Source organism: Leguminivora glycinivorella, chromosome 11 (genome assembly GCF_023078275.1).
Source record: "Leguminivora glycinivorella isolate SPB_JAAS2020 chromosome 11, LegGlyc_1.1, whole genome shotgun sequence".
In the NCBI taxonomy this organism is placed as follows: domain Eukaryota; kingdom Metazoa; phylum Arthropoda; class Insecta; order Lepidoptera; family Tortricidae; genus Leguminivora; species Leguminivora glycinivorella.
In genome coordinates this window covers 1,535,972-1,607,060 of record NC_062981.1, presented here as the reverse complement: position 1 = coordinate 1,607,060, position 71,089 = coordinate 1,535,972, and the positions used below count along the sequence as shown (strand labels likewise).

The 71,089-nt window shown below is 38.3% G+C and overlaps 7 protein-coding genes across 12 annotated transcripts in view; 5 read left to right on the top strand and 2 right to left on the bottom strand.

Moving 5' to 3' along the window:
• Window positions 1–2,860, top strand: part of LOC125230949 (stress-activated protein kinase JNK) — a 252,189-nt gene extending 249,329 nt beyond the window's left edge. For all 3 annotated transcript variants that reach the window (XM_048136253.1, XM_048136254.1, XM_048136255.1), the window contains one exon: window positions 324–2,860. The gene's annotated coding sequence lies outside the window, so the exon portion shown is untranslated. The remainder of the gene's footprint in view (window positions 1–323) is intronic.
• Window positions 2,861–20,068: 17,208 nt separating this feature from the next.
• Window positions 20,069–28,901, top strand: LOC125231440 (transcription initiation factor TFIID subunit 9). The gene is made up of 3 exons (XM_048136899.1): window positions 20,069–20,620; window positions 22,484–22,706; window positions 28,562–28,901. Exons 1-3 carry the CDS (start codon window positions 20,253–20,255, stop codon window positions 28,688–28,690), a joined length of 720 nt encoding a protein of 239 aa, XP_047992856.1. The 5' UTR covers window positions 20,069–20,252; the 3' UTR covers window positions 28,691–28,901.
• A 2,323-nt stretch (window positions 28,902–31,224) lies between these two features.
• Window positions 31,225–36,215, bottom strand: LOC125231118 (probable 3-hydroxyacyl-CoA dehydrogenase B0272.3). Its single transcript, XM_048136473.1, has 6 exons — window positions 35,939–36,215; window positions 35,211–35,327; window positions 34,430–34,588; window positions 34,113–34,198; window positions 33,133–33,347; window positions 31,225–31,809 (listed from the first exon to the last, which is right to left on the bottom strand). Exons 1-6 carry the CDS (start codon window positions 36,050–36,052, stop codon window positions 31,568–31,570), a joined length of 933 nt encoding a protein of 310 aa, XP_047992430.1. The 5' UTR covers window positions 36,053–36,215; the 3' UTR covers window positions 31,225–31,567.
• A 579-nt stretch (window positions 36,216–36,794) lies between these two features.
• Window positions 36,795–46,234, top strand: LOC125231294 (hydroxyacyl-coenzyme A dehydrogenase, mitochondrial-like; the record flags this gene model as incomplete). Its single annotated transcript, XM_048136733.1, has 2 exons — window positions 36,795–36,870; window positions 45,495–46,234. Coding segments are annotated over 2 exons (312 nt in total), but the record flags the coding sequence as incomplete, so codon positions are not given.
• On the top strand, window positions 36,957–43,080 carry LOC125231119 (probable 3-hydroxyacyl-CoA dehydrogenase B0272.3). Its single transcript, XM_048136474.1, has 6 exons — window positions 36,957–37,150; window positions 37,401–37,571; window positions 38,070–38,171; window positions 40,020–40,105; window positions 40,748–40,962; window positions 42,662–43,080. Exons 1-6 carry the CDS (start codon window positions 37,040–37,042, stop codon window positions 42,895–42,897), a joined length of 921 nt encoding a protein of 306 aa, XP_047992431.1. The 5' UTR covers window positions 36,957–37,039; the 3' UTR covers window positions 42,898–43,080.
• A 1,904-nt stretch (window positions 46,235–48,138) lies between the features above and the next one.
• LOC125231117 (inositol polyphosphate multikinase) lies at window positions 48,139–58,994 on the top strand. 2 transcript variants are annotated; one of them, XM_048136471.1, is made up of 7 exons: window positions 48,139–48,398; window positions 50,184–50,387; window positions 51,324–51,569; window positions 53,343–53,531; window positions 54,766–54,958; window positions 55,872–55,992; window positions 57,197–58,994. In XM_048136471.1, exons 2-7 carry the CDS (start codon window positions 50,195–50,197, stop codon window positions 57,557–57,559), a joined length of 1,305 nt encoding a protein of 434 aa, XP_047992428.1. In that variant the 5' UTR covers window positions 48,139–48,398; window positions 50,184–50,194; the 3' UTR covers window positions 57,560–58,994. The 2 variants fall into 2 exon arrangements, with proteins under 2 accessions (XP_047992428.1, XP_047992429.1); XM_048136472.1 differs by lacking the exon at window positions 48,139–48,398 and adding an exon at window positions 48,678–48,911.
• Window positions 58,995–59,000: 6 nt separating this feature from the next.
• LOC125231120 (AN1-type zinc finger protein 4-like) lies at window positions 59,001–69,298 on the bottom strand. 3 transcript variants are annotated; one of them, XM_048136477.1, is made up of 4 exons: window positions 67,536–69,298; window positions 65,804–65,981; window positions 64,658–64,789; window positions 59,001–63,817 (listed from the first exon to the last, which is right to left on the bottom strand). In XM_048136477.1, the coding sequence occupies exons 1-4, from the start codon at window positions 67,556–67,558 to the stop codon at window positions 63,722–63,724; spliced, it is 429 nt and encodes a 142-aa protein (XP_047992434.1). In that variant the 5' UTR covers window positions 67,559–69,298; the 3' UTR covers window positions 59,001–63,721. The 3 variants fall into 3 exon arrangements, with proteins under 3 accessions (XP_047992434.1, XP_047992435.1, XP_047992433.1); XM_048136478.1 differs by having other exon boundaries at window positions 68,743–69,298; XM_048136476.1 differs by having other exon boundaries at window positions 67,385–69,296.
• Window positions 69,299–71,089: the final 1,791 nt, after the last annotated feature.

Sequence of the window (71,089 nt, the reverse complement as noted above, 5' to 3'; positions counted from 1 at the left end):
ACTGATCGGGTAGTTTTTACGTTTGACAATGCCAACATGCCAAGAGTAGAAAATAAAAAGGGCGCCACCGTATATGGCGTATATGTTTATGTAAACGGCTTTGCACGAGGCAACTATTTTGATTTGACATTTCTGTATGAGAAAACTAAAACTGTTGCTATGATAAAAAAAATTCAATTTCTATTTATAAATACATTCAGTAAAAATCTCATCAAATATCAGTAAAAATTTCAAATTGGAAAAAAATATAACGTCACACGGCAATAAAAACTCACTTTAATGAATCAACTTACTGATAATATATTTTGTTTGTTATTCTACAGGTTTGAACAGAATTGACCGCCGACGTATCCACGAGTATAGTGCAAGGACAATTTTCTACAGGCGATGCGGCCCTGATCGATTGTCGCCCGGCGGGAAAGTCATGTGATCGAATATGACCTGTTACATACAATAACTAACTGCATACATGTATATATTTATTGTGGGAATGTTATATGTGCAATACTCGACGGAATGAAATCAGTGCAAAGTAATTAAATCGATTTGACTCGTTCATGCTCCCGTGTACAGAGCATGGATGTATCAGAGACGTCATCAAAGATTAAGGCAGCGTAAAGAATAATAATCTGTAGACTAGTTGAGTAAGTTTATAACCTATTAAGTACCCGTTTGTTTGTTTTGAACCGGTTGTCATCTTGCTATTCCTTGTAGTTTCTTCCTGTAATAATCTTATGATAATACTAGCGTAGGTAAGTATTTTATTTTACAGACATTGTAAATGCTTTTTAATGTTTAAGCTCAACAATTTTAACATTTGTTCCTACCCGCCCGACCCTGATTCGAAATTCAGCCGTTAATTTGCATCAAGGAGTGAGTGCCTTTCGCGGAATGCTAAATGAAAGTTGGTGATTTCAGCTTATGGACTGACTTTGATATGTTTGGATATTTTTGTATGTGAATACATAAAGTAATTGAGGACAGATGTGATTTCCTAATAATATAAAATCATGCAATATTTTTGTCTATGAATTTTTTTTTTTATTTTATAATACTTAACATATTGGACTATGATAATGGAATATAAATAACAATTTAATCTAAAAGTTGAGCTTGATCTGTGTTGTGTTTGTTTTGTATGATTTTATTTGTTTTAAATTTGTTCATGTTGTTTACGGAGATTCATCACTATTGCAAATTGATTACTCTATTTCCGAAATTTGAATATTATGTAATTCCTTGACAGCCTTAAATGTTGCGCCAGCCGATGTTACTTACAAATTGCAATAGCGGAGTAGACGTGCGAGTTCGATTTGTATGATTTGTTCTTAGCCATAAACAGCCTCGGATGGTTACTTGGGATTTTGTGATGTTCATAGTTTTTCGTAATTAGTCCCTAGTTAAGTTGTTGATAATATTGTATTGACTGTATTGAAAAGTAGTTCAATAAGTACATTTCTACCTAAGTAGTATTTTATAGGTCACCTCACACGTTGCGGCCGAGGACTGAAAGAAATACGTAAATAATCACGCAAGCGTTTTAAATTATGCCAGCTGTATGTATCAAGCGTTATAATATAGTCAAACATGTTTTTTTAAATAGTTCAGTGTGGCTCAACGTGTGAGGGCGTCGTAGGGTATTGTTTGAAACCTCACTAGGTGATATAATATGAATTAAGGATAATAAAGAATGATGATAGTCTTATCGGGTGGTTTCAGCGAATAGCACAATTTATTAGCTATAGAATAAAGCTGGGCGGTAACAGAGTCGAGACGTGACGTCAGTTTGTATAACCATTAATGATACAAAAGCAATAATACATTCTAATTACTTTCGTGTTCTTCGGGCGATCGTGCGTCAGTTACATTAATTAATTTTGGCAATTAAAACATATCACGAGCGACACAAAAGATTGTTGACTAACGACGACGTAGTGATTGCTCCGGCTTCATTCAGTGTTACTTTACTTTGGTTCCATGGAATTATAGGTTACACAAAACTAGAAGACTGTAAATTTATCGCGTATGCGACAGGAAACGTAATTAAAGTGTTGAATAAGGTCAATTGTGTTACCTATAATAAAGCAATTAGAGCTAAGATATTGTCAATACCTTCAACCCCTCCTTGCTTAGCTCTTATACTTTCAACACAAGAAATCTATTTAAAAGCAATTCAAGGATATTATTTTCAATATGTGGACTTCCGTTAAAGAAGGGCCCTTATGCTTGTTAATATATTGTAATGAAGCTCGAGGACCCTTTACCAATGGATGCATTACATGAAACATAAGTAATTCTATGGTGGCATTTATGGCAAGCCACATAGTTGGATAGGTTTTTGACGTTGTAAGTAAAAGAAACGCTGCAGCACTGGTTATCTCAGATGACGAGATTGACGAGGTACGTAAACAATTAAAGTATTGACAATATGCAATGCAGGTTCCCAATTCATGATTATCATAAAGCATAAAATATTTGAAGTATTTAATATTAAGAATAAACCTGTAAATAAATAAATAAATCTATAGTCTAAATGGAACGAAAGTGAAGAACATCTATTTAAAGGACATTACGTTTGTCACTATTATAGTTATAAAAAATTCACAACTGTACGTCCAAATTGTCCATTTATATGTTAAAATGTACCTAATACAAATTACAATAATGTAATCATTAGAATGTATTTTAGTACACTTGGTAAACAAGGTTTAAGGTAGTCGCATGTTGAACGAGCCGCGGTGGCTTGTAGCGGTATACATACTTGAGTTAACACTTCGATGACTATCTAAAACAACTTATTTTTACTGTACACGTAAGTTATTTCATATTTTAACTGAATAAAATCAAAATGGTTATTATACATTATGTGTTTAATTTCAATTATCATCTTCCTTGGCACAATTCCCATACTTGTAGAAAATAGGTTTGAAATACTGACAGCCATTTACGTCCAAAGTCGCTTAATATAGAGCACAGACCAACCCCTATAGACATCCATTACAAGACGACTCGCGGTCGCCAGCCTTCCTAGTATTTGCACTGATATAAGCGCGGGCGCTCGCCAGGGTTGCCAACCGTACGAGGTTCCTCGTACAAATACGAGATTTATGGTCTTACGTACGAGGTACGAGGATACTATTAACCTCGTACAAATATGTACGAGATTTTGATAATATGGCCAATTGGATATATATTATTAGCATTTTGCATATTTTACACCATTTACGCGATGATTGTCTATGGCAGCTATCGCTTTAGGCTCCGCGCACACGGGCGACAAAGTTGCTCGACGACTTTTTTGTCTCTGTCGTCACCCCTTGCGACAGTCTCCGAGGTGCGCACACGGGAACGACAGCGACGTAACCACAGACTACTAAAAAGCTATTACCATAGACTAATTCTATTATCTTTGGATATTTCGGATGCAACTTTTTCTTTTTTCATGAAATTGAGAGCCTATCCAAAATAATTTTTGGTACTTCAGAATGAGTGTTTAAAAGTTTTGATGATTTTACAACCCGGCATCGTTTTTTCTTAATATTGTCGGAATATTCTTTTAGATTCTTGTCATATAAAATCGGTCTTTCCTCTACTTCTTCAATTAAAAGACAGATATCAATGTCGTCTTCAACAATCTGCATTTAAAATTATCTTTTTTTTCGAATAACTGGCAACATTGACAACCGACCGACGACTGTTTTGTCGCCGTGTGCGCACTTGCATTGAAACCCATAGGGAAGGAGACAGTTGCGTCGCAGGCCTGTCGTCGACCCCTACGACAAAAAAGTTGCGTCGCACCGTGTGCGCACCTTCATACTAGCCCATAGACCGAGCGACGGAGACAAAACTGTTGCGTCGCCCGTCTGCGCCCAGCCTTAACAACCACATCGCACCGCACCTTGGAATGTTTTCACGAAAGAGAGCGAGAAAGTGTTATTTTTGTATCGCTATCACTTACGTGAAAAAAAAATCCACAGACGCGGTGCGGTGCGACCATTTCTTAGGTGCTTTACGGAGTGGTCCCGATAGTATAATATGCTTAATTTTGTTTTAAACACGTTTTCGATGCATAATAATAATATTTTTTATATGTACGAGGTTTGAAAGTCTAAATACGAGAATTTTAGCTGAAACGTACGAGGAAGTTTTGCTTTACGGTTGGCAACCCTGGCGCTCGCCGTACCCGATCAGTAGCGACCAAGTAACAGACCCGAAAGCAGCGCGTGTTTTTCGCAGTAAAAAAATTGAAAAAGGGTATTTTGATGTCTTAAAGATGTCCACCTGTAGTGTGAAATGGTGTGGAAAGGTAACAAGAAGCTCAAATTTAAAAACAGACGTCATTACATTCCACATAAAAGTCATATTTATAATTTATTCAGAGCCGGCATAGGTTAACTTACATTGGCCACTTACGCGTCAGTAGAGGGACAGTCCCTTTCATCTGGCGCGACTGCCCGCCGTCCTTGAAACGGCCAATCACAGCGCGTTTAACACATTCCCCGCCCGCCCCTCGCACCCCTGGCACTGGTGACTCGTATCGCGAACAAAATATACAAGAATGCTACTCTATAGGAGCAGGTGTGATCGTGGTCAAACGTCTACCTATTCATACTAAAAAAAAAAAAAAAAAAAAAAAAGGAGGTTCTCTGTGATATAGAGATACAATCAAACTATGAGTTAGTGGTACGTAATAGGCTACTTGACCCTTTTTTAAAGTCTGTCTTATATGATTAAGTACTGTCCAATTAACCGAAATAATATATTATCATATTTTATTATGACTTAAAAACAGCATGAAATATTTTTTAACTATACTTTTACGTAATCAGGCGAAAACAACACAGTCATGTTAATCTATAGATTATCTGTGCATCAGGTCATTCTACTCGCAAACACCATTTTCTGACTTTTTAAGTAAGAACACATAAAGTTCAATATGTCAGTGATTGTTTTGACATGCAGTAAGGTTCGAATTAGATGACGTCACTACATCGCTGAAGGCGTTTTCGGTGGCCAAAATAAATAAAAAATTACAGACATTTTTAATCCAACTTTTAATACCCAAAATCTATAAATATTGTTTTTTTGTCATACTATTATGTCAATACAACAGAAGACAATCATTGTGCCAAATTGCCAATTTCGATATGAGTCTAGTAGCCTATTATTCGAATCGTTGTTGTTTAAACCATATTATGTGCTACAGAAAGATTCCAATTCACTTTTAGAAGTGGAATCCTAAGAGGAAGAAAAATTGGAATCTAAAAGTGTCGCGACGTTTCGCGAGTTACCTGGCAACACTACCAACTGAACGAAACAACCTCCATTCAAACCAGTAAAAACCTGTTTGTCACTTTATGGCGTGTTGAATTTAATTATGTAAATTAATATTCGAATCAGTGCTCATCAAGGGGAGCTGAGTCACCAAAGAAAGCTAAGTGGTGTTTTATATCTCTAGGTTAAAAGAGGAGTGGTTCTCCCAAACTTTCTTGTTCATTTCACTTATAACTTTAACTTCTCATGATGGACGATTATTGCTATACATTATTACAAGCTTTATGATAATGATGATGTTTCCGTTATGGATGATATATTGAAATGAGTGTGGCAGGGAGTTGTTACACGTTTATGCATATAAAGATCATGTAGTTAACATGATTGCATCACAAAATGGCGCATGTTGAATGCGGGAAAGAGCCAACGTGGCTGTAAGTCAGCGCGGCCCCAACGAGTTTGGGACCAGGCATCGGGTAGCCCTGATGCTGGTATGACCGCCACCGGGGGCTGGGGGTGCGGTCCAGCCTTAGTAATTGTGCTATCTATTTAATATGAGGAAAGTTATGAGTTTGGCTGGGGTTGGAGTCGCGCCCCAGGCCTTGGTAAACGCCAGTGAGTTTGTGAGACCTGGCCGCTGACACCTGAAGGCCATGGGTTCACGCATCCTCTGGGAGGACCCCCAAGATGGTGATCACTGTAAGGGCCCTCGGGCATGTGTACAGACTAGCGCTACTCTGAGAGGGTTGACGAACCTTCATACACATTTTGGGTCTAATAATGATATTTGTCAGGCGTTGGCCACTAGTGTGGAGCGTTGTGACATACCATGTAAATGTATAGCTTTAAGTTTGTATATTGTGTCTAAGAAAATGTATGATTTGATAAAGATGGATTTGGTAATGTGCCAGATGAAAGAACTACCTGATTTCCCTATGGGTTTTTCATGTGTTGGTTAAATTCATGTTTATGAAAGTAATTACTGATATGATAATGTGGTTTATGAAACACCTATGATTTACCTAAAAGTGGCTTTGATAATGTGGTTACCACAGAGAGGTTCTGTGGCTTATGAAACATCTATGATGTAACTATAAGTGGCTTGATAATATGTGTACGACAGAGGTGTTCTGTTGTTTATGAAATATCTCTAATAATCTGTAATGTGTTGATCTATGTGTGGTGTTAATGTACTTGCCTTAGTTGTGTTTATGAGAGACATGTTTGAGAAGTGTACTTTGTAAGAGAATGGTTACAAAGCTTTCATATTGAGTTTGACTATCATATGTGGAATTTTGTATCCTGAATATGCTGAATTGAGTTGATATATCTCAATACATTAGTTGAGATAATAGCAACTATAATGAAAGACAAATGTTGTTAGAAATTGACTTTGTTTACTGATTTACTGCATTATTTGTGTAGTACTTTGGTATGAATATTGATGCACCATAATGGTGGCTGGAAAGTATCTTTGAGATACTTTACATATGTATTTAAGTGCTACATTTATGTAGTTCAAAGGGAACTAACATGATGATGGTCATGATAATGATAATGGTCATGATAATGATAATGGTCATGATAATGATAATGGTCATGATAATGATAATGGTCATGATAATGATAATGGTCATGATAATGATAATGATGATGATGATGAAATAGTTGGAACTGTGATAACTTTAATAAGCAACTTGGAATTAATGATTTCAGTGAGATTTGAGAACCTATAATGGAAAGAATATAATATGAGATTAACCTTGTAATAATACTTGCATAGAACTAAATGTGTGATATTATATAGAGATAATTTAGTGACTTTGTAAGTCATAGTTACCCCTTTTTAATACAGATCTTGAGATGCCAGTCATGCTGACCAGTGTGGAAGCAACGAGGACAGCGGTTAGAGAAAGGCTCTAACAGTCATTCCATACATGCAGTGTAGCCACTGCTAACCAAAGGTATGAATCATTCCTTTGCTTGACTGACGTTTGTACAGATTGAGTTATAATGATAGCAGTTATAGTTGATAAACCTTTGGAGATGAATTCAGGCAATGTTTTAATTCTTTTTGTTCCAAACTTATTCCCCAGAGTTTGGAACAAAATTGGTTGAGTTAGTCTGGGATATTTGGTAGTGGCTGGGGAGACGCTGCTAAAATCACAGAAATTAGAGTCAAAAGTACAATTTGAGTATCTGAGAAATTGCATAAAGACGTCAGTTCATGGGATGTGTGATTCATATCATTTAAAATTATTTATTTGTGTTCTACATTCATCAATTTAACGAAAAATAGGTTTAACAGGTACTAGAAGAAGCTGATTTGAAACTATTAATGTCATACAGCGTCGAGTAGAAGTGATAGCCACGAGATGGACACAGAAACTGGCTTCTTTGGCGGGAATTTGATAAAAAAGTAGTCGGAAAATTTTCGGGAATTTGAAAAAAGTAGCTCCAATCTTTAAAATTATAATTTATTGAGTTTTAATAGCTTAATTTGTATATACTGTATGTAAAGTTGTAAATAAATATATAGGTATTGTGTTAAGAATGAAAGGCGAGGAGGGGGGCGGGACAAACCCGCCCACCCTAAAACGCTCCAAAATCGACGGCTCGGGCGGCAGCGGCGCGGACGATGGCGGCGGGGGTGAGCAATTGAACAATGCGTACTTACCATATTTTAAACCGGACTATAAAAGACTGTACCCTGAAAACTCGGGAAAAGTAGAGTTTAAAGTGTTCGTTGAACAACAGGACCCGAAAGAAAAATTGGGAAATAAAAGCCCAATTTTCTTAAATCACATCTTCACGACGGATATCAAAGGTGTCACGGCAATACAGCGTGTAAATGCAAACAAAATCGCAGTTGTTTTTAAACAATATAACACTGCTAATAATTTCTTAAACAACAACGCCTTTTTGGCTAAATATAATATGAAGGCGTACATTCCGGCAACCCAAATTGAAAAAACTGGCATAATAAGATTTGTACCGACCAACATTTCAAACAAGGACTTGTACACAAAGTTAAGCTCAATATATGAAATAATCGCAATACGGCGATTCACAAAAAAAGTTGGACAGGACCGTATTCCCCTACAGACTGTGAGCATAACATTCCTATCAAATGTTTTACCAGATGACGTACAGTACGACTTGTTCTCGTACCGTGTATTTGAATATGTCCCTCCGTTACTGCAATGCTTTAAATGTTTTAAATTCAATCACGCGGCAAAAGTTTGTAACGGAAAGCAGCGTTGCTCCATTTGCTCAGGCGACCACTTCTATAAGGAGTGCGATAAACCAACCGAGTTATGCTGTGCCAATTGTAGCGGCCCTCACTTGGCAATTTCAAAAGCTTGTCCAATAAAGCTTAAAAAAATAATGGATAAGAAGGCAAACATCTCTTATGCTTCTAAAGCTGAAACTCGTAAAGTAGAATTCCCGGCGATAATAGACAAAAAACTGACTGACAAGACAAATAAATCGAAACCTGCTAAACCACAATCCCAAACTAATGTTCCTTCTACAGCTTCACCAGCAGAAACACCAACGTTTGATATAAAAAAGGAATTGCTACAAAACGACGTCTTAATGAATGCAGTTGTGACCACTCTCATAGAGTTAGCAAATAAGACCGATTCCCTCCCAATCACTAAACATTCAATTGAAGAAATGTTTATTAAGAATATTCAATAATGGATCTTTCACTTTTTAAAATTGCACAATTTAATATTCAATCAGCTATAAATAAAAAACCCTTGCTAATCAATTTCTTAAAAGATAATAATATAGATGTTTGTCTTCTTAATGAAACATGGTTAAAACCAACTACTGCTTTTAGGATACCTGGATATAATATTTTCTGCAAATATGCTGATAATGGTCGCGGCGGAGTCGCTATACTGGTTAAAAATATATATAAACATACTTTTATACAGACCGATTTTTATGAGAGTATTCAAAATATAGCGATCTCAATCATGACTAACCGAGGACCTTTATCAGTTTTATGCGTGTACTGTCCTCCAAACCGTCCACGCATAAGGCTAAATAGACTTCAACACATAATTGAGAAATTACCAACACCCATAATAGTTTCAGGAGATTTTAATGCACATCATGCAGCGTTTGGCTGCGTTTCTAATCAACCGAGGGGTAACACTTTGTTTGACATTATTAGTGACTTAGACTTGTGTATTTTAAACAATGGAAATCCAACAACTGTAACTTACCCCAATCGAAATCCTTCAGCGATCGATGTTAGCTTCTGCAGTGCAAGTCTAGCACCTCATTGTGAGTGGAAAGTCCATGATGACCCTATGGGTAGCTATCACTATCCTACTATAATTAGTATGCAGACCTCTCTTGAAAAGTATCAAGTAAGTGAACCGACAGATAAATTTATATATGCTAAAGCTGATTGGGATAAGTATAAAGAGCTTTCAGAAGAGGTTTTCTCTAATTTTCCTTTAAATGACAATGATCCTATAGAGTCATATGAGAAATTTATTTCTGAACTCAACCTATTAAAAATACAGTGTATTCCAAAATTTGTTAGAACTAATAATTTCATTAGCAGACCACCGGTTCCCTGGTGGAATAAAAAATGTCAGGACAGTGTCATTAAAGCCTATGAGGCATTAAAATATTACAGGTCTAATCCATCCTTAGAAAACTATATAACTTACAAAAAACTCGTTGCTCTTAAAAAACGAACAATATCTGAGGAAAAGACTAATAGTTGGCGTAGTTTTTGTGGAACTTTAAATAGATGTACACCAATTGGGTTAATTTGGAATAATATTAAACGTTTTAAAGGACTAAAATCTAAGCAGGTAAATAAAAACGATGAATTTATAGAACCATTTTTAAATAAACTTAGTCAAGGTAATAATAACGATTGTAGGTCTTTAGAAAGTTTTTTCGAAATGAACAACGATAATGATCAGTCTAGGTATCTTATTCAACCTTTTACTTGGGAAGAATTTGTTAGAAGTTTGAAATCTAGGAAAAATACTACCCCAGGCTTAGATGATATACCATATTTTCTTATAAAAAAACTACATATTAACGGTCAAAAAGTTTTATTAAGAGTCATGAATTTACTTTGGTTACAAGGGAAAATACCTCAATCCTGGAAAACACAGTGTGTAATACCTATTTTAAAACCAGACAAACCACCTAGTGAGGCAAATTCGTATAGACCAATCTCCTTATCTTCATGTGTAGGTAAAGTTTTTGAGAATATGATTAAAACTAGACTTGATTGGTATGTGGAGGCCAACAACATATTGCCTTCATTTCAAAATGGATTTCGACGAGGTAGAAGCTGTTCTGACAGCTTCATATCTCTTATCTCCGATTTAAAACTAGCAAATTACAACAAGTCACATGCTGTTTGCATATTTTTAGATGTACAAGGGGCATTTGATAATGTTGACCCTACAATTTTAGTAAAAGTTCTGTCCAATTTTAATATCCCAGGAAAACTTTGCGAATGGATTTTTAATTTCTTAGATAATAGAGAGCTGTATGTTAAATTTAATAACATATTACACGGACCACGACAAGTCTTCAAAGGCACTATGCAAGGAGCAACGCTGTCTCCTCTATTGTATAATTTATACACTAGTGAGATTAACTCATTTGTAAATACTTCTAATGTTAATATACTGCAATTTGCAGATGATCTTGTAATATATTCTATTAATTCAAATTTAGATGTAGCTAAAGCTCATATTAATGATGCGTTAAATCAACTTTATGTTTATTACAACAATTACTTACATTTAAAAATAAATCCAGACAAAAGCAAGTTATTAATATTGAGCAAAGATACATCAAATGTAAATATTGTATATAATAATGAGATAATTAGAGAAGTTCCATCCCATAAATTTTTAGGTGTAGTCATAGATAATCATTTAAATTTTAGTTTACATGCTAAACATATAATGTCTAATTCCGTTAAAGGTTTAAATGTTATGAGATGTCTTGCAGGTATATCTTGGGGTGCTGACCCTCAAGTACTGTCTTTACTATATAAAACCCTTGTCAGAAGTCATTTCGACTATAGTTTTCTTGTACATATGAATACCTGTCATACACATAAGTTAGAAATAATTCAAAATAAAGCAATGCGAATAATATCAGGGGCAATGTGTTCAACCCCAATAAGAGCAATGGAAGTAGAGACCAAAACAATGCCTCTACCAGTCAGATGGGTGCTGTTAGCTTACAGATATTTAATTAAGATATATGCTAAAAACAATCAGAGTATAATTAAAAGAATAAAGAGTCATCCCCAACTCCCTAAGCTAACAACAATACTCTTACAGGTGGAAGCTAAATTTTCTAATGTATATAAAAATGAAATTTGGCCATGTTATGAAGATAATTTTAATAGTAAAGTTATAAACATAACCGTATGTACAAAGTCTATCAATAATAATACTGACTTCCTAAATTTCTTATCGCTAATTCCTAATTATTACAAACTTTACACAGATGGTAGTAAAACTGAATCTCATGTGCGAAGTGCAGTGTATGATCCGCAAACTAAATTTGTACAGAGCTTTAGGTTGCACGATTTATGTTCCATATTCACAGCTGAAGCTTATGCAGTATTTGAGGCCCTGAAAGTTATAATGAGAGTGTCAGAATATAAACATTTCTTTATTTTTACTGATTCACTTAGCTTAATTTATGGATTGCAAAATAATCAGTTGCATTACAAGGATAACTTCATTTTGTACAAAATTAAAATGATGCTATTACAGTTCAAAAATGATAATGTACATATAAATTTTATGTGGATTCCTTCCCACACTGGTATAACAGGGAATGAAATTGCTGACAAAGCTGCTTACTCAGGGATCCATGAATTGGATGTTAGATGTGCCACAAGAGTTCCCCTGACGGATTGTCAGGCCTCTGTTAAAACTGATGTTGTTGATATATGGATGGAATTATGGACCAGAGACAGGGAAACAAAAGGAAGATGGTATGCTAGTATTCAATCTGAATTACCTGGAAAACCTTGGTATGAGAAGATGAAGATGGGAAGTCGAAGTTTTATAACCACCATAAACAGATTAAGGTTTGGTCACAATCGTGCACCAGCGCACTTAGCCAGATTTTCAATAATAGCCGATGGTACATGTCCTCACTGCCAGAATGGTAGTATTGCAGATGTGGAGCACCTTATATTTAAATGTCAAGTGTTTGCATTTGAAAGACTTATCCTCGCAAGTGAATTAAGTGAAGTGTTTAATAATAATGTCCCCCGCCGCCTTGCCGACATTCTCAAAAACGTTGACAGTTACGTTCCGTTGTACAAGTATATTAAAAATACCTCGCTGAAGATTTAAACAAGTGAAGTGTTTTAAAACAAATTATTAGTGCATAATATGCCATAAAACTGTTTAAATGAAGTGCTTTAAACATAATAAAACAAAGACTTGGCTTAAAGGACTCGCATCCAGGCCATAAATTAAAAAAAAAAAAAGGCGTTTTGTACATGTTCAGTTTTGCATCTTTTGGCAAATGATAAATAATGAAATTCCACGCAAATTTGTATTGTACGAATGTGTTCATCTCAAAATATCTTTACGCATTGAGTATAGGTACTCATCATTACAGTGTTATTATGAATCGCTCTGTTTGACGTCACATAAAATTGAAATATTGATATGATTCATCATTTGCAATTTCATCACATAAAAATTCTCTTTATCGTTTCTTAGTAGAAACCCATACTCTGAAGATTAACTACGAAATAACCGCATAATTGACGTTGTTAAAATACTTCTTATTGGAATCAACCATTTTATGCCCATATTAACAAAGCCTGCTTGCCCAAGTATCCACATTTGTTAGTAATATAGAGAAGTTAACCACTGACACCAAGTTATTATGTGCACAAATACCATGAGTTAAAAACAAATCAGAACAAAGCGTCATCACTTCATCAAAAATTACACACTATAATAAACCGGTTGAATACTGAACTTTATCAGTATTTTAAAATTGTAAACAAACAAGTACTAATAAAATTTCTAAAGTGACTACCTCACAGCTCGAAGGTGAAGAAGAACTAGCTGAATTTGAAAATGCCTTAATTCTACAATTTAATATAAATGTGTCTAACATACAATTAATTAAACTACGGGTTAATAAGCGAAGCAAATTATCTGAGTTTATACTCCACAAGTTTAAGTGAAATATATTGGACTGGTACCCCTTACTGGGACCAGTTTCATTCTTGTATAAGTCAGTGGGACTGATGTGATGTTGATAAATTAATATACCTAAAGGAGGTATGGAGGACCTCAGTAATTGAACTTCTTCAGTTTTGTTAATTTTCTTGTGACCTCGAAACGAGAGAGAGAGGATTCTCTTGCCATTATAACAATATCAAGTTGTTTTCTAAGTTCTTGTGTAGATTTAAACTTACTTAGTTTCACTTCATATATTATATATTCTGGAAACTTTTCTATGACTATGAACCTCAAGTGATGATGATCAATATTTCCCCCTAATGACTAAGAATATGAGAGGTTATTGGATCTCATTTATGGTCTTGTGACAATCTTCAAACCTTCCACTCTGTATAGAGTGGCATAATGGATATTAACCACTTGCTTGGGTTTTCAGACCTATTTTTGAGTATATCGACAGCAATCTGATAACTAAGGTTATCTATACTTCATCACCTATTAAAATTAAGGCTCTCCTTTTTAAAGAGGCCTTATGACACCAAGAGTGAAAATATAAAATATCCACTTAAATGGAAAGCAAGAAAATTTATTTACACTTTGTGAAAACAATTATTACAGCCTGCCTGTGTGGTGACGGGTTAAGAATTTCACCACCCCCTTTCTTCCCGTGGGTGTCGTAGAAGGCGACTATGGGATATGGGTTAAATTGTGGTGTAGGCGAGAGGTTGGCAACCTGTCACCGCAATGCCACAGTTTTATTTTCTTTTAACCCCCTTATTTGCCAAGAGTGGCCCTGAAGCTTTAGTGGTTTCATGTGCTCTGCCTACCCGTTTATGGGATACAGGCATGATTGTATGTATGTATGTATTATTACAGCGATTTTGCCTTATCTATGAGGTCATGAAAACCGTATAAGAAATTAACAAACAGCTGCTATATTTGTGTTAAAGAAAGACATAGAGAAAAGAATATAATCAAAATCTCAAATGCGTTTATTGCAATACCTTGCAAGGCCTTGTGTCCGAAGCTATGATTTTCAAATAGTAAATAAAACCTGTCAACACCTTACACATACACAGAGAAGGAACCACTGTTTTACAAACAGCTGCATTGTCTGCTATAAAAAGGAATGGAATTGTCAAGAAATAAATGTCACTTATTGAGGGACAGTAGTTCTCAAAGAAGTTATATGACACAAAGAATTGAAAATAAATTATATTTAAGCACAGAACAGAAAATTGGCCTATTTATTTTCATATTTGAAACTGAGAAACAAAAGGAAATTAAAAGTAAACTGATTAGAATTTGCTTGAAAATATAGATATTAAGATTATTGTTTACCAATATGGTACCAGCAATTACACCAAGTGTATCATGTCCCAGAGAAGATCTGCTTACATATGTGAGCAATTACAATAAAAGGATAAATTTAGTAGATGATAACCCTTTGTCAGATCGTATTGACATACTTATAGGAAGAGATTATTATTATTATTTGCATCTCCGTTTAAAATTCTCGGGTCTTTCGAGCCTGCTCATTTATTATTATTATTATTCTTTATGAATAATGAGAAACAGAATTTTCAGAAAATCTATATTAGGCTAGATCTTATCAGGAAAACCTGATCATAGAGACAAAATGACCTGATGGTTTTAACTTACTTTCAGACTCTGTATGAGAATAAATTGACAAAACCTGACCCTACTTTAGATGTAGGAAATGTAAAAGTTGTGTGAGAACTAGAATCCATTATTATCACAGATACTTCTAGCACGGATAGAGACGAAGAAACTATTAATAATTAACGAGACCACTACTATTATTAACAACCGCTATACGGTTGGCTAGTTGTGTAATGAGTACCCTACGGGTCTACCTGCAATAGAGAGTCGCACTGCTCATTTATGAAAAAATCCCATGAGACCGATTGAATAAAGAGATTATAGAGTTTGTCCCTAATCACAGCCAGGTAGATTAATTTGGCCCACCATGGAATTTCCTTGAGTGGAAAGGCCATGAGAACTGTACAACGTTTCAGCAGAGGGTAGAGAAGGTAAAAGCTTGATTGAGTCTATAATTATCATGGCCCTCTGATGCTAAAAGATCTCCTCCAACTCGTGGTCAAGTTCAGATGTCATAGAATAACAAATAGCTGATATAGAAAAAGCTTTCTTATAAATCGGACGAAATGAAAAGGATAAGAGATGTGACTAGATTTTATGGCTATAGAACATTAACAAAACGTATTCTATGGATACGAATCCTATGGATCTGGAAAATTCCAGAAATAAACAATAAAGGCACAGTAAAAACCTTAGGTTTGGTTTGTGATATGTGCAAAGATACTTAAATTAAGAACAAATCTAACAAAAATACTTTCACCAAAAGAGAAATACTAAATACCATAGCTTACATCTATGATCCGTGTGGGCTTGCAGCGCCTATCGTTTTACCAGCTAAATTGCTCTTACAATCTTTATGGGTAAATAAAAAATATTAGATGAAACTCTACCTTATTAAAAGAAATTGTAACTTACTGGAAAACTATATAACTGTGTAGAGGTAGTAAAAGAAATATGTAGGTATACTTACCTAGAAATATATCCAGGGAAGAAACTTGTCAAATATATGGTTTCACAGACGCATTAGTCAATGCATATTCTGCTATAGTGCATAGAGATACTAACTATAATGTATACAGCAAAGGCATTAACTGAAATAGACTGACTCTCATAAGAAATCAAGGATGATTTAAAAATAGTCCGTTTAGAACTATGAGGCACCTCAATAGAAAATAGATAATTAATATAAATATGTAAAAAGATATCTCCCAATAAAAGGTGACTAAGCAAACATTAGAGTGTAACAGTCAGACTGTTATTGGTGGCAGTCAAACAAGTTACTCGCACTATTTGTAGCAAAAGGGATAGAAGGAATGTAAAAGAACAAAAACTTGGATCTACGTTATGTACCCTCCAAATTGAGTCCGGCTGATGTGGCAAAAGGACCGTTAAATGACATAGAAAAGTTACATTTTTGGTTACTTAAATTGTCCCTGAAGTTCTTGTTATCTAAATGTTTGAGCAATCAGATGATTGACAATTCTTTTTCTGGCGCGGGAGGGTCTCTCGAATTGTGAGAGGTTAAGAATAAACAAGTGAGAGTTCAAGTTAAGGTGGCACCACGTGTTGTGTTGGTGACATAGTATGTACAAATTAAGAAAAAATCAAGAGAACAGAGAGACTCAGAAAGTTGATCGTATATCAAAATTAATTACAGAAATAAATGGGCAATGTAGAGTGACTAAAGTAAAGTAGGTAACACTATATTTATAGGATATATAGCACATTTGTGTCCTTGAGATAGGAGAATCAATGGTGTCTGTGGATCCTGCAAAGGATATATTAAATGATAAACATCCTATGAGGAAGAAGTGATGGATCTTGATATAGAAGTAGATATACCGGTTCAAAGAGAAGATGTGAAACATAATGGAAAATAGATCAAAGGAAGAGATAGTGGATAATAACATACTAAGTACTCAGAGATAAAATAAGGTGGATATAGGCTTAAGTAGAAGGCATCAATGAAACAGAAATCATGTATACCTCTGAAAATATGTCAGAGTGATTTGCACAAGATGGCATAGAGTCAGTGACGCCTAGAGATGAGAGACAAAAGAGAGCAACAGCGGTCCAAGCAATTGGAGAAGATCAAAGAGTGGTCCCGCCACTTGTTGCTTACACTAACTCCTTTTCATTAAACTTTCGTCGTCGGGTGTGTCGCGACGTTTCGCGAGTTACCTGGCAACACTACCAACTGAACGAAACAACCTCCATTCAAACCAGTAAAAACCTGTTTGTCACTTTATGGCGTGTTGAATTTAATTATGTAAATTAATATTCGAATCAGTGCTCATCAAGGGAGCTGAGTCACCAAAGAAAGCTAAGTGGTGTTTTATATCTCTAGGTTAAAAGAGGAGTGGTTCTCCCAAACTTTCTTGTTCATTTCACTTATAACTTTAACTTCTCATGATGGACGATTATTGCTATACATTATTACAAGCTTTATGATAATGATGATGTTTCCGTTATGGATGATATATTGAAATGAGTGTGGCAGGGAGTTGTTACACGTTTATGCATATAAAGATCATGTAGTTAACATGATTGCATCACAAAATGGCGCATGTTGAATGCGGGAAAGAGCCAACGTGGCTGTAAGTCAGCGCGGCCCCAACGAGTTTGGGACCAGGCATCGGGTAGCCCTGATGCTGGTATGACCGCCACCGGGGGCTGGGGTGCGGTCCAGCCTTAGTAATTGTGCTATCTATTTAATATGAGGAAAGTTATGAGTTTGGCTGGGGTTGGAGTCGCGCCCCAGGCCTTGGTAAACGCCAGTGAGTTTGTGAGACCTGGCCGCTGACACCTGAAGGCCATGGGTTCACGCATCCTCTGGGAGGACCCCCAAGATGGTGATCACTGTAAGGGCCCTCGGGCATGTGTACAGACTAGCGCTACTCTGAGAGGGTTGACGAACCTTCATACACATTTTGGGTCTAATAATGATATTTGTCAGGCGTTGGCCACTAGTGTGGAGCGTTGTGACATACCATGTAAATGTATAGCTTTAAGTTTGTATATTGTGTCTAAGAAAATGTATGATTTGATAAAGATGGATTTGGTAATGTGCCAGATGAAAGAACTACCTGATTTCCCTATGGGTTTTTCATGTGTTGGTTAAATTCATGTTTATGAAAGTAATTACTGATATGATAATGTGGTTTATGAAACACCTATGATTTACCTAAAAGTGGCTTTGATAATGTGGTTACCACAGAGAGGTTCTGTGGCTTATGAAACATCTATGATGTAACTATAAGTGGCTTGATAATATGTGTACGACAGAGGTGTTCTGTTGTTTATGAAATATCTCTAATAATCTGTAATGTGTTGATCTATGTGTGGTGTTAATGTACTTGCCTTAGTTGTGTTTATGAGAGACATGTTTGAGAAGTGTACTTTGTAAGAGAATGGTTACAAAGCTTTCATATTGAGTTTGACTATCATATGTGGAATTTTGTATCCTGAATATGCTGAATTGAGTTGATATATCTCAATACATTAGTTGAGATAATAGCAACTATAATGAAAGACAAATGTTGTTAGAAATTGACTTTGTTTACTGATTTACTGCATTATTTGTGTAGTACTTTGGTATGAATATTGATGCACCATAATGGTGGCTGGAAAGTATCTTTGAGATACTTTACATATGTATTTAAGTGCTACATTTATGTAGTTCAAAGGGAACTAACATGATGATGGTCATGATAATGATAATGGTCATGATAATGATAATGGTCATGATAATGATAATGGTCATGATAATGATAATGGTCATGATAATGATAATGGTCATGATAATGATAATGGTCATGATAATGATAATGATGATGATGATGAAATAGTTGGAACTGTGATAACTTTAATAAGCAACTTGGAATTAATGATTTCAGTGAGATTTGAGAACCTATAATGGAAAGAATATAATATGAGATTAACCTTGTAATAATACTTGCATAGAACTAAATGTGTGATATTATATAGAGATAATTTAGTGACTTTGTAAGTCATAGTTACCCCTTTTTAATACAGATCTTGAGATGCCAGTCATGCTGACCAGTGTGGAAGCAACGAGGACAGCGGTTAGAGAAAGGCTCTAACAGTCATTCCATACATGCAGTGTAGCCACTGCTAACCAAAGGTATGAATCATTCCTTTGCTTGACTGACGTTTGTACAGATTGAGTTATAATGATAGCAGTTATAGTTGATAAACCTTTGGAGATGAATTCAGGCAATGTTTTAATTCTTTTTGTTCCAAACTTATTCCCCAGAGTTTGGAACAAAAAGTAAATCCGTCCACTTCTAAAAGTGGAATCCTAATCTTTGCGAGGGTTTCAAGTCCGAAGTTTAAACAAATTCCACCGAATGAAACACAAAATTAAATTTATCACTGCTAACTGGAAAACATAAAACTAAATCAAATCGATCAATGACACATTTTTGATTCAAAACCATAAATTCAATTCTACCAGCCTCTTATGGACAAAATGCAACTTTCTCATCCGTTTTCAAAGAATCAAGATATACTCTACCAGTTTGAGGAGGAGGTATCTACAGCGATATTATTTTTTTAGGTTTAGACAATTTAATACAATCAAATCACCAGCTCCTCTCATCGCATGCTTATTAAAAAATACTTTTAGACTATTTTGGTAAATTCGTTTCCATTTATATCCATTTTAAGTATATAAATAAACATTGAACATCGAAATACTAAGTAAGCCCGAAGAAAAGCAGTTTTTTAGTCAGTTAAATAACTACTAAAATAGTAGAAATTTAGAATCAGGCAACACTTTGAACTTAACTTATTTGAGATCATTACAAAAACGTTCACCCATATCAATCGATACTGTTACTAAGGCAATCTTACCGTTGCCTTGAACGATTTTTCTCTAGAAACTGACACTGACATGACATGTGTCAAAACTGTGCTAAGTGCTTGTGCTTGCGCTTGCTTTGCTTGGTTGACTTGGTTCTTGTGCATAATGCAGAGCGAAGCAAAATAATATCCTTTCCTTAATTTAATTTGTGCTCTTCATTCAACTTTATTAATAAAATTTTGGTATTTGTTCCGAACAGATTATTGTTCAATAGTTCCCAAGAAATCAAATTGCGAACCGGCACAATGTCTGAAAAAGACAAATCGAAATCCAGCAACCAAGCCAAACACATACCAAAAGACGCTCAAGTGATCATGTCGATCATGAAAGAAGTTGGTGTGACGGACTACGAGCCTAGAGTCGTGAATCAACTTCTAGAGTTTACTTATCGATACGTGACCTCGATATTGGACGACGCGCGCGTTTTTGCCAACCACGCGAAGAAGAAGTCTATAGATATCGAAGATGTGCGGCTGGCGGTACAACTGCAGCTGGACAAGTCGTTCACGAACCCGCCGCCGCGGGAGGTGCTGCTGGAGATCGCGAGAGTGAAGAATGTCAATCCCCTGCCGTTGATTAAGCCGCATTGTGGGCTACGATTGCCCCCTGATCGGTGAGTTGATTGTGAAAATATTAGTAGTTCGATACGCTGACTAATGTCGAGGATTTTAAGCGAGTTTTGCTTCTATTACTATAAATAACATTTATAAAGGTGTACACAAGTCTTATTTATTTGCTTTTACAAATAAATAACAAGTAGACTTATTTATTTTACAGATAGCAATGTCAAAACAAATAGAAAATAATTACGTTTGGCACCCAAACATAAGGCCTGGGCCTTTGGGCCCTTACCTTTTTGGCCTAGGGATGATTCAACCCTTATTTACTTAATTATAACTTTTTAGGCCAGTGGCTCTACTACCAATATTTTCTAAGATCATAGAAAAAGTAATCTACAATAGCTTATATCAATACTTTGAAAAAAATGATTTATTTACCCCAGAACAAAAAGGATTCAGGAAAAATAAATCAATAAATATGGCTATCTATAATCTACTAGAAAAAGTTATGGCTCACGTTGATAAAAGGGTACCTGTTTGCGCTCTATACATGGACATGTCAAAAGCTTTCGACTTTGTTGACCACCAGATTCTTTTGTCAAAACTTCACAAATACGGAGTACGGGGCAATGTATATGATCTTATCAAATCATACTTAACAGGTCGCAAACAATGTACACAAATCGAGAGAATATGCCCAAAGACAAAAAAGGAAGTCCGGCACCTATCAAACTTCAAAGACATAAGCTACGGTGTACCTCAAGGCAGTGTTCTAGGTCCACTCCTCTTTCTCATATACATTAATGACCTACCTAAAGCCGTAAACCACCCAATGGTACTGTTTGCCGACGATAGTACAATTATATTTACGGAGACTGACATAAATGTACACCAGGAGAATATTAATCAAGCTCTACATAGTATTATTGAATGGCTTAATAAAAATAACCTACATGTAAATATTGAAAAAACTAATTTCATGAACTTTCATTTGCGTACCAACAATGCACCTAATCTAGTTATTACTTACCAAGACCAAAGAATTAATGAAACTGCATCTACCAAATTTTTAGGTTTAAGTTTAGATAGTAATCTGACATGGAAAAATCAAATTGACACTTTATGTACAAAACTTAATCAATTTAGCTATGCACTATATAATTTAAGGAAAGTAGTTAATAAATCAGCTGTACTAACAGTATACCATGCACATGTGACGTCAACTTTAAGATACGGTATAATGTTTTGGGGCAATGCTACTGATCGTGAATTGGTTTTCATGAGTCAAAAGAAATGCTTAAGATCGCTATGCGGTATTACATTCATGGATTCGTGTAAACCCCATTTTATAGAACTAAAAATACTCACAGTCCCTTGTTTATACGTGTATGAAATAGCAACTTATGTTAAAAGTAATATAAATCAATTTACGAAATTCAATAGCCTACGTCACCAGGGAAAAATTAATTATAAGCTATCTAGAACCGCCTGTGTATCTAAAAGTATAATTGGTATGGCGCCTAGAATATACAATAAATTACCATTAAGCATCTTACAACTTGAAAATATAAAAGAATTTAAATCTACACTGTATAACTTTTTAGCGGCTAAGGCATACTATAGTATTAAAGAGTATCTTAATGATGTATAATAATAATTTAATAAAGTAGCTGATAAGTAATATAAATATGCATGCGATGCACACAACATTTTATAAATATTTGCATGTCTTTGTGACAAAACATGTAGCTCTATAAATTGAATATGCATGACCTTTTGTACCATGTTTTAGCAAATAAATGACTGATTCTGATTCTGATTCTGATTAGAAAAATTCTTTGAAGTAAATGCCGTTACATTCTATTATTCAAATAATATTTAGAATGTTCATTAATTGTCAAACATTTCCTTTCCAGTTACTGTCTATCAGCATGCAACTACCGTCTCCGGCCAGCTTTCAAGAAGGTTGTGTCTAAGCCGGCCGTGGTCCCCACCCCCACCGTCAAGACAGTCACATCTTCCAAGGGTGCGAGCCAGAATGTGGTTGTGAAGCGGCCGAGTGGGGCTATAGTCAATGTGTCATCGGCCAAGCCCAATGTTGTGCCTAAGCCTGTGCTGAAGTTTACTTCGGGCAGCAAGGTGAGAAATTATTGTAATGAAAAATCTAATCACTTTTTTTTATCCTGCTTGAAATGAAATGAAATATTTTATTTCGCTAGAGACATGGTTACAATCAGATGTTGCAGTCATTACATAAAAAGGTACAGCATATCTCGCCAACACCATCGGCATGCAAAAATAAAGCTAAAAACTAAGTCTATTTACATTTATATACAATATCATATATTCATCATAAAATTACAAAAATATAATTTATCATTAAGTCCATTAAATATCATTGATTTTTTTGTGCATTGCATTCCGAGAATTTATCTGCATAAAGATTTACGAGTTAAGATACTCGTTTAATGAGTAGAAGCAATTTCGAACTAACCAGTCTTGGAGTTTCCTGAAAAACATTGGTACTGGCAGCTCTTTTAAGTTGCTAGGTAGTTTATTGTATAATTTTATAGACATAAGGTAAGAATTTTGGTTACATAATTTCGTATTGTATTTCACTGTGCGTACAAGTCTGTCAGGATATCTGGTGTTAAACCTACATGTATTCTTTAATTTTGTAAAAAGTTCTGGGTGTAATTTGACAAATTTGCAAGATTCCAAAATGTACAAGGATGGCAAAGTTAATAATTTCAAGTCCTGAAACAATGGACGACATGAAGTAGTAGGTGTCTTACGACAAATTGCACGGATACATTTTTTTTGACTCCCAAACAATCTTTTCATGTCACTAGAGTTTCCCCAAAGGAGAATACCGTATCTGAGGACAGAGGCAACATATCCATGATACGCTGTAAGTGCAATTGACCTGTTGGCCAGTGTTGCAAGTCTTCGTAACACATACACAAAACTATTTATTTGAGAGCATTTCTTATCAACTTGTTTATTCCATTTGCAATGTCTATCTAATACTATTCCTAAAAATTTTATTTCATCTGTTTCATTTATGATTTCATTATTATATGTTACTTTAATGTCAATTATTTTTTTCCTGTTATAAAAATTTATAAATCTGGTTTTTTCTACATTTGGTTGTAAATTATTTTGTTTCATCCAAAGTATGATATTGCTTACTGTGTTATTTATGTCATTGTTAAATGTGTCAATTTCTTCGCAAGGTATAACTACTGAGATATCATCAGCAAATAGTACGCATTCATATTTTGTGGCCAATGGCAGGTCGTTAATGTAGAGGAGAAATAGAAGAGGTCCTAAGACGCTTCCTTGCGGCACTCCAGCGGTTATTTTTTTATCAGATGATCTAGTGTGAACCAAAACTTTATTTTCTGTAATACTATCCAACTGCACAGTTTGTGTTCTATTTGAGAGGTAACTATCTAACCATTTCAGTACCTGTCCTCTTAGTCCATATGCTTGACATTTTTTTTAAAGGCGTTCATGTGACACAAAGTCAAATGCTTTGGTCATGTCGAAAAACAAAGTTATTACAGGGTTCTTTTTGTCAATTTCGTCTGTGATTTTTCTTACAAGGTTAAATGCTGCAAGTGAAGTGGATCTTCCTTTTTGGAAGCCGTTTTGATTTTCAGTAATAATGTCGTATTTGCTACAAAAATTAGTTATTCGAGTGTGCATGGCTTTTTCAAAAATTTTTGAGAAAATGGAAAGTAGTGCTATTGGACGATAATTACCTACTTCTTCTCTGCAATGTTTTTTATATAGTGGTTTAACTATAGCCTTTTTAAGTTTATCCGGAAAGACACCAAGTGAGAAAGACAAATTTATTATGTGGCTCAAGATGGGTGCAATCTGTTCTCCACATCTTTTAAGCACTTTTGTAGATATATCATCATGTCCAGCAGAATTAGTATTAGCTAAAGATTTAATTATCTTTGAAACCTCGTTTTCATCGCAAGGATATAGAAACATAGTTGACTGGCAAGTTTTTTGTTTTATAGTGTGCTGTTTATAGTCATACTTATTATTGGTTTGGTTAATATAAAAATTATTAAAAATGTTAGCGATGTCTTCCGTACAAGTGACAGAGTTACCTCCATTATTGATTTTATTAATTGTTTCTGGTAGTTTTAAGGTTTTTGATGATTTGTTTTGAATAATTTCCCAAGATGCTTTGCATTTGTTTTTCGAATCGCATAAATGTTTGAGATTTATTTTTCTTTGAGACTCTTTTATACATGATTTTAAAATGTTTGAATATCTTTGATAAATTAATTTGTCTTCATTATCTCTAGTCCTGTAATAGTTAAAACGTAGTTTTCTTTTTGTTGAAGTTGATTTTTGTATACCCTTTGTCAGCCAGTTACATTTTCCAACCTTGTTACACATTTTTAACTTTCTGACTGGGAAACATAAATTGTAAAAAAATACAAAATTATCGTGGAAAACATTAAATGCTTGATTTACATCCTTACATTCATAAACGTCAGACCATTTTAAATTTTCGATACATTCAATAAATTTGCAGATATTTTCTTCACTTAAGTCACGTTTATATATGTACCAATATTGTATTGGTTGATATTTGTTCGCAGTTTCAAAAGTTAGTGTTTGGCCTGTGTTGTGGTCTGAGAGATATAGCGGGTGAATTCCAACAGTTGCATTTGCTATGTTGCTAATAATATGGTCAATGCAGGAATTTAACCTAGTAGGTACATTTACGTGCAAACAAAAATTGTAGTTTTGCAATATGCTTCGTAGTTCACGGGTAGATCTTGTTTCAACAAGGGTATTGATGTTAAAATCACCTGTAATTATTATTTTTGTCGACACCCGTTTATGTAATAGATGTAACAATTTTTCTAAATTCGAAAGAAAAACATTAACATTTGAGTTAGGTATTCTGTACACACAAATTACAATACACTTATACGCAGGGATTTCAATACCGCAGCATTCAAAAGTATGTTCACTGGAAAAACATTTTAAGAGTGTAAGTTCTTTGTATTCTACGTGATTTTTACATAATATACATACTCCCCCTCGCTTTTGCCGGGTTCTCGAAAAATAGGAACATACTTTGTAATTTTTAATGTAAATGTTTTTTTCCTCTCCGGACTTTACAAATGTTTCTGATAAGCAGATTACATCAATGTCCATGTTAGTATCTGTAAATTCCTGTAAACAAATTTCTAATGATTCTCTTTTGGTAAGAAGACCACAAATATTTTGATGAAGCACTGTAACATTATTCACGAAAAAGCTCAGCCGAAACATTTGGCACTTTGAGATGATCGTTTTCCTCCGCTGCAGTCGAGTTTTGGGATCCGAGTAAATTTTCCATCGAAGCATCCCGCACGGAGGAGCCGTCGTTGATGGGGTTCTCAGCTTGTGCAGTATTGTTTATTTTATCGTTATTTTTTTTCATAACTCTTTTAAAGTAGTATGTAATTTTACTTCTATCCCCAATTTTATTTATATTATTTCCTTTGGCAATCAGAAATTCAGTTTGTTGTCTGTCTATTTTCGTATATGTTTTAGGCGTATTATATGTTAAGAACTTCTTTCGATATTCTAATTTATTTATTTCATGAATTAGGCCTTCCGTAATATTTCGGTTCGTTTCAACAAATACACAGTTTTGAAAATTGTTGGTTACTAGTTTTAATTTTTCATTCAGTTTGTATTCGTTTAGGTGAATATTTTCGATTACATTGATGACGAATACATTGGAATGTTTTAAATTCTTCAGTGTTGCGCTTAATTCTGATATAATCTTAAATGGGTTACAATCATTGCTTCCAATCATGAGAATGACGTGGTCCTCAAAGGTCAGATCCTTACACATACTGTCGCATGATTTTAGCACTTCTTCGGTAGTCGCATCTGTTTTTCTGATTGCTTGTATGTCAAAATTATTTTTTACTGTAAGTTTCTTCCTATTTTTTATCAATTTTTGCACCATCCCTTGCCCTTGGTTGTCGGAGAATATCAAGATTTTATTATTTGTTGTCGCATTTGAGCTACTCGTATGAGTGTTGTTTTGTTGTTTGTTTGATGCAGAAGCTCCGATTATTGGACTGGTAGCAGCGTCCTGTTTGTTTTGGGTTCCTGAACTATCCTCTGTGGGTTTTTTCCAAGTATTTTCTGTAGGTTTTTTTGGGGTCTGTTCAGATTTTTTAAAATGTTTTGTTTTCGAAGGCGTAGATTTTTTTACAGTTCCAGTATCTGATAAGAGGTGTTTATACGTATCAATTTTTTTTTGTTTTTCTGCGAGTTGTTTGTTTAGCCCAGTTACTTCAGAGTTTAAACGTTCTATTTCGTCATGTGCACTGGCTAGTTGACATGATAGTTCTGTTATTTCCAAGTTTAGGTCTCTAATGGTCTGAACATCAATTGTAGATATATTAGGCAAACTGCGAGAACTACGGTGTGTTTCATTCAAACTTTCGCTATCAGATGATGATAGAGAGTCGCTGTCATCGTCGGTTGTCTTGTTATCAGTCTCATTATCCAATGTATCACCAGATTGTCGATCAGACAAAAAATCTGTCTGATCTTGTTGGTTTTCAGTTTCACTGTCATTTTTTTCCTCTGAGTTTGGAACAGACATGACGGTTTTAAGTATGCGGGAAGGTCTTTCTCTCAAGGTCACAGTTTTCCTAAGAACCTTACTTATATTGCTTTTTGTCTGAGATGTGCTCGGGCGCGTACGACAAGAAAGACATTTCCATGACGTCTTTTGAAATTTTGTCATTAAATCAAATCGCCTGGTAGTGACATTTACGCACTTTATTTCATATTCCATCTTACATACTTGGCATTTTAAGAAGTCCTTAGTTTCTGTTTCGGTGTTGCACTTAAAACATTTAATTTTTTTCACGTTTGACATTTTGTTAAGTTTTTCTGTTTTTGAACGCTACCAACCGCAAAAATTTCTGAACGAAGTGTAAATGTCTTGCTGTCACGAGTTTGACATTGACGTCATTGAAAGTTGTTTGATGTGAGTGACAGAGATTCGTGTAATTAAGTTTCGAAGAGAGATTACCCCTTTTCGTCTGTTTTTTTTTTTCAAAATCTTGGCTGTTAATTTGAAGTTATGTATGTGTGCGTGCAATCAAAATGGGGGAAGATATTTTCGTATTGTTTTTCTTAGTAATTACGTATGAAATATCTCACCTAAGTCTTTCTTCCCTTTCTCCAATAGTTGTGTTGTGTTTGCTTTAAGTTTCCTGCACTTTTGGGTACGTTTTATACATTATTAACAATTTTTGTGACATATTAACCGACGAGCTTATTTATTGGGTAGTTTCCGTCCGAGGGTCGGAGGGTAATTTCCTTTTACTGGACTGTATACCTATGTATATGTAATTATTTAGTGCTTTCACCAAATATCAGGTCTCAAATGTATCAGGTTAAATCCAGTAAAAGGAAATCAGTTTTTTCGCTTAGGGCAGTTTCACTATGGTTACCCGGCTATACCCTTTGGTAATGTAATCTGTAGGTAATAAATAGATGCAACCGTATTATTGAATTTAATTAGACTTAACATATATTGGACTGGGATATAGACCATGTTTATCTTTTTTTTATTTATTAATTTAAACTTTATTGCACAAAAGAACAACTTAATGTACAAAAGGCGAACTTAATGCCATGAGGCATTCTCAACCAGTCAAAGTGAATCATTTTAAACTTAATTACTTTTACAATAAAATTATTTGTCAGTTTTGGTTACAGATCTGGCAGGCAATTATGGTCGCGCAATAAATGATAAAACATCTGGCCGTCCCTATCGCACTTACTAATAGTGCGATTCGGACGGCCTCACATTTTATCGTCTATCGCGCGACCATGCTACCCGTGCTGATGTTGTCTTTAGTGTCTTTTTCATGTTGTTGATAATGCTTAGCAGTTTTTTTTAATGCTTCTATTAAAAGTTGATTGTATTCTCTTTCTAGGTGGTAGCCAAACCTGCCGTGCGCGTGACCGCGGGGCCTTCCACACAGGGCCCCGTCAAGATGGAGCTCGACCCCATGGAGTCCGGGCCCATGAAGAGGAAACGGGAGGATGATGACTACGACATGTAGATAGATCTTGGTAAGATAAGTGTGGCTACCAGTGGCGGGGCGTGAAAATTTTCGTTGGTAAAGCCGGAGGGGTTTTTGGCATCTGTTTTGTATGGACTTCTACAGATACTAGAGAATTTTAGGGAACCCGTTGGGAATCGAGTTGTATCGACGCTCCGCCACTGGTGGCTACAGACTAGCGTTTTATACGTGCATATAATTAATTAACCACTCTTAGGCCCACTTGCACCAATCACTTAACTCAGGGTTAGTGGGCTATCATCTGTCAAATTCCATACAAAATGGTGGGTTAACCCTCGAGTTAACCCACCATTTTCGTTGGTGCAAGTGGCCCTTAGTAGCGTATCTATAATGGGCTAGTTTCCTATACTTAAAATAAAATATTTTATGCAGTGCACGAAATAAAGCACCACATAATTAGAAGAGAAAATATGGACAGTAGTTGTGTTTAAACATAATTTTCAGTACAGATGGTCGTTTTTTTACGCACTAGTTCGAGAAGTGGTTTATTATATGTCAGGTCGAAACTTCGGAGGTCCATCTGTACTGAAAAACGTCATTCGATACACGTGCGAAAAGGAAATTCGTAACTCGTGTCGATTTAAAACACTCCCTTTGGTCGTGTTTTAATTTATCGCCACTCGTTTCGAACTTCCTCTTTTTCGCACTTGTATCAAAGAGAAAGATATAAAGTAAATGAATTGACCGTGACGTCACTCCTCAGTATTTCACAGTAATTCCATACTAGCAAATCGTTTTGACAGTTCTTAGAAAGAAGCTGATTTGACTAGTAGGAAACTAGCCTATTGTGACGTTATCTGGGTAAAGGCACAGAATATATAATAGTACAAGTACAGAAGGCTCACTCCTTTGATGTTCACAAAACGCCGCCATTCTAAATTCTTACCTACATTAACAAACGGACCGCACGCGTGCAAACGACATTGAATTTTATTGCGCCGCGCGAAGGTCGTCGCCAGTGAATGGGCCGCGAACTCGCGGCTGCCGGCATGTACTTGTAGCGCGGCGAAAGGATCGCGGAGTGAGCCGCCCTTAAAGTAAAGTAAAGGGACCTTATTGTCGATGGCGCTTACGGCGTTATGAGCGATATTCGTATACAAATACGACGCCGCGGGACGTAAGCGCCACCGACAATAAGGCGTCATCCATATATTACGTCACAGTGTAAGGGGGGTGGGGGGGTCATACTAAATGTGACAATCCCTGTTAAAGGGATACAAAAAAGCGTGACATAGGAGGGGGGAGGGGTCCAAAAACCTGAAATTTGGTGTGACGTAATATGTGGATGATCCCTAAGGTCCCTTTACCCAGATAACTACGTCTTTGGAGGGGTTCGAGTGTGGTACTGTAGCGGCCGGCAGCGGCGAGCAGCGCTGCAGAGGTAATTTTAATCCTTAAATGCATAGTGATGTGTATACAGGGTGCCCGGTATTTAATGGACAACCTTTTATCCACCAAGAGGGCACCTTATACTGGTCCAGAAAATCGACTTTAAGGTTTAGTAAAAGTCGCCTGGTTTTCGAGATTTGCACACTTTTTAAAATTTCTATGGATATTAATGGACAACCTTTTAACCACCAAGAGGGCACCTTATACTGGTCCAGAAAATCGACTTTAAGGTTTAGTAAAAGTCGCCTGGTTTTCGAGATTTTCACACTTTTTGAAATTTTAGGTAGTATTAAAATTTTAAAAAGGTGCCTTCTTGGTGGTTAAAAGGTTGTCCATTAATTACCGGGCACCCGGTATATGCATCATGCATTATTGACTCTATTGACAGCATGTCAAAATCCAATTTGAATAAATCTCTCAAGGTCATGCATTTAAAGATAAACCCTTAACTATTTAACACTAAAAGTGCTCGTCGCGTCGCTGCCATTCCGGGGTGAGCCGACCCTAAGTTATTAAATAAGAAATAAGTATTGAACATTTAGTTTATTTTAAGACTGTAAGATTAATTATTTTGTATTAAAGATCAAATTTTATTAAATGTGTGTTTTTAATTAAAAATTAGATACATCATTAACCGAAGGCTTGTGAAATTGTTTATAGATGTCATCATCATCCTCCTTGCGTTGTCCCGGCATTCGCCGCGGCTTATGGCAGCCTGGGGTCCGCTTTGACAACTAATCCCAAGATTTGGCTTAGGCACTAGTTTTACGAAAGCGACTGCCATCTGACCTTCCAACCCGAAGGGTAACTAGGCCTGATTGGAGCTAGTCCGGTTTCCTCACGATGTTTTCCTTCACCGAAAAGCGACTGGCAAATATCAAATGACATTTCGCACATAAGTTCCTAAAAACTGGCGGGTTCGAGCCAGGGTTTGAACCCGCGACCTCCGAATTGAAAGTCGCACGCTCTTACCACTAGGCTACCAGCGCTTGTTAATATTTTATAGATGTATTTGCTGAAATTACCCTTTTCTGAAGTAAGTCCCGAAACTACGATGATTTAGCTACTATGTAGTCTTCTACCCTTATCAATGGTTCAAAGCTACATTCAATGAATTAAATAAAAACATTTAAAAACAATATTTTATTGATCTCATAAAATTCTCTTACAATCTATTCACAATACTCAACATGATTACATTACAGTTTACTGGCTTAGCCGAAATGACAATCTAAACGCAACTGGCTCTGTCTACCAATATGAAAGAGCGATAGAGAAAGAATAATACGCTACGTAGTGTGATCAGCGGGCCTAGCACACAGCGCGATAAGACTGATAAAATTTATCACAAACCGCCTTTTTGCACTATTCGTAAGGACGCACCGATGCAATAAAGTTTATCACGCTAGTGTGCTACGCCCGCATTTGCCACTTTGGCTAAGCCTGTTATAACTTTTATAAGCAGCCTCATTTCTTATCGTACTTATAGAATCCCTCTCCGCTCTTAACCCCCAACCTGCCCTTCGCCACCATCTTGTCCAACGCAGGGATAGGGTTGAAGAGCGTTTCCTTGGGGTACTTCTTGTGCCAACCGTCGAGGATGAACTTGTTGGTGTCGAGGCCCACGTAGTCGGCGAGCTCGAGGGGACCCATCGGATATCCGGCGCCCAACTTCATGGCGATGTCTATGTCTTTGGCTGAGGCGTCGCCTGAGAAAAATAAAGTTTTATTGCAACTTTGGAAACAAATCGTACCTAAAACTTTTCTAAAATTCCATAAAATATGGGCACCAACGCGCGCGCCGGTTATTTTTATCTTTTATTGTGTTCTTATAATTGTGTATATCGTCGCCTAGTACAGGCTAGATCGATCTGTATAAGGTGTTGCCTATTATTTTAAGAGCTTAGTGATGTAAGCGCTTTCAAAAATAAGGTCCGTCTACCGAGAGTTAAATGATAACACTGATAAGTGCAGTGGTTTCAACTAATAGTACATTCTGCGGCAACCAAAAGATAGCGACATCTAATAAACAGACAAGGCCATCATTTGACAACTTCCGAGGAAAGAAATCCTCATTATATTCAGATGCTATTAAATATTGGATCCTTTCTACTTTATTCATTCCCAACAGATCTTGTGAAATTTTGTGAACAACATACATAAACTCACAACTGTTAGTTACGTCACACCAATTTCATGATGTGACATTAATTGTCTCTTTACAGAGGCCGAAGTGCATTCTTTATGGCCGTTTATTGTACGACACAAGCAGCCGCTTGACCACAAATCCAGGAGTGTCCTTGCAGGTGATGCAGGTCTAACACTGTGGTAGTACTATTACTAACCTCTCTGGACTCTCTGGTACAGCCTGATGGCCTCAGCGATGTATGGCACAAGCAGCCAGTTGACCACGAAGCCCGGAGTGTCCTTGCAGGTGATGCAGGTCTAATACTGTGGTAGTACTAACCTCTCTGGTACAGCCTGATGGCCTCAGCGATGTATGGCACAAGCAGCCAGTTGACCACGAAGCCCGGAGTGTCCTTGCAGGTGATGCAGGTCTAATACTGTGGTAGTACTAACCTCTCTGGTACAGCCTGATGGCCTCAGCGATGTATGGCACAAGCAGCCGGTTGACCACAAACCCAGGAGTGTCCTTGCAGGTGATGCAGGTCTAATACTGTGGTAGTACTAACCTCTCTGGTACAGCCTGATGGCCTCAGCGATGTATGGCACAAGCAGCCGGTTGACCACGAAGCCCGGAGTGTCCTTGCAGGTGATGCAGGTCTAATACTGTGGTAGTACTAACCTCTCTGGTACAGCCTGATGGCCTCAGCGATGTATGGCACAAGCAGCCGGTTGACCACGAAGCCCGGAGTGTCCTTGCAGGTGATGCAGGTCTAATACTGTGGTAGTACTAACCTCTCTGGTACAGCCTGATGGCCTCAGCGATGTATGGCACAAGCAGCCGGTTGACCACGAACCCAGGAGTGTCCTTGCAGGTGATGCAGGTCTAATACTGTGGTAGTACTAACCTCTCTGGTACAGCCTGATGGCCTCAGCGATGTATGGCACAAGCAGCCGGTTGACCACGAACCCAGGAGTGTCCTTGCAGGTGATGCAGGTCTTGCCGACGGCCTTGCCCCACTCCATCATGGTCTGGTAGGTGCCGTCGGAGGTGGCGTCGCCCCGGACCACTTCGAGCAGTCGCATGACGGGGACGGGGTTGAAGAAATGGAGGCCGCCGAATCTGGAAGGGAATAAAGCATTGTGAGTTGTTCTTTTTAACCCCCGACGCAAAAACGATGGGGTGTTATAAGTTTGACGTGTCTGTCTGTCTGTTTGACTGTCTGTCTGTGGCATGTGGCATCGTAGCTCCCGAACGGATGAACCGATTTCGATTTAGTTTTTTTTTGTTTGAAAGCTGAGTTAGTCGGGAGTGTTCTTAGCCATGTTTCATAAAAATCGGCCCACTATGTCGCGGTCCACGGTGTTAGGTTATCGTTTTTCATGCTCTGAAGTTGAAGAGGTTTGTAAAAGTGTGCAAAAGCAGAAAGTGATTAATGCCTCTAGTGCATCAACCACTTTCTGCATTTACCTTCGTTCTAGACTACCCTGACTAATTAATTACCTACTCTGAAAGAAAGGTTGGGTGCCTTTGATCCCTTTACACAATACTTTACAGAATACTTTAGAATCATGACCACATTTTTTATCATTGTTTTGTATTGTTTCGAGTGTAAAATATTGACGACCGTCTGGCGCAGTCGGTAGTGACCCTGCCTGCTACGCCGCGGTCCCGGGTACGAATCTCGGTAAGGGCATTTATTTGTGTGATGAGCACAGATATTAGGAACAATCCTGAGTCATGGATGTATTCTATGTATATAAGTATTTATATATTATATATATCGTTGTCTGAGTACCCACAACACAAGCCTTCTTGAGCTTACCGTGGGCCTCAGTCAATCTGTGTAAGAATGTCCTATAATATTTATCATTAATAAAGTATTACTTGTCTTTCCTCTTCACGGCGGCGGCGATCTCATTGATAGAGAGCGAAGATGTGTTGGACGCCAAAATGGTGTGGGCGGGTGCTGCCTGCAATATTTTGATACGTTAACATAATGCTTTACATGTCTTTAGTTTAAAATGTTCCATGGAATGTACAATTTCTCTATTATTAAATAAAATACAGATATGATTGAGTGCACTCACACACATTATCTGAGGACAATATTGTGGATAAGAAGGTTAAGCATTTCACCTAAACATGTGTGAGTGGGCTGGGAAACATATGGGAAGGGAGAAAAGAGAGAGAAAATGAATTACCTGGTCCAGTTGCTTGAACAGCTTATGTTTCACTTCCATGTTCTCCACAATGGCTTCTACAACTAGGTCAGCGTTCTTCGCACCCTCCACCGGATCTGTGGAGGCCTTGATGCGGCCAAGGGACTCTTTGACGAACTTCTCACCAGCGGCAGCATCATCCTAATAATATGAGAATTTAATTAGTTGTTTTTTCCATCTTTTAATAAATAAATGACAAAGTCCCGTAACACTTAATTCTTAAATCTAACAGAATATTTTAAAAAACTTATTAATCATATGTTACGTCAGAGCCCTCATTGGAGGTATAGGCCTCTTCCTGCTGACTCCATTTGATGCAACTTTTACGAAGTCATCTTTCCAACATGCCCAGCCAGCCCTTTTTCCTCTTCCCATCCGGATCCTTCCATCTTTTACATATTTTAAAAGTGTACAAAGTTGGTAAGATCAATAATTATAGAGAACTAGCTTTTGCCCGCGGCTTTGCTCGCGTTAGAAAGAGACAAAAAGTAGCCTATGTCACTCTCCATCCCTTCAACTATCTCCACTTAAAAAATCACGTCAATTCGTCGCTCCGTTTTGCCGTCGACGGAAAGACGGACAAACAAACAGACACATACACTTTCTCATTTATAATATTAGTATGGATGACAATATATATATATAGTGAATTGGAGAGAAATCTTAAGAAAAAAATCTTGTATATCTCTGTATAAATATCTTGTAGAACTAAGTATAAATACTAGATACTAAAAGCAATTGAGGGTAGTTTTAAACTATTTACCTTGAACGTTTTCTTGGCAACGCGGCCAAGGTTTCCACCAATGGACTTCTGAGCCTTCGCGAGGACATCAGAGCTCACATCTACGAGAGTCACATTCTGGCCAGCTTGAGCAGCAACCTTAAATAGAAAATGTAAGAAAAATTTGGTTAGGGCTTTTTGTTATGGATAAAAACTTACAAACTTTATAAAAAATGATTAAAACACTTCTGTTGCTATATTATTTGATGTAATAAGGCAGGAGATTGTGTACCTTTAAAATATACTATCATCTTCAGAAGTTTGTTTACCAGTTACCATACAAATACCTAAGGTACAGCGAGGCAAATCACAACTAGGAGCCAAATGTAACTGGTCCATTTTTTCCATGTTTTACAATGTTTGCATTATTAAATAGTGTCCATCGGTTATATATGGTAGGCGTGTTCAGTGGATACAGTCATGTAGAACTCAACATCATAGTGTAATAATGGATAAAATGGCCAAAATGGGTTAGTTACAATTGTCCCCAGTCGAGATTTGCCCCGCTGTACCTTACATGAGATTACATTTTCAATATATGTTGAATGTAAAATTCTATAAATAGTCAGTATTTACATCACTTCATAAAAATGTACCTACTGGCTGAATAGAATGCAACAGGTGTTTGTGAACTGTGACTATTACCTATTGCCATTTACTATTATATGCATTCGTGACTAAACTATTAACTTTATTTAACCAGTATTTACCTGAGCGATGCCGGATCCCATTAAACCGCCGCCAATGACGGTCACATTCTTAACTGCACTTTGTACAGCCGACGAACTTGAGAAGTTCCTTGCAATTATGCCGAACTGCATCATCTTGGGCTATGGTGATTAAAACTTCTTACCAAACAAACCCTGTGAGGGCTATGTGGTCTACCAGTCGCGCCTATAAATCAAATGAAGATAAATTAATAAAGAAAAGTTGGTTCCAAAGTTCAAGATCGGTTGATTGACTCTCGATCTCGGCCCGAGTCGGGGAGAAGTTCGCCAAGTTCGCTCGGAAAGTGACAGATTGGCAATGATGTGTTCAAAATCATCCATTCAATTATTTATTTTTGTGAAATCCCTCAACTTCTGCTAAAATAATACAATATAATATAAAAAAGAAGTATCTAAATTGTTGTGTTTATTTGTTGATTAAAAGATATATATTATCGACTAAAATCAACGACCAATTGGTCGTAAAATGTGAAATTCCGAACGTAGCTCGCAGCAGCTCGCAGTGTCAAAATGGTTGTCATTGTGACAGAAATTATAAATTTTACGAATGAAATGTTTTGTGCTTACCATTCAGAACGTAAAATTAAATATATTGGAACCACCTAATTATCGCTATAACCATATTTGTCTCGAGATTACTTTAATTTCAACTAGTTATATAATTTGATTCATGGTTATGAATTAAGAACTAATTTACTAGAGATTTTATCTTTCACGTTATTACATTACTTTACGAAGAACGGAACGTATGATATTTATATCAAAATACGACGAGGATAATTATCAAAATTTACAAATAAACTAGAAACCTGATTTTGTAGTACACTAATTTATTTTAATCACTGCAAGTTTTTATAGTGCTTTAAAATGTGTTCCTCAATCCATATGTCGTTGCAGCGGTGTTTTTACGACAGGTATGTGACTGTTATCTATAATTTGTTCACGTTCGCAAACATATTTGTTATCGTATCGTGAGTGAACTTCAGACTGTAGGATTTATATTTATGACAATCTGTCCGCCCCACGTTGTAACTAGCGGCGCGTCGTCAGTTTTACCGGTTTTCTCCCGTTGTGAACATCAAGATGAACAAATTATCTGTTCTTACGAGAGCGTTTTCGAGCTCCACCTCTTTAAACGCTGTGAAAACGGTCACCGTCGTCGGCGGAGGGTTAATGGGCTCGGGCATTGCTCAGGTAAACTGTTTTTTATTATGTTAATTTGACTTTGAATGTCTGGGTGATTGAAAACAGGTTTAAAGTGACTTGCTACATTTTAAAGTATGCTTCACAAATATTCTGTGATAAGCTTGATGTTACCTACTGCACTTGCATATCTAATCTTGCATTAAAAATGTGGAGATTTCTTGCCAAAATAGCACATATCTATCTTCAGAAGTTTTAAAATTTCAAAAGGAAAAAAATCAAGAATGTTTGATTTATGAAGGTTACAGCACAAGCCGGGCAGAATGTGACTATAGTGGACCTGAAGCCGGAGCTTCTGGAGAAGGCCCAGAAGTCTATCCAGCAGAACCTGACCCGAGTTGCCAAGAAAATCCACAAGGACGATGCGGCTAAGGTGGAGGCGTTCGTCAAGGATGCTGCCAGCAGGATTAAGGTTTGTTACAATACTTTACCTCCTCCTCCTCCTCCTACTTTGGTAATATCGTAGGACGAACAAAGTAGGAGGCAAAAATGGATGGTGGCTGCAAGGGACCGAGAACAATGGTCATCACTGGAGAAGGCCTTCACCTTCACTGGAGGGGTTCTTACAGAATAACTTTAAGATAATTAAACTTTGTAATCTAATTAATGTTAAGTACCAAAAAGTAAGTAATAATTGTAATAAAGGCTTTTTTATTTATTATAATACTTTAACTCAGAAAATAAATACAATATGCTTGCTTTGGTGAATAAACTTACATCTCCAAATCCCTATTACAGTCCATATTTGACATGGCAATTGTTATAAAAACTTAAGATGGTCAGCAAAAATGTGACTTATTAGCAAGGTCCACACAGACCAAGCCATGTCGCGTACTTCAACCATCACTCAAAGTGTACAATTCTATCTTAAACAGTACCCCTATTTTACTTACCCTTGGTTTTGCTGCAGGTCTCCACAAAGGTGGAGGATGGTGTGAACGCTGACCTGATCATTGAGGCCATTGTGGAAAAGCTAGATGTGAAGCAGGAGCTCTTCAATAAGCTGGATTCGGTAAGATGTTCCCAATTCTAACTATAATTCTAGCTTTACTAGAAGAGTACTTAAAAACTAGCAAAAATAATTATGTACAATATTTGTGAGCGTGCTCGGAAAAACGTTCCACTTTGTCGATTGCTATAAAGCCACTTTGTCAGTTTATTCATATAAAGATACAAACAAATCTCGCCTTAATGGGACGTTTTACTAAACACACTCACATTTATGGAAATATTTTATATACCTTTTAAAGTTACAGTATATCAGATGTCTACATTTTTTTTCTTGATTATGGAAGTGGTTTGACTTCCATAAATTCCATAATCAAGAAAAAAAATGTAGACATCTGATAAACAGGTGCATTAAGAAACCCTTTTTATATTATAAATAGGTTTGATTTGTGACCTAGCCATCATATTCAAATATTTATTAATGGAATCTTTCATAAATAATCGGATAAGTTGAAATCCTTGTAAAACATATTCTTTAGACGGTATACGAAAAATTCCTATTGAAGTAGTAAAAAATGGATTATTTATTTTATGATGCTGTTTGATTAGATATAGATAGGCGGATACTATTGCACAAGCAAGTAACTTAGTGACCTAACAAGGGATTACCATTATCTCATATTTTTATCATTTATCTCTTATAGATATAAAAAGTTTTCGTTACTCTGCTTCATGACCCATTCGTAACATTGCCTGTAGAATATTATCTAATTTATTATACCTACAACAATTCCACCAATGGAAAATATAAAATAAACCTATAAGTATCATTCAAACCGACCACTCTTGTTTTATTTTAAAATGCACCTCATCTGCAATTCAAGCTGCGGCACTAAATTTCAATACCTCCTAGCAATATTAACAAGTAGATTAAGTAAATATTATCAAACACATATGTAACTCCGTATAGACGTATAGACAGATAAAGTCTAAGAAAAAAACGGTAGGTACCTAGACGGCGTTAAACCGTTGGGGGACGCTCGGCTAGATGGCGCTAATATTAATATTTGACATTTTAACACATAGCAAGCTAAAAATATGAGCCAAATTGTATGTATGTATGTATGTATAAGCTTTATTGTACATAAAGGAAACAAAAGAGACACAGTTACAGAGTCAGTAATATACAATGTAGGCGGACTTATCCCTTAATGGGATCTCTTCCAGTCAACCTTTGAGGAAATGAGTAGAAGCGAATTAACGATGAGTGACGAATTCAAAAATGTACAACCACTAAAAAAATTAAATGCAAATTTTGTATACACATGGTAACAAATATATACATATACAATTACATTAATACACCAATATATACATATATAATAATATAATAATAAATAAACAAATACTCATAAAATATATATTTATATAGGTACTTAGACCAAAAAGTATATGGATATTAATTCGAACCACAAAGCAAGACGACAATTAAAAAAAAATAGATAAAAATTAAAGAAAAAGAAAAAGAGAGGAAAAAAAAAAAAAACAATCCGATAAAAAAAAAAAATTAAGTGTCGGAAAGCCATAGTTTTTTAAGGTTATTCTTGAGTGCTGCTACAGATTGGGATTGCCTCACGGACACCGGTATCTCATTCCACAATTTAGCGGCATAGACAGAAAAGGATTGAAAAGGAACAAGGAAGGACAGGAAAGGAATTGTCAATTGAGGTTCAAAAGTTTTAAGCCTGTGTCGAGAGATGGCAGTCTATGCACTGTGATTACACATTTTAATTACAGTAACTCTCTATGAAACTCGATACTCTTTGATATTATGAACCCTTTTCTAAGATCCGCCATTTACAAAGTTTTTGGGCATTAAGGCCAAAAAATCTAATGTTATTTTACATTACAGCTGTGCCCCGAACACACAATCCTGGCCAGTAACACCTCCTCGATATCGATCAACGCGATCGGCGCTGGCATTAAGAGGAAAGACAGGTATAGTTTGCATTGTATACGGTTTTAGTTTTATTCTCAAATCATACTTTTGTTACTAACAAATTTATAAGTCACTAGCTTTTGCCCGCGGCTTCGCTCGCGTTAGAAAGAGACAAAAAGTAGCCTATGTCACTCTCCATCCCTTCAACTATCTCCACCTAAAAAATCACGTCAATTCGTCGTTCCGTTTTGCCGTGAAAGACGGACAAACAAACAGACACACACACTTTCCCATTTATAATATTAGTATGGATTATCATCCTATGTTGTGTAGACTTTGGCTACGGTGTCGGTTAGCTTTCGGAACACCCCAGGGGGTTTAGTTCGTGGGAGTCGGACATACCCACTGGCTCTCCCAGGCCAGTGGATCCATAATGGCTCCTGGGAAAAAAAATATATATATAGGAAGTATCAGTATTTCTCGCCAACAATTCTAACTCCTTTTGACCATCTACGAACGAACAACTACGCTTTTTAACCCATCTTATAAAGAAGAGAATAATCGATATACTTTATCGAATACATTGATACGACACATTATGGCGTTGCTAGCTCAGATAACACTAATTAAACTCACGACACGACATAAGATACATTCAATGCATGGAAATTCGTTGTAATGTTATATATTTCCAATTTCAGGTTCGGCGGCCTTCACTTCTTCAACCCCGTTCCAATCATGCGTCTCCTTGAGGTCATCAAAGGCGACCACATCTCCGAAGAAACCTACCAGACCATGATGGAGTGGGGCAAGGCCGTCGGCAAGACCTGCATCACCTGCAAGGACACTCCTGGGTTCGTGGTCAACCGGCTGCTTGGACCTTACAGCGCTGAGGCGCTCAGGATGTATGAGAGAGGTTAGTACTCCACAGTATTAGACCTGCATCACCTGCAAGGACACTCCTGGGTTCGTGGTCAACCGGCTGCTTGGACCTTACAGCGCTGAGGCGCTCAGGATGTATGAGAGAGGTTGGTTATGGTCACTCTTGACTTTTGGACGGGATCTCTTTAGGTAAAATCAAGGGGTGGATGGAATTTTAGACTGGTGGCACATTGCATGATACTTCACACGAATTTGACGTATTTGTGACAAGCAATAAGGGATTAAATATACCCACTAGTTCACCAAATTGTTACTGGTGTGTACCAACTTTCAAAAGTTGAAAGGCGGGATAATAGGCTAGTTTCTTATACTTAAAATAAAATATTTTATGCAGTGCACGAAATAAAGCACCACAAAATTAGAAGAAAAATATGGACAGTAGTTATATTTCAACATAACTTCTATTTAATAAGTCAAAGAGAAAGATATAAAGTAAATGAATTGACCGTGACGTCACTCCTCAGTATTTCATAGTAATTCCATATTAGTAAATCGTTTTGACAGTTCTTAAAAAGAAGCTGATTTGACTAGTAGGAAACTAGCCTATTGATGCGCTTTTTTGCTAACAAATGTCCAGTAGAAACAACTTGGTGGTAAGTGATGGATATTGCTGCTTCAACTATTATTATTTAGCCCAACGCTCATTTGACTGAGTTCCGTGGCTAATCCAATATTTTTCATAGCCTCCTAAGTTCCTTTTAAACTACAAAATCGAATCTAATTTGTGTCTATGTAGAGAATATATCTAGAATAGAAGACTAAATTCAAAAAAAGAATAAGATTTCCGTTTTTAAGAGGATTTTCTAATTTGTCGCTGGCGTCACTGTCACTGGCGTCACTGCTTGTTATCGTAACTTGCTAATATCTAGTGTAGGTACTTGCAAGTAACGATTTAAACACTCATTAAGGGCCGGTTGCATCAAACCGTCTGTCACCGTTAAAGCGTTCGTTATATTTTATTGTATGCGAAGTTCCATAGTCGTCTTAAGAAGTGCATGTGTGATAGTGTCTCATGGTGTTGGTACTTATACTATTAGTTGTTGCATGGCTGCATGTAAGTATTTTCTGCTTATTATGTACTTGCTCTTTAAGTAATTTAAGTATTTCATTTACAAAGGCAGATGCCTGCAACACTGGCTAGTCATGCCTGAAGGTATATTTTTGTACCTCATAACATAACTCATTAAAAAAAATTAGATTCATTTTAAATTTCATAAAGAAGGTAAATGATTTAACACACAGCTACACAGACTACTAATCACAAAATAGATTTAATTGTAAAAAACCTAGAGTAAACTTTTTGATTCATCACTGTCGGCACAAAAATTAAAAATAATATCAAAATTTCGCTGCAATTACATGATTTCGTAACTCTTGTGCCCATATTACCATATTTTTATTAGGCTATATCAGAGAAATATATCATGATCATCCTTTTTGCACTATCTCGGCATTCGCCACGGCTTTTGGAAGCCTGGAGTCCGCTTTGACAAATTCATGTTAACTAAATTGTACCTTATGAAAATAGATCAATACCCAATGTGTTCACCAGGTAGTGTGTTCAAGCAGGCACTTACAAATAGTGCGATAGAGACGGCCTGATGTTTTATCATTTATCGCGCGACCACACTTGCCTGCCAGGTCGTTCTAATAAAAATAACCCCTTTTTTCAGGTGACGCCACAAAAGAGGACATCGACATTGGTATGAAGTTAGGCGCAGGGTACCCCATGGGTCCCTTCGAGCTGGCCGACTATACCGGCTTGGATACGAACAAGTTCGCGCTCGCGACGATGTACGAACAAACGGGAGACCCGGTGTTCCGCCCTATACCCATCCTGGACAAGATGGTGGCCGAGGGGAAACTCGGCATTAAGACTGGCGAGGGGTTCTACAAGTATAAGAAATAGGCTTTCTATAAAACAAATGAGACAGTCGATGATAGGTGTCTAAAAGCTGTTTTGAAATAAAAAATGTTTGGCATTTTTGAATTATTTCGAATACTTATATCATCCACAAATACGTATAATGTTAAAGACTGTAATAAACATTTATTTTTGATATATTTTATTAAATAAAAATATTGCCTTTTACTGTGTTTTTGTTTGATGCGTATTTAACTGAGTGACAGTGACTGTTTCATAAATAATTATAACCGGCTATTTTACTCTAAAACATGGCATTTTGCAAACTATTTTCGTCCAATTTTGTTCAATTAGTCCAATAATTAGGTATTTTTAGTTTTTTTTTTGCAATATGGCGTTGGACATCGGCATACGTATGAAGACGGAAGGCATGTGGTTTCATTGCTCATTTGTTCAATATATCTTCAGTAAAACTGTCAAATTCATTTATTATTGATATATTTTGATTAAAGTTTTTAATTTAGCGTTGTTTTGTTTGGTCTGTGTAAAATCTTCACAACTGACCAATTTTTCAATGTGATACTTTTCTTAGGCAATGCCTTTGTAAGCACAGAACGAGTAAGACACTTTTTAGAGCGATTTCTTCGACTCTATATCATAACCAATATTTGAATGATGTGATGATATTGATGATTGATGAGTTGACCCCACTTTTTTTTTAAACCTGACTTGGACCATCTTGGACTTGACGAGCCGTCTAAAGGTTAACCTGTTACGGTCGTTTTTACCAATGCAATAGAGACTTACGCGGGACCCCGTTAATTCATTTTCGCTCAATATCAGGATTACCTGACATCCAAGACACAGCATAGCCATACGGCTATATAAATACAAGACAAAGTGAAATAAGTTTTAAATATTTGACGAAATATTCCGCCATAACTAACGCAGTTTAGTAATTTAGTTATTTGAGACTGTACTTTAAGAGGTAAATCCCCTCTGACAATAATTTTCAATGTTAATGGCAATGACATAAAATATCTTAACTGATATCGATAAAATTTACAACAGGTCTGATGTCGGCGGTTTGAAAGTAGTGATAACGATACATGCTATGAGAGATAAAGTTATTGCTATGAGACCGTGACGTAAGCATAACAATCAATTTAGTACCTACGTAATACATAGCTACTTTTTATTCCAGTCTCATTCCTCTCACTGGGCCTTCTAAATTATTATGTACCTAACTGTAATGAGGTAGGTACCTACTAGGAAGAGGTACTAGCCCTGTGATGCGGTACCAGTAATGGGCATAGACAAATACTGATCAATAAACATGTGTTTATCGTCAGTTTTTAAACACAAACAAGATAGACATATGATGAATATGATCGTTCGAGACATGAATTAAGTGTAGAAGAAACGTCTATTGTTTCACGGCTGTCTGAAGTCCAACACTGGTAATATGTATAATGTTAAAATTACCTATTACAGTGGAAACTGGGTAAGTGGAAAACCTCTTTAAGTGGACCCAAATTCTCGGTCCCAGTCCCTCAGGACCGAATTACCTCTATAAGAGGAATTTTGGGACCTCTATAAGCGGAATCCATTTTTTCGTAAATTTCTTATTTTTACCTCTGCAACTGGAAGCAGTCGTCTCCGAAACCTCTATGAGTGGAAAAGCTTGGCGTTATAAAATTTGTATTTTTAATAAACCACCACAAGGAGGGTAGTTTATTTCGTTAACATTATGGTTTGTGTTTAAACTATATATTTTGTATGAGATTACACATCGTTCAGTTTAGTTTTATCTGCGGTGCGGTGCCATGCTGTTAGATAAGCAATTCCTAAGCACACAATCAAGTATTTATCTCTTCGGGATAAATTAAAAAAAATCGGATTTTTTTCATTAAAGTACAATCGGTATATTGATTTATTTAACCATACTGGTTTCGTTTGCATAAATAAATATTAGGTTACTTCAAAACAAAGGAAAAATATTGTTTTGTATAACAGTATTGTAGGTTATTTACAGTATTGCTTTTTAAAGTCAGGATCACAAACCTATTTTTTGTTTATTTATATCTACATGCATATTAAATAAAATATACATATTCAATTGACCTCTATAAGCGACATTACTAGCACCGACAACCTCTATAAGCGAGAGCCTCTGTAAGTGAGAAAACGTTTTATTTGAACCTGGTTAAGTGGAAAACCTGGATAAGCGAAACTAAAGAGATACAAAGAGACTCATACCTGCAGTCAAACTGTATATACAGTTTTGCAGGAACTTGCTTAGATTTAAGACCTGTACTGTGCATTAATAATAATAAATAATAAAAAACAGCCGGTCCCTTGCGATTCCACTTATCCAGTTTCCACTGTATTAATATGCATGACTAAATAAGCTTTGCATGCTGATAAGCTTACTATTGTCCAGCCTAACCCATTGAATTTTTAGTACAAAATGCTATTTGGTAAGACTGGTCACTTGAACTTTAGATACCAGGATGGGTGGGCATTTAAATCAGAACTTGCACCCTGCATGAAAGCTATAAATAATTCGCATGACTTACATTATTATGACAAACATTATGTACTCGTATTGTCTTTTATTATAGATATAAAAATATTTCCAGGTGACGCCACACGGGAAGACATAGACCTTGGCATGAAGCTAGGTTGCGGGTACCCGATGGGTCCTCTAGAACTGGCTGACTATACCGGCTTGGACACAAAGAAGGCTATACTAACTGTCATGGCGGAGGCGACAGGAGATCCAGTGTTTAGACCGATACCATTGTTGGACAGACTGGTGGAAGAGGGGAAGTTTGGTAGGAAAAGTGGGGAGGGGATTTATAAATATGATAAATAGAGTGTCTAAGCTATTTGTGTCGCTTAACTTTAAACTTGGGTAAATCCATTCTGCTTTATGGTTGAATATAATTATAAAACATGTAATATGATCTGAAAGATAATCAACCTTATATTGAAATTAAGCGATACATTTTTGCAGTGTATTTAACAGAATCAGTCGTCATAAAATTATTTTTTCTAGTTGTATAAGGTACAGCGGGGCAAATCTACTTGGGGCAAATGTAACTGGTCCATTTTTTCCATGATTTACAATGTTTGCATTATTAAATAGAGTGTCCGCCGGTTATACATGGTAGGCGTGTTCAGTGGATACATGTAGAACTCAACATCATAGTGTAATAATGGAAAAAATGGATTACAATTGCCCCCAGTCGAGATTTTCCCCGATGTACCTTACTTATTGTCTTGCTTTGTTGCTTTATTGTGTCTTTTTTCTATCTGTTACTATTAGCTATTAGTAATCTCGAATTGTTATTTTAATATTGTGAACAAAATAAATGCTTTAAAAAACGAGTTTCGTGTCATTAACCTAATTGATCCATAATTGGTACATTTCCGACGTAAATTACCGGAGGTGGTATATTTATCCAACATAATAATTTATTGAACTTACAATTTTATTCTCTTAGCTACAAGATACAAATTTCATGAACAGTTAGTATAAAATGTAACACCTTTTTCAACAATTAGTACAATCCATTTTGGTCTAAATTAGCAAATTAGTGCTACTTTATCTAATTAAGTATATACAGGGTGTCCCACGGCGATGCCACATGGAGGGAAAGTACCTTAAATATCGTAGATAGCATATTTTGCTGAAAGAAGACTTTATTTTATTTTCAAAACTTAGTAAAAGTGCCTTCAATTTTTTTTAATTTTTACTATGAGGACTTATACAGGGTGTATTTTGATAGCGGGTCAGTAAGGCCGGTATGAGATCCCGTAGTCCTACATGAAAATAGTCTAAGGGGACCATCCAAAATAGCATTTACAGATTTTGGAAAAACATACAGGGTGCGAGAAAAAGGGCATTTTTGACAAACTTTTTTTTTGGTGCATTGTCGTGAGTTGACCCCTAAGCAATTATTGATACTGAATAAGAATGGAATCGATTGGCATCATAAAAATACCATGTGGAAAAAAAAAATTTCATACAAATTGTATGGGAAAAGTTTTTCGTGATTTGTGACTTTTCTAGCTGGAAATTTTTTTTTGTTCCATACAAGCTTTTGATACTGTATAGGAATGGGATCGATTGGCGTCAAAAAAAAAAGTTTGTCAAAAATGCCCTTTTTCTCGCATCCTGTATGTTTTTTCCAAAATCTGTAAATGCTATTTTTCATCAATTTGAAATTGATGGATATATGGTCCCCTTAGACTATTTTCATGTAGGACTACGGGATCTCATACCGGCCTTACTGACCCGCTATCAAAATACACCCTGTATAAGTCCTCATAGTAAAAATTAAAAAAATTTGAATGCACTTTTGCTAAGTTTTGAAAACAAAATAAAGTCTTCTTTCAGCAAAATATGCTATCTACGATATTTAAGGTACTTTCCCTCCATGTGGCATCGCCGTGGGACACCCTGTATACCTACGTCATAACGCGTATTTTCCATTCCCCATTTATTCCCGGCAGGTGCATTTCCACGATTCCCGTCTGTTCCAGGATCTTCCGAAAGTTAACTAATAATATTCATTTTTTTTTTGTTATTTGAGTCTCAGTTTATGATAAAGGGCAGCGTAAAAATCGCATTTCGTTCGTTTAGCTACATGTCTACAGAAAATGTGCGAACCCCTTAAATATAATTATTATGTTACCCAATATACTCCTTGAATGCAGAATAGCATAATTGGATTTACCAATTTATCACGTACATTCATACCAATTGTCCTTATTGAAAATACGTTTCATAATCCTTTTTACATAAGACATAAAGTGCATTTTACAACTAGTACCTAAATCTAACCGCAGACTTCATAAACATAACATTCTTTTCACATGCGTCTTGTTATTCACAAATCCTATCCAAAGTATCCAAATCTAATTTTGCCAATGTCATACTTCTCAAACATTTAATTATACACCTTAAATATTTAACATAGAGTTTAACTTCGCAAAAAATAAATTTGCAATCTCAATATCGAATTTACGACTAGGCTATTTAAATCCAAATGTAAAAACCGAACGTCATATCTAAAGATAAAACCATCGCAATCCATAATGATTAGATATAAATCGATATTTGCAATCTCTTATATTAAAAACACCACATCTTCAAATTCCAACCTTACCAAAAACAAAGAAGGTTGATTTTGCATAGAAAAGTTGGTTAAAATAAGAAACTAAGGCAAGTGATCGATATATCTTACTTTATTACAATTTTGTCTTAGTTTTGCTACAGTCAGAGGCTGAAGTGTCGTTCTGAATTACATGTTATGAGTAACGTTTTCCTTATACGGGTTTTTTAGCTACTGCTAATTACATTTAAACGTGTTGGTTGTGTGAAGTGATGACTTTAATTGGTAGAATTTAGCAAATTAAGTGACAAGTGTTTTTTTTGCCAGATTTCTGAATTAGAATAGCGATTGCATAATTTCTTGCACCTTGATAGATAACAGGTGCAAGTATCAATATTTATAATTTTGGAGAGATATTATTAGGTTGGTACTTGGTACATTTTATTTTTCTCGTGTTATAGTCTAGTATGCTGCTATGTCCCTGATCAATTGTTACCAACACAATTAGGTACATATGTTTGAGAAATTTAAATAAATAAATTGACCTCTAGCCTCTTCCAATATTTACGATCCCAAATAAATTTATTTATTTATTATTTATCTAAACTTTATTGCACATAAATAAGTTAAATGTACAAATGCCGGACTTAATGCCTAATGGCATTCTCTACCAGTCAACCATCGGGCAAAACAGAGACAAGTAAAAATAAAAGTAAATCAATTTGTTTTGAATTTTCCTGTAATTGGATTAACTTAAAGTAAAGTAAAGTAAATATTTATTGCGAACCATGGTATGTACAATTGGTGTTACAATATATATAAAAAGAATCACATGGACCCCGGTGGGGTGTAGCAAAGTCCTTATAACTAGGGTTTACAATATAGAGCTTAACTAGGTACCTACTGTAAAATAGGAATACTCATTGTACGGGAAAGGTAAGATTATGTTTTTCTGTCTTCCATAAATTCTTGTATCGAATAATAGCTCTTTTGGATTAGGTGAGTCTTTAGTTTAGTTACAAATGTGTTTATGTTATCTATTTTTCTGAAATTTGTGGGTAGTTGGTTGTAGATTTGTATCGCTTGGTAAAACGGGCCTTTTTTGTAGATGTCTAGTATTGGTTCTGGAGGGACTATTTTATCTTTTCTTCGAGTACTCTTACTGAATTCAAATTTATTCATATTTTTTCGAACAAAGGTGGCCATTTCTAGTATGTATAAAGATGGTAATGTCAAAACTATTAATCATACCTATTGAGAGAGATTGAATCTAAGAAAAGAATGCGCAGTAACCGTCTCGGGTTGAATTCCTGCGTTTGTAACACATGCTTTAACTTAGTCATTTTGTTGACAAAGGAAAGTTATGTAGTCAGACAACAATCTCTAATATTTAGCCGCGTAAGTGCGTTTTCACATTATCCGATCCGATATCGGATGTCGGACCGATATCCCATACATTAGAGGCGCCATCTTGGATTTTTTCTATTGAAATCCTTCCGACATCCGATATCGGATCGGATAATGTGAAAACGCACTAAGACCACGGGTTTTGCTGGCATCAGTAGATTGTATGTATATGTAGATCAGCAGTTCTCGAAAAGTTTGTACAAAAATTAAAGGAAAAGTTAAATTTGTTTTTATTAATTCCTATTTTGTTACCAAGATTTTGTTGATGAATTGAGATTTTATTAAGTTTTATTTCGTCATTAAGGTTCTCTAGTATCTATATTTTCTTAATTATAACAATTATCCTGTATATATCTTACGAAAGTCGAATTATATTACTAAATGTTGGTAACAAAATAGGATCAATTAAAATTTGCTGACGTGGCATTGTACAAAGTTGACGGGAATTGCTGAGATATTAGGAATGTGTACCTATACTATGTATAGAGATTGATTGTTTTCAATTATTAATTATGGGTGATGGGTAGGTATTATTTATTATGTATTGTTTATACTGCGTGGGTTGATACTACATATATTTATTTACTCAATGATAGACTAACGGAGACCATACAAAGCATAGACAAAACCATGTATTTAAGGCAGGAACAGATATCTAAGCTCAAAATACATTAGGGGGCAAAATAATACTGTTACCAGGACCTTATAGGCAGTTCAAGTTAAAAACGGTATAAGTTCACCCCGTATCACTTATTGCGCGAGCCAATTTAATTAATAAAAAAAACTTATCATTGTTCGCAGTATCGAGCTAAATGAGTGATGTCACTACCAGGAAGCCCCAAACGCTGCGGCGCGTGCGCTCCATATACCAGGTGCACTACGGGCTGCCCAAGATTGAGCGAGAGACGGCCAGGCCCCTCGTCATGCCGTTCGACTCGGTAGAAATACAGGCGTATGAGAAGCAAGTTGCTGGGCATAGAGAGAGTTCAGATGCTAGGTTCCTAGGTACGTAAGGTAAACTCGCCTCATTCGGTGACACGCCTAATTCGGTGAAACGACCAAAAATCGTCTTTGGAATAGTGCTTCAAAGCTTGTATGACCGAATTAGGCGTGTTACCGAATGAGGCGAGTTTACCCTACCCTCGCTCACACTACCAAGTATCTTGTATTAAGTCTACTATGGAGACCCGAGACATACAGGCGTATGAGAAGCAAGTGAGTGGACATCGGGAGAGCTCTAATGTAGGTATTCTCGCTTTGTCAAGTATCATATCAAGTCAATTACGGACTACGAGAGGGCTCTGACGCGACGCGAGGTTCCTAGGTATATATATATACTAACACTAGTCATGTAAGTCTGTAATTAACACTCTATGGGCAAATTGGCCTGAAATAAAGCATTATTATTATTATATATATACTAGTACACACCTATTTAAAATAAAAGTTAATGAGTAAAATAGCCAGACTGCCTGATCAATTGTAGAACATGATCCCCATGGCTACTTTCTGCATGCAGTGCACCACGCCTTAACCCTTCTCAATGACATAATGGCCAGCGACAGCAAACTGGACATATTTCACAGCACGGAGTCGCCATTCCTTGCGATCAGCGCCCGTTACTTGGAGTCTATACCTCTAGTATTACTATTTTATGTTTCCGCCACACTATTTTATATATTTAAGTGTGTATCATGTTTATACCCTCCTGTATGATTGGCATGTTTAGCCGCGCTGACTATGGAAACAATATAGACACAATGCTATATTGTTTATGAATAAAGTACTATGACTATGACTAATGACCTCTCTACCGAGGTTTGCACCAACAGGCGGGCCCTAAGCTTGTTATGTCACTATTCCAGTATAAATAAATAATGATGTATTATTAGGTTTTATGAAACGAACAAAGTTTAATTAGTTATCTCTTTCTTTTTCCAGGTCTCCTACAATGCAACAACGGCACCATCCTCAAACCCATCATCAAGGAAAGCCAGCGGCGCGAGGTAGACTTCTACCAGCGACTGTCCACAACCACAGACCCCGACCTGATGGAGCTGCGGTCTCTCGTACCGAAGTACTTTGGCTGCCGCCGGTTCACGTACAACACTCATGAGCAGGAGTATATTATATTGGAAGATGTGGTGCAGAGAATGTTGGAGCCTTGTATTATGGATGTCAAAATTGGTAAGCCACTTGATTAGTCTATGTAGATTACAACTACGGCAACAATGTCACGTTGCTAGGTTATTCGCGCCGAGCACGAGGACGCGACGAGTCTGACAAAAGACTGTCTACATCTACAACCTCAAAAGGTACAGTACCGTTCTTCCCCTTCTCCTTAAATCAAAACCAAACCAATTCCGCAATCATAACTAAATGTTAGACTTCTACCAGTGGTATGAGACTATTCCGGTCTTATGTTAAGTTTTGACTTAGTTATGGTATGCTGTTGTGGGGCACAGCATTGCCCGAAGTCTTTATAAGACCTATTCACAACTAAAGACCCTGACCTGACAGAGCTGCGGTCTCTCGTACCGAAGTACTTTGGCTGCCGCCGGTTCACGTACAACACGTACAATCACGAACCGTTTCTACTCTAATGGCACCAGGTACGCTGTCAAAATACTGTTGGGAATGTGAGAGGATGCAGTACTCCTTCCCCTCTTTTTCCTTCGTAATTCAATCCCCTGCCAAAGCCAAAATTCCATCTTCAAGAAAAGCTAACACCGTTGAACTTATATCAAAGATTATGAATACTATCATAGTTAGACGTTGTCCACAGTCCTGCACAATCTTGGCTCAGTTATGGTTTGCTATTGTGTGATCATATAGCAGTAACGCCCACGACCTGTTTGCAATACTATCCACATCCTGTAGAAGTGTAGATCCTAATCTGGTCCAAGATCACAAAATCATTTGAGTCTGGAAATGTGCATAGGCTTTTATCGCGCTGCACACCCTTTGAAAGCATGGTTAACACATGATTGCCGGAAAAGTATGTCGCCCCGAGATATGCTAGCCGTCTTTATGTCATTAATACAGTTAGAAGAAGACATGTGGTTTATCTCTCGGCGACATACTCTCGAGTCTCGCGGCAATCATGTGCAGTAAAATAGCGGATTGGGGGCTCAAAATCAGTGTTGGGCATAATTCAATTATTTTGTAATTGAATTACAAATTAAATTATATAATTTGCAATTACTTGTAATTAATTACGTTCGTAATTGAATTAAATGTAATTGAAATTACTTGGTAATTTATAATTGAAATTACATTAATTTGTAATTTGAATTACGAAATTACGTTATGTAAATTTGATTATTACTTACACAAAAATACCCAATTTACCCACTTGGAAGGGTTAAAGAAAACAATTAGTGTAGTTTAAAACATTTATTTAATAAACAGTTACGATTACCTACACATTTTAAATTACTAATATGGAATTTAAAAAAGTACTTAGGTACATTTTTTTCAATTTTAGATTGTCTGTATATTTTTTATTGAGTGCACCTCAGCTGTAATCGTCCCAAATTTCATAAATATCGGAGACAAGTTATTGTCTAACAAACTATCAAAATTGAAATTAGTAAATAGCTCACATCCGAAGTAAAATGTAAGAGCTAAAATAGGGACAGTGAAAATCTTTTTCCTAGGTGAATGTAATTTGTAATTTCATAAAGTAATGAATTACCAATTAAAATTACAAAATGTAATTTGTAATTGAATTGCAAATTACATTTTGTAATTTAGTGAAAATCGTAATTCAATTAGAAATTACATTTCTGTAATTTCAATTTATAATTGAAATTACATTCTGTAATTGCAATTTGTAATTTGTAATTCAATTACGTTTTGCCCAACACTGCTCAAAATAGCCTGCCACGATGTAACTCGGGCTTGCTTACGCTCATCCCGAGTTTTGTATATTTTAAGACTTATTTTATTATTCCGCAGGCAGAAGAACATGGGACCGCCTAGCCACAGAAGAGAAGATACAGAAGGAACAGAGCAAGTACAAGCTGTGTAAAGAAGAGTACGGGTTCTGCATACCCGGGTTCCAGGTGTACCGGCTGTCGACCGGCAAACTGCTGAGGTATAACAAGGACTATGGGAAGCGGTTACACGGACAGGCGGTTAAAGATGGTAGGTTTTGAAAGATCAACTAATCTAACCACAAAATTAAAATTTTGAAAAAAAAACCCGACATAGTGGACCGATTATCATGAACCGCTAAGAACACTCCCGACTAACTCAGCTTTCAAACAAAAAAACTAAATCTAAATCGGTTCATCCGTTTGGGAGCTACGATGCCACAGACAGACACACACACAGACAGACAGACAGACATACACACAGACAGACACTTCAAATTTATAACATCCCGTCGTTTTGTGTCGGGGGTTAAAAAATAACTGCCCATCAACTATGGAAGTGGTATCTTCATTCTAAAGATGGAGGTCGGTCAGAATCATACCTATACAAGAAATAGTTATTTTCCCCTCGCTAGCTCGGAAACACGTGTTTTGTCCTTTAATACCAGCGGGTAAAAACGCATTTTATCCACTAGTGGGTAAAGTAATTTGACCTTGAATAAAGTCAAATTAACTGCTTTAAAATTGATAAAAGTAGGTGAATCTAGTAATAAAGATGATTTACCACCTGTGGAACTACTGGAAGCAGTGATAAACGCATTTTTTGCGTTGTAGTTTCCTCGCTATAGTGAGGGGAAAAGTTTTGTGTTACACTCGGGTGCAAATGTATTTTACTTCTCTTGTCGAACATGTCGAACGCTATATCGACTTAATACGTGAGTAACCCGCTTAAAATATTTTTAAATACTTCTCTTGTGTTAAAAAACTCGCATGTTCAGGATTATATTCTCGAACCACTCGCTTCGCTCGTGGTTCAACTATAGAATCCTTTCACTTGCTCGTTTTTCAATTCCACACTCGACGTTAAAATACAACTTTGCCCCCTTGTATAACAAATAACTATTGTTTTACAAGGGGCAAAGTTGTTGTTTAACTTATCATGCCAATATTGATACCCGATCAAGCGAAAAGATTCCAATATTGAACCACGAGCATTTAGTTCGAAAAGGGGAATCTTGAGCGTTGCGAGGGTTTAAGGTACGAAGATAAACAAATTTTGACACAGAGGAAAAGGCTTAGAACAGATGTTTCCATTACAACCGCTGCTACGCACGTAGTACAGCAAACAAAAAACAAACTTCGAAAAAAATAATGTTACTTGGTAGTAAAAGCGCACTGTTACATTGGCGCCCCCCGACGTTATAAAATGATAGACCCAGTTTCCAAAAAGGCGCTCAAGGCGATTTTCACATTACGTATTTTTAATTTAAAAAATATTATTCTAGCCATCCGTAACTTCCTAAACGGTGTCGGCACCAACCTCTGCCGCGCGCTGCTCCTCCAGTTCCTCACAACACTATGGAAGATACAGAAATGGGCGTCAAGACAGACGTCAGTCAAGATATACTCGTGTTCGTTGCTCCTGGCTTATGATGCTACCAAGCTGAGAGACTGCTGTGGAGAGGGGGATGTTCTCACGTGAGTCTTTACCCCTTTATTAGTCGTGATAATCTTATACATAAAGTGTGTAAGTCTCTTCCTAACAATATTATGGAAGATACACAAATGGACGTCAAGACAGACTTCAGTCAAGATATACTCTTGTTCGTTGCTACTGGCTTATGATGCTGCTAAGTTGAGGAACTGCTGTGAAGAGGGGGATATTCTTACGTGAGTCTTTACCCTTTATTAGTCGTGATAGTCTTATACATAAAGTGTGTAAGACATCAGTCAAGATGTGTTCGTTGCTGCTTGCGTATGATGCTTCCAAGCTGAGAGACTGCTGTGGAGAGGGGGATGTTCTCACGTGAGTCTTTACCCTTTTAGTAGTTCTTCAATGAATACATTCATAATGTGAAAAAGTTTCTTCTTCACAACACTGGATGATACAGAAATGGGCGTCAAGACAGACGCCAGTCAAGATACTCGTGTTCGTTACTGCTTGCGTATGATGCTGCCAAGTTGAGAGACTGCTGTGGAGAGGGGGATGTTCTCACGTGAGTCTTTATCCCTTTATGAGTCTAATAATCTTATTCATCCATCCATAATAATCAGATGCTGTGGAGAGGGATAGAGAGATGTTCTTACGTGAGTCTTTACCCTTTTATTAGTTCTTCAATGAATACATTCATAATGTGAAAAAGTTTCTTCTTCACAACACTGGATGATACAGAAATGGGCGTCAAGACAGACGCCAGTCAAGATACTCGTGTTCGTTACTGCTTGCGTATGATGCTGCCAAGCTGAGAGACTGCTGTGGAGAGGGGGATGATCTCACGTGAGTCACTCTTCGTATTAACGAATTCACGTGCCAGGCTTATTCTCCAGTTTCTCAAAATGTTACAGAAGTAATTATTTGATAGTTTTTGATTTAATGATGACTTATTTTCAGGCCCAAACCAAAATGCCGCTCCGAGTGTGTGGGTCGCCGCAAGTCCATACATTCCATGCACAGCGATTCCGGGTCCAACTTCAGCGGACAGATCTCCTCCAAGGGACCCGTCTATAAAAAGGTAAACTTAATACTTTTAGGCTTCATTTTTAACCCCCGACGCAAAAACGACGGGGTGTTATAAGTTTAACGTGTCTGTCTGTCTGTGTGTGTGTCTGTCTGTGGCACCGTAGCTCCCGAACGGGTGAACCGATTTCGATTTAGTTTTTTGTTTTTGAAAGCTGAGTTAGTCGGGAGTGATCTTAGCCATGTTTCATGAAAATCAGTCCACTATGTCGCGGTCGGGGGTTTTTTCAAAATTTTTAATTTGTGGTTATTATTGGAATAAGGTACAGGAGAAAGGACTCGCCATAACTCGCAAGCGTTCAGTAAAATATAACAACGCAAGTTACAAATAGCGTAGGGCAGAGAGGGCATTTTTATGAGAAATTCTCAAAAAGTATACACCATTTCTATACATTTTCGATAACAAAAAGGAAAGTTTCATATCCCAGTAGGCTTCCTGAGACATTTGGGGAACCCGGTAGATCTTGATCGGCATTATTTACTTTATCAGTCTACCATTTTTATCAAAATCTATGACGTCATCCAAATGTTTTACAAACCACCAAATTTGACAGTTTCTGTTATTTAAATTATCAATCTGAAAGGCATTTGTGGGGTCCAAAATGGATCTCATTCTGAACTCTTGATCGATCTTTTTAGGGTTCCGTAGTCAACTAGGAACCCTTATAGTTTCGCCATGTCTGTCTGTCCGTCCGTCCGCGGATAATCTCAGTAACCATTAACACTAGAAAGTTGAAATTTGGTACCAATATGTATATCAATCACGCCAAAAAAGTGCAAAAATAAAAAATGGAAAAAAATGTTTTATTAGGGTACCCCCCCCTACATGTAAAGTGGGGGCTGACGTTTTTTTTTTATTCCAACCCCAACGTGTGATATATTATTGGATAGGTATTTCAAAATGAATAAGGGTTTACTAAGATCGTTTTTCGATAATATTAATATTTTCGGAAATAATCGCTCTTAAAGGAAAAAAAAGTGCGTCCCCCCCACTAACTTTTGAACCATGTTTAAAAAATATGAAAAAAATCACAAAAGTAGAACTTTATAAAGACTTTCTAGGAAAATTGTTTTGAACTTGATAGGTTCAGTAGTTTTTGAGAAAAATACGGAAAACTACGGAACCCTACATTGAGCGTGGCCCGACACGCTCTTGGCCGGTTTTTCTTCCAATATCTAATAACTTGAAAAATTTCCAGGTGAACTCCGTGCCCCTCACCTCCATGCACCTCGCGCAGAGCAGCTTCTCCCCCCCACCCGCGCCCCCCGCGTCCCCCTGGAGCGCGGCGCTGGACAAGCTGCACCACAACCACTCCTTCCACCACAACTACGAGGACAAGCTGTCCAAGATCAAGATGAACTACAGAGCAACACTAGACCAACTCTCCAGTGACTCCCCCAACCCTTCGCAGTGGGGGACGGTGAAAATAATTGACTTCGCGCACGCTTTCTTTAATGAGGAGGATGATAATACGGTGGATGAAAATTTTAGGGACGGTATTGACAGTTTTGTGGAGATTTTTGAGGCGTTTTTGAAGGAGACTGATGATCAAGTGTTTTAAATCCTTTGTTCTTTCGACTACTACTATGAAGACAAGCTGTCCAAAGTAAAGATGAACTATAGAGCCATACTAGACCAACTCTCCAGTGACTCCCCCAACCCTACGCAGTGGGGGACGGTGAAAATTATAGATTTCGCGCATGCTTTCTTTAATGAAGAGGATGATGATACGGTGGATGAAAATTTTAGGGACAGTATTGACAGTTTTGTGGAGATTTTTGAGGCGTTTCTGAAGGAGACTGATGATCAAGTGTTTTAAATCCTTTGTTCTTTCGACTACTACTATGAAGACAAGCTGTCCAAAATAAAGATGAACTATAGAGCCATACTAGACCAGTTATCTAGTAATTCTCCCAACCCTACGCAGTGGGGGACGGTGAAAATAATTGACTTCGCGCATGCTTTATTTAATGAGGAGGATGAAAATACGGTGGATGAAAATTTTAGGGACGGTATTGACAGTTTTGTTGAGATTTTTGAGGCGTTTTTGAAGGAGACTGATGATCAAGTGTTTTAAATCCTTTGTTCTTTTGACCACAAGTACAAAGACAAGACTTTCGAAGATCAAGATGAACTATAGAGCGATCTTAGACCAACTCTAGTGATTCTCCTAACCCTACGCAATGGGGGACGGTGAAAATTATAGATTTTGCGTGCGTTTTCTTTAAATGAGAATTTTAGAGATGGCATTGTCAGTTTCGTGGAGATTTTTGAGACATTTTTGAAGGAGACTGATGATCAAGTATTTTTATGAAAACAAACTATCCAAGATCAAGATGAACTGCTCCAACGATTCTCCTAACCCTGCACCACTATAATAAAGAGTACTATCGTACAATATGACCACTCCCGCTCCCCGCTGAAAGTGTCACCCACCCCCTCTCGGTTACCTCACAGTTACCGCCTGTCAAAGACGCGAACAGTCGACCTGTCATATCTCACCAATATAAGCATAGTACGCGTTCACCTACACGGGCTTAGACTGTGTGCTAGGAACGCGCCTCTTTCATATATTTGATCGCCAGTGTCCGAGGTGTGCCTACACAGTGGGGGACGGTGTAAATTAACTTTAATGAAGATGAGAATACGGTGGATGAAAACTTGAGGGATGGTATTGAGTTTTGTGAAATTTTGGAAATAAACTGACGATCAAGGGTTTTAGACGGATACACAAAGAACTACGTTTTGGAGTTCAGACTGCATTCGGATGTCTTTAAGGACCTAAAGGATTAATTTTGTCATGACATTTAAAGTCATGAGCAGTCATGATATGTCATGATTACATGACTATTGTAGAATTCATAATTCTTGTGATGTAATGTGAGGTGTTACTGCGAAAACATCACAGTCTTAAGTTAAACTTTTAAATCATTGTTAAAATTGATTTGTTGTATTTAAGAATGTTTATTGTTTGATTATAAGGTTATAAATAATAACAAATATTTCGCTTTCGCATTATAAATATTTATTTTCGAAATCAGCCAAAATTATTTACCCAAATAAAAATTATCTATAAACTTAATAATAATCTAGAAAAAAATCAAATTATCTGGCACACCCAAACGGGTCCTATAAACACATTAAATGTTCAATATCATTGACACCAACAATACCGATATGCACCTATTCGCGTCCATCCCAAGTCTGACACCAAACCTGACTATCATTATATCAATAGAAGGCCATTAAATAAAGTATTCATATTATTATTACAAAAAATATATTCCTATTTTTTGGTTTAACGTCAAAATTGGGATGGAAGCATGGACTCAAATCTCGAGCCTTAAGTATACCAAAATGAACCGTATATGTTAGAATGATACGGTTGATTTTTATATAAACCGCGACCCACGTGAATATAGCAGTACAGTCAAGTTTAAATATATATAAGTGACAAAAATATGTATAAACGACTTTATTTCTTATACGTTAAAGTTGTGCATACATATTTTTCGCATCTACATGTAATACTTGACTGTGAATTAGAGAAATGAACATGTATAAGCATAATAATCTAGTGTTACACAACATATGTTACATGAATTACAGAAACCGAGATCTAGCACGAAATATACTACCTCTAGAGTTTTGACCGTCACAGGCACCTTCGTTGAATATGCAAGAAATAAAAACCCTTATGTATATTATTGAAATAAGGCCTACAAATTCTGTTTTTATATGTGGCACTTGAGTTACAGATGTAGGTAGGTAATGTTTTTTTTCCTATTTTCAAGGAAACTTACGAACGTGTCATGCTATTTCAGTTAGTACAAGAACTGACATTGACCGAACTAGCATGACAAATACAAACATTTCCAAGTAAATACGATGGAAAACAGTTATGCACGACATCTGTGTTTACATAGTTTCTGATTTGCACCTTAGTAAGTTTTTTTTGTTTCTATAAGACTGACAGCAAGTCACTCGTTTAAGTATAGTACAATTTTGTAACACTGAACCTAAAAATGGACTTAATTATCATTATTTACCAGAATACCGACAAAAAATAGAGATGCCAGCACCTAACATAACATAGAACAAATGTGTCATATCATTCATTGAAACTTTTATCATCATTCTGGCACAAACATTTGCAAAATTAAATTCTTTCATTTAAACATTATGCGACGGTCAAAACGCAAAAGGTACATTTTTAGAGTAACATTTTTTTGCAATTTTTTTTACAATTATTTAATTAAAAAAAACAAACACACGCGGCAGAAGTTTCAACATTTTCTTCTTAATTTAGGTCAGCATATTATCACAATTCGTTTGACTCCATTAGTACAAGCACGTATGACTAAGCTGAGCGTTTTTTTGTCAATTTTTTGATATTTTTGGTGAATTTTAGATCATTTCTACTCAGAATCAAGAGAACTTTCTATCTCAATAGGAGAAAATAAGTGTCCCAGAATCCAGAATTTCCATTTTGTTACTTTCTTTTGTTACCACATACATTTTAATTTTTCTACTTTCTCCTTTGTTACCCCATACAAACTAAGATATCGAAAATGGTAACACAATAGACAAAATCGTATGGGATTTTTTTACCTATTAAGATTGATCTAGTGATTCTGAGTCGAAATAACATAAAATATATCAAAAATATAAAAAAGTGGACAAAAAAGACATACTCAGGTGCGTCCCCACCTGATGTCCCGCTCAGATGGGGACACAGTGTAACAATAACCCTATGACAAGATTTAATATAGCTGGTCGTTTCCCGCCTAAGAAATAACATGTTAGTAGCGATAGTAAGTGGCGGTAATATTGACAATTTAGACAGCGATTTTTATGATTTTCATCGCGAAATTGTCAATCAGTCGATAAGTATGGATTATTAACTCAAGTTTTAAAGGTGTTAGCAGCATATTTTTTTTTCTACAGTTAATGTGGTAACACCTTTACACATCACCCCTTTACGGAACTAGAAACGAATGCCCAGTCTTAACACTTCGTACACATTGAAACACTCAAGTTTTATTGATTGAATACTGTTTTAAGACCCAAACAGTTTTGATTATAAAATTAGTTCAGTAAAGGAGTTGAGTTTCAGTCACAATCAATAAAAACGGTTCATTTTATACATATTTGTGTAGTATACCCGTTTTTATTGTTATTAAGTAGACTGGTCAGTAAATTAACCATCCGTCAATATATGGGGTTTTCATATTAGTCATTTTACTAACGGATCAATAACCTAGTCTAAATCAAAGATTCACTGATGGTATAAGACTATACTGTGTACTTTTAGGTATTTAATAAAAATGTAAACAAATAATATGTAATCTTTCGAGTAGTTTCAGTTTTTGGTTAACCAACTAAATCCAAAACCAGTCAGATCTGTTGTTGAGCGCCCTGTTTTCAACCTTGGTCGTGTAATCTTTTCATTCATCCTCAACTGGCCTAAGGCACTGGTCCCACCGCGAGCTAGTAAGATATGAGCTACCGGCTATAAAAACGAACAAAAAATAAGCACTCCCGTGCAAATAAAAGAGACACGGCGATGTTTATAGTTATTCGCCCAGCGGTGAGCTATCAAAATCGCCGTGTCTCTTGCTTATCTTTTGTTCGTTTTTATAGCCGATAGCTCATAGCTTACTAGCTCGCAGTGGGACTAGTGCCTAAGGAGCCATTTGAGGGTAGTTTTTGTTTACATTTATTGAAATACCTAAAGATACAGACTATAGACAATTCTAAGATAAAATCATTTTTCCAGTTTAACAGCTGACATAAATGGCGCATTGCGACCCGTAATAAACTATAATGAGGAGGCACACTGACATTTATTTTTATATCGCGAGGCGGCGCCTGTGCAAGTGTGTCACTCATTCATATGTGTGTGAGAGAGAAAAATATCTTCTCGCTCTCACGTATGACATTCTTTATCTGTGCAAAGGACTAATAAGGTGGCCTCTTCATTGTAAAATGTTTACTTTTAAACAGTAAAAGTCATTTATTAAACTGTAAAACTAGCAGTTATGATTTTCTCTAAGTTTCCTTCTCTTGTACTATCAATAATTCTTTGGATATACCGATCTTTGGCCAACTGCGATCCAGATTAGTGTAAAGAAGGGGTTAGTCGAGATAGCTATGTACATTCAATATCTATAATTATCTGGATCGCCGTCAGGTTAAAATCGATATTTTTAATTTGTATTATCTGTGGCAATTTTACCTTTTGGTGTAACAAAAATAGAAGTCATTTATAGTGCATGAAGAGACACATTACAGTGAATTGCCTCAGATAATAAGGAATATAAAAGACTATTTCCTTAGAACGCAACGTATTTAAATAGGAACGGATATCGATAGGGCTTATGTAAATGACAATAACAGATACAATCAACCAATTATCCACTGTAGAACCTTTTCACAGTGAACGTCGAAGTGTTTTCTGTGACACATACAGTACGGTGTCAAAAAGACATGGTTCTAGAGTGACCTAAGATTCAAAAGTTCTTATTACACTTCTACATAAGATTAAATAAAGTTTTCTTATGTAGAAGTGTAATAAGGTCCTTTTTATCCGAAGTTACAACGGATTTTCTGATAAAATGGTCTTAAAGCACACTAAACATAGAAGCCTCATTTTTATCATCACAATACATGTAATTATCAATTTAACCAACGCCATATCATTGAAAATATGTATAATTTTATAGTTTATTACAAGGAAATAGTCTTTAGGCAATGAACCTATTGAAACCAATAGGCCTATCGACTTGGCATGTTGAGTGTCCACTGTACAATCCGCTGTGGAGAACCTACCTCATACGTGTCCTTTGTCGCTTACTATAAGTATGAGATTTACTTGTAAATTCATAGGAATAATTTATTAATTGCAAGCGATATAGTAAAACTGGTTGTTTGGAAACAACATAATATTATAAACTCTGAAAGATTATCTTGTTAAAATAATTTGAACCTTATGTAGTTAGGTTAGGTTAATATTGCAGTAAGTATAAAAAAATTGAAATAAAAAGATAGCGACCGTTAGGTTTTATATTGATGTGACACGAAAATTTACGACTACTCCAATAGATTGTGATATTATGGAGTATTTTGTATAAAAGGTTTAAATTCGTTTGACATTAGTAAGATTTACTTCCATTTTAGTTTTTTAAAAGGGAAATAACAAAGCTGATAATTCTGGCATTATATCAATCATATTGAACATATATAAACCGGGTCACTCATGTGAAAATAGTCGAAAACCGCTCGACATGTTTCGCTCCCGATGTTGTGAGTGACCCGGGTTATAAATGTTTAATGTCAGTATCTCACGGTAGTTTTGTTATTAAAATTATATCAATTAATAAAACGATTAGTTACGTATTTTTAATCTCTTAAATTCCATTTTTACATTTTTTCTAAATGTGAGTTTTTTATGCTTTTTCTACTCTGTAAAAACATTACACTCCATTTTTGGGGCAGTTGTGTAAAAACATCTCATTTTGTTCAGACAGAGTTACGATTTCTTATAGGATACTTATAGGATCGCAAGTCGGTGAACAAAAAAAATAAGAAACTGACTTTTTCTCCTATAGGATCGATCAACACAGCTCATGATTTGGACTCATAGTAAAAGTTACCCGTATAGGTACGCAGTACAGCGGAGTGTATAGTGTGACTACGTGATTGTGTGTATGTGTGTGTGGTGCTATATCTTGGGCAGTTTGGGCGCGGACACGAGCGGGTTGGCGCGCTGTAAGTACGCGTGAGCGTTGGCCTTGTAGTCGTACAGGCAGCCGTGTACCTGGACAAAAGGAAATAGGTTTTAAATATATACTGACCAATGACCATAAAAATATAGATATTTAAAATAAAATTAAAAGAGGAAAAATACTGCCTAAGATGAGACTTGAACTACCAGCCTCCGGATCACGCCAACGCTCTGCCAACTAAGCCACTGAGATCTCAACCGTAGGCAGCGAATATTTCTATGATATGCCTAGCGACAACAGCGGCACCTACCTCAAGAATGATACACTTCTTAAACAGCTACTGGAGTTCCAAGTAATTTTCGAAATTGACCAGTTACGATGTGCAAATTTGAATAATTTCGGTTCAGAACATACAAACATATATATTAACACCTTGACTGTCCCATCTACATAATTAACCACAAGATTTGACCCATATACAGCTTGTAATGTGTATATGTATATAGACAGTCAACTAAATCTCAGCAATAAAAGAAGCCGCAAAATTTGAAAGATGTAGGGCTCAGCGGCCAATTGTCTTCGTGAAACGCGTGCCTTCCTAAACTTTGACATTGGCGGAATCTTTGGGATTTAAAATGTAGGGGGAAAGGTTTAATTCCTATGGAAAATGTGAATTTCCTGCCATTTTTAACCCCCGACGCAATAACGACAAGGTGTTATAAGTTTGATGTGTCTCTGTGGCATCGTAGCTCCCAAACGGATGAACCGATTTAGATTTAGTTTTTTTTGTTTGAAAGCTGAGTTAGTCGAGAGTGTTCTTAGCCATGTTTCATGAAAATCGGTCCACTATGTCGGGGTTTTTTTTAATTTAAATTTTGTAGTTAGGTTATTTGTGCCAAGACTTGGTTGACCGTTTATAGTATAGTGCTTACCTCAGCATATCGGTGCGGAGCGCAAAACTCGGCCCCACAGCGACACTTGTGCACGGTGGCGATGCTGAGCCGCTTCTTGCAGAACCCGCACCGTATCCTCGCTATTTTCTTAATTTCCTTCTTTTCCGGCTCCTGAAAAGTAGACACACGGTATTCATTTATCTAGTCTCCTTTGAACGTGGTTTAACACCAGTTCTAGTTTGATTAGTTTAAACTAAAGTAGGTACCTTGCGAGTTTTTTAACACACGAGAAGTAAAATACATTTGCACCCGAGTGTAACACAAAACCTACTTAAGTAGGTACCTATTAAACTCCCGATAGACAGATGAAGTCTAAAAAACCTAGCTTCGAAACATCAAGAATAATGCACGATCGATTAAATGGCACAGATGGTTGACTCTCGGCTAGGTGGCGCTAATATTAATATTTGACAGATACACATATCAAGTTAAGAATATGGGATGGGCCCAATAGGCTAGTTTCCTACTAGTCAAATCAGCTTCTTTTTAATGTCAAAACGATTCGCTAATATGGAATTACTATGAAATACTGAGGAGTGACGTCACGGTCAATTCATTTTATATCTTTCTCTTTGATTTATTAAATATAAATTATGTTTAAACATAACTATTGTCCATATTTTTCTTCTAATTAGGTGGTGTTTTATTTCGTGCATGCATGCATAAAATATTTTACCTATAGGAAACTAGCCTATTGTCAAAACTGAGGTTCAAAAGTTTTAATCTCGTGTCGAGAAACGGCAGTCTATGCACTGTGACTACACATTTTATTTTGACAGTAACTCTTTGCTTATCTGAGCATTTCTTTTTTTTTGCCACTTTTATGAAGTGTAATATTTTTGAAAAAAAAAAAAAGATGCTATTTCTACTCAGAATTACTAGCCTTTTCAATCCTAGTAGTTAAAAAAATTGTCCCATACGATTTTTTCTTATTCTGTTACCATTTTCCGTACATTTTGTATGGGGTAACAAAAGAGGAAAGTAACAAAAATGTATGGAAATTCTGGGACACAATGTCTCCCAGTGAGATTGAAAGTAGGTACTCTTGATTATGAGTACAATTGACCTAAAATTCCCTAAAACAATAAAAAAAAAATTATTGGCAAAAAAAAAAAAGAAATCTACCTTTTCCACCTCCTGCACGACGTCTTCGAAAGAGTCCCCGTATCGGAACAGCCTCGAGTTCTCCAGCTCCGCGATCTTCTTGATGCGCTTCTGGCGCCGCTCGCTGCCCACCTCGAGGTTGCGCGGCCGGTGCGACACGTCGAGGCCCTCGTCGCTCAGGTGTAGGTGCTCGCGGTTTCTGTTGGAAAGTAAATAGATTAAGGGCCGGTCGCATCAAAACGTCTGTCGCCGTTAAAGCGTTCGTTAAATTTTATCGTATGGGAAGTCCCATAGACGTCTGCAGCGTGACGATGTGTAGTTTAAATGTGGTCGATGCAACCGGCCCTAAGATACAGTATGTGCTTGGAAATTTGGAGCTAAGAAAACCGGCTTCTTCGCTTTATATGATTGTCGTAAGAATAGCTGCATTCGTATGGCAAATAAAAATTTAAAAATAAAAATGTGACCGTTAACAGGTGAGGTCGCAACCGTAGGGAGGAGGCGGAGCGCGTCGCCGCTCAGAAGCGGCGCGAGGGATCGAGACGCAACTTAACGGCCCGGCCGAGACTTCGGTCTGAGCGCGACAGCGGTGAGCGGCAGCCATGCGTGCGGATGACAAGTCCCATCGCCGCGTCTCGCTCCAACGTATGGCCGTCGCTCACCGCCGTCGCGTTTAGACCGATGTCGGGGCCGGGCTGTAAGGGTTGTAGTTTTAGAGAGAACGTGTAAACTGGTCAGCAGTGCCTACTGAGCGGTAGTATCCTGTTTCTCGTGAGCGCCTCTAAGTCACTGGTGGAGGAGCTGAACAGCGCGTCTGGAGCGGCGGACGAGGTTGTAAGTGCAGCGAGGAGGCGGAGTGCGCCGCCGGGGCGGGAGGGGGACTCGAGAGTCTGGGGCCTATTTCTCGAATGATATTAGTCTAATAATATCGGTGTGGCAACCCATAAGATTTGACAGATCGTGGACTAATAATATTAGGTTAATATCGTTTGAGAAATAGGCCCTTCTTAGGATCGGATAGTCTAGTGATGAAAAATTATTTTTCAGTACATTAGTGTTTTTCTTACGCACTAGTGCGAGAAGTGGTTTATTATGACAGGTCGAAACTCGGACGGTCATCTGTACTGAAAAACGTTGTACGATATACGTGCGAAAAGGAAATTCGTGTTGTAATTTATCGCCACTCGTTTCGAACTTCCTTTTTTTCGCATTTAAATAAATAAATATTGGGAGACACCTTACACCCTATAGCCCCAAACTAAGCAAAGCTTGTACTAAGGGTGTTAGGCGACGATATACATACTTATATAGATAAATACATACGTATAAAATGATATATAATTATTAATTTTGTACTCCCTGTGACATGTTATTAATAAAAACGCATGAATTAGAAATCGTATAGGTAATATGTAGACTAGTATATAAGTAAGTACCTCATAAGTACTAACATTATGCGCCCTACCCGGGTGTCTTGTACTGACTACCTGAAACTAACACCTTCTGTAATGCACATGACTTTAATGTTAAATAAATAAATAAAACATCCATGACTCAGGAACAATTAGTATCGTAATGTAGTATTTTAGGGGTAGGGGTCACCTGTGCCTGCTGAGCGGCAGCATCCTGTTCCTCGTGAGCGTCTCTAGATCGCTGGTGGAGGAGGAGAAGAGCGCGTCACCGAGCGGCGGATGCGGCTGCAGCTGCAGCGAGGAGGCGGAGTGCGCGGCGGGCGCCAGGGGGTAGAGCTCACCTGTGCCTGCTGAGCGGCAGCATCCTGTTCCTCGTGAGCGTCTCTAGATCGCTGGTGGAGGAGGAGAAGAGCGCGTCCCCGAGCGGCGGATGGGGCTGCAGCTGCAGCGAGGAGGCGGAGTGCGCGGCGGGCGCCAGGGGGTAGAGCTCACCTGTGCCTGCTGAGCGGCAGCATCCTGTTCCTCGTGAGCGTCTCTAGATCGCTGGTGGAGGAGGAGAAGAGCGCGTCCCCGAGCGGCGGATGGGGCTGCAGCTGCAGCGAGGAGGCGGAGTGCGCGGCGGGCGCCAGGGGGTAGAGCTCACCTGTGCCTGCTGAGCGGCAGCATCCTGTTCCTCGTGAGCGTCTCTAGATCGCTGGTGGAGGAGGAGAAGAGCGCGTCCCCGAGCGGCGGATGGGGCTGCAGCTGCAGCGAGGAGGCGGAGTGCGCGGCGGGCGCCAGGGGTAGAGCTCACCTGTGCCTGCTGAGCGGCAGCATCCTGTTCCTCGTGAGCGTCTCTAGATCGCTGGTGGAGGAGGAGAAGAGCGCGTCCCCGAGCGGCGGATGGGGCTGCAGCTGCAGCGAGGAGGCGGAGTGCGCGGCGGGCGCCAGGGGGTAGAGCTCACCTGTGCCTGCTGAGCGGCAGCATCCTGTTCCTCGTGAGCGTCTCTAGATCGCTGGTGGAGGAGGAGAAGAGCGCGTCCCCGAGCGGCGGATGGGGCTGCAGCTGCAGCGAGGAGGCGGAGTGCGCGGCGGGCGCCAGGGGGTAGAGCTCACCTGTGCCTGCTGAGCGGCAGCATCCTGTTCCTCGTGAGCGTCTCTAGATCGCTGGTGGAGGAGGAGAAGAGCGCGTCCCCGAGCGGCGGATGCGGCTGCAGCTGCAGCGAGGAGGCGGAGTGCGCGGCGGGCGCCAGGGGGTAGAGCTCACCTGTGCCTGCTGAGCGGCAGCATCCTGTTCCTCGTGAGCGTCTCTAGATCGCTGGTGGAGGAGGAGAAGAGCGCGTCCCCGAGCGGCGGATGGGGCTGCAGCTGCAGCGAGGAGGCGGAGTGCGCGGCGGGCGCCAGGGGGTAGAGCTCACCTGTGCCTGCTGAGCGGCAGCATCCTGTTCCTCGTGAGCGTCTCTAGATCGCTGGTGGAGGAGGAGAAGAGCGCGTCCCCGAGCGGCGGATGGGGCTGCAGCTGCAGCGAGGAGGCGGAGTGCGCGGCGGGCGCCAGGGGGTAGAGCTCACCTGTGCCTGCTGAGCGGCAGCATCCTGTTCCTCGTGAGCGTCTCTAGATCGCTGGTGGAGGAGGAGAAGAGCGCGTCCCCGAGCGGCGGATGCGGCTGCAGCTGCAGCGAGGAGGCGGAGTGCGCGGCGGGCGCCAGGGGGTAGAGCTCACCTGTGCCTGCTGAGCGGCAGCATCCTGTTCCTCGTGAGCGTCTCTAGATCGCTGGTGGAGGAGGAGAAGAGCGCGTCACCGAGCGGCGGATGGGGCTGCAGCTGCAGCGAGGAGGCGGAGTGCGCGGCGGGCGCCAGGGGTAGAGCTCACCTGTGCCTGCTGAGCGGCAGCATCCTGTTCCTCGTGAGCGTCTCTAGATCGCTGGTGGAGGAGGAGAAGAGCGCGTCACCGAGCGGCGGATGCGGCTGCAGCTGCAGCGAGGAGGCGGAGTGCGCGGCGGGCGCCAGGGGGTAGAGCTCACCTGTGCCTGCTGAGCGGCAGCATCCTGTTCCTCGTGAGCGTCTCTAGATCGCTGGTGGAGGAGGAGAAGAGCGCGTCCCCGAGCGGCGGATGCGGCTGCAGCTGCAGCGAGGAGGCGGAGTGCGCGGCGGGCGCCAGGGGTAGAGCTCACCTGTGCCTGCTGAGCGGCAGCATCCTGTTCCTCGTGAGCGTCTCTAGATCGCTGGTGGAGGAGGAGAAGAGCGCGTCCCCGAGCGGCGGATGCGGCTGCAGCTGCAGCGAGGAGGCGGAGTGCGCGGCGGGCGCCAGGGGGTAGAGCTCACCTGTGCCTGCTGAGCGGCAGCATCCTGTTCCTCGTGAGCGTCTCTAGATCGCTGGTGGAGGAGGAGAAGAGCGCGTCACCGAGCGGCGGATGCGGCTGCAGCTGCAGCGAGGAGGCGGAGTGCGCGGCGGGCGCCAGGGGTAGAGCTCACCTGTGCCTGCTGAGCGGCAGCATCCTGTTCCTCGTGAGCGTCTCTAGATCGCTGGTGGAGGAGGAGAAGAGCGCGTCCCCGAGCGGCGGATGCGGCTGCAGCTGCAGCGAGGAGGCGGAGTGCGCGGCGGGCGCCAGGGGGTAGAGCTCACCTGTGCCTGCTGAGCGGCAGCATCCTGTTCCTCGTGAGCGTCTCTAGATCGCTGGTGGAGGAGGAGAAGAGCGCGTCCCCGAGCGGCGGATGCGGCTGCAGCTGCAGCGAGGAGGCGGAGTGCGCGGCGGGCGCCAGGGGTAGAGCTCACCTGTGCCTGCTGAGCGGCAGCATCCTGTTCCTCGTGAGCGTCTCTAGATCGCTGGTGGAGGAGGAGAAGAGCGCGTCCCCGAGCGGCGGATGCGGCTGCAGCTGCAGCGAGGAGGCGGAGTGCGCGGCGGGCGCCAGGGGGTAGAGCTCACCTGTGCCTGCTGAGCGGCAGCATCCTGTTCCTCGTGAGCGTCTCTAGATCGCTGGTGGAGGAGGAGAAGAGCGCGTCCCCGAGCGGCGGATGCGGCTGCAGCTGCAGCGAGGAGGCGGAGTGCGCGGCGGGCGCCAGGGGTAGAGCTCACCTGTGCCTGCTGAGCGGCAGCATCCTGTTCCTCGTGAGCGTCTCTAGATCGCTGGTGGAGGAGGAGAAGAGCGCGTCCCCGAGCGGCGGATGCGGCTGCAGCTGCAGCGAGGAGGCGGAGTGCGCGGCGGGCGCCAGGGGTAGAGCTCACCTGTGCCTGCTGAGCGGCAGCATCCTGTTCCTCGTGAGCGTCTCTAGATCGCTGGTGGAGGAGGAGAAGAGCGCGTCCCCGAGCGGCGGATGCGGCTGCAGCTGCAGCGAGGAGGCGGAGTGCGCGGCGGGCGCCAGGGGGTAGAGCTCACCTGTGCCTGCTGAGCGGCAGCATCCTGTTCCTCGTGAGCGTCTCTAGATCGCTGGTGGAGGAGGAGAAGAGCGCGTCCCCGAGCGGCGGATGGGGCTGCAGCTGCAGCGAGGAGGCGGAGTGCGCGGCGGGCGCCAGGGGTAGAGCTCACCTGTGCCTGCTGAGCGGCAGCATCCTGTTCCTCGTGAGCGTCTCTAGATCGCTGGTGGAGGAGGAGAAGAGCGCGTCCCCGAGCGGCGGATGGGGCTGCAGCTGCAGCGAGGAGGCGGAGTGCGCGGCGGGCGCCAGGGGGTAGAGCTCACCTGTGCCTGCTGAGCGGCAGCATCCTGTTCCTCGTGAGCGTCTCTAGATCGCTGGTGGAGGAGGAGAAGAGCGCGTCCCCGAGCGGCGGATGGGGCTGCAGCTGCAGCGAGGAGGCGGAGTGCGCGGCGGGCGCCAGGGGGTAGAGCTCACCTGTGCCTGCTGAGCGGCAGCATCCTGTTCCTCGTGAGCGTCTCTAGATCGCTGGTGGAGGAGGAGAAGAGCGCGTCCCCGAGCGGCGG

Excerpts from the sequence above, each read along its gene's own strand:
- LOC125231440 (XM_048136899.1), top strand. The coding sequence starts at position 20,253 with ATGTCTGAAAAAGACAAATCGAAATCCAGCAACCAAGCCAAACACATA. Across the intron at positions 20,621-22,483 it reads CTACGATTGCCCCCTGATCG|TTACTGTCTATCAGCATGCA; the intron begins GTGAGTTGATTG and ends TTTCCTTTCCAG. Across the intron at positions 22,707-28,561 it reads AGTTTACTTCGGGCAGCAAG|GTGGTAGCCAAACCTGCCGT; the intron begins GTGAGAAATTAT and ends TTCTCTTTCTAG.
- LOC125231118 (XM_048136473.1), bottom strand. The coding sequence starts at position 36,052 with ATGATGCAGTTCGGCATAATTGCAAGGAACTTCTCAAGTTCGTCGGCT. Across the intron at positions 34,589-35,210 it reads TTGCCAAGAAAACGTTCAAG|GATGATGCTGCCGCTGGTGA; the intron begins GTAAATAGTTTA and ends TCATATTATTAG. Across the intron at positions 33,348-34,112 it reads GCCGTGAAGAGGAAAGACAA|ATTCGGCGGCCTCCATTTCT; the intron begins GTAATACTTTAT and ends ATTCCCTTCCAG.
- LOC125231119 (XM_048136474.1), top strand. The coding sequence starts at position 37,040 with ATGAACAAATTATCTGTTCTTACGAGAGCGTTTTCGAGCTCCACCTCT. Across the intron at positions 37,572-38,069 it reads ATGCTGCCAGCAGGATTAAG|GTCTCCACAAAGGTGGAGGA; the intron begins GTTTGTTACAAT and ends GTTTTGCTGCAG. Across the intron at positions 40,106-40,747 it reads GGCATTAAGAGGAAAGACAG|GTTCGGCGGCCTTCACTTCT; the intron begins GTATAGTTTGCA and ends TTCCAATTTCAG.
- LOC125231117 (XM_048136471.1), top strand. The coding sequence starts at position 50,195 with ATGAGTGATGTCACTACCAGGAAGCCCCAAACGCTGCGGCGCGTGCGC. Across the intron at positions 54,959-55,871 it reads GGAGAGGGGGATGTTCTCAC|GCCCAAACCAAAATGCCGCT; the intron begins GTGAGTCTTTAC and ends ACTTATTTTCAG. Across the intron at positions 55,993-57,196 it reads AGGGACCCGTCTATAAAAAG|GTGAACTCCGTGCCCCTCAC; the intron begins GTAAACTTAATA and ends AAAAATTTCCAG.
- LOC125231120 (XM_048136477.1), bottom strand. The coding sequence starts at position 67,558 with ATGCTGCCGCTCAGCAGGCACAG. Across the intron at positions 64,790-65,803 it reads TCGTGCAGGAGGTGGAAAAG|GAGCCGGAAAAGAAGGAAAT; the intron begins GTAGATTTCTTT and ends TCTACTTTTCAG. Across the intron at positions 63,818-64,657 it reads CTCCGCACCGATATGCTGAG|GTACACGGCTGCCTGTACGA; the intron begins GTAAGCACTATA and ends CCTTTTGTCCAG.